At 45.6% G+C, this 72,089-nt stretch overlaps 3 protein-coding genes across 3 annotated transcripts; 1 reads left to right on the top strand and 2 right to left on the bottom strand.

Annotated features, from left to right (window-relative positions):
* Positions 1–16,559: 16,559 nt before the first annotated feature.
* LOC146526742 (uncharacterized) lies at positions 16,560–27,901 on the bottom strand. Its single transcript, XM_085206117.1, has 6 exons — positions 27,822–27,901; positions 27,132–27,304; positions 22,895–23,279; positions 22,381–22,539; positions 21,296–21,870; positions 16,560–20,881 (listed from the first exon to the last, which is right to left on the bottom strand). The coding sequence occupies exons 1-6, from the start codon at positions 27,899–27,901 to the stop codon at positions 16,560–16,562; spliced, it is 5,694 nt and encodes a 1,897-aa protein (XP_085062243.1).
* A 15,589-nt stretch (positions 27,902–43,490) lies between these two features.
* On the bottom strand, positions 43,491–45,647 carry LOC146526743 (uncharacterized). The gene has a single exon (XM_085206118.1). It carries the CDS (start codon positions 45,645–45,647, stop codon positions 43,491–43,493), a length of 2,157 nt encoding a protein of 718 aa, XP_085062244.1.
* Positions 45,648–55,656: 10,009 nt separating this feature from the next.
* LOC146526744 (uncharacterized) lies at positions 55,657–56,460 on the top strand. Its single transcript, XM_085206119.1, has one exon. The coding sequence runs from the start codon at positions 55,657–55,659 to the stop codon at positions 56,458–56,460; it is 804 nt and encodes a 267-aa protein (XP_085062245.1).
* Positions 56,461–72,089: the final 15,629 nt, after the last annotated feature.

The raw sequence follows: 72,089 nt of genomic DNA on the forward strand, positions 1-72,089 counted from the left end.
GATTCTTATAATTGTTTAAATGATTCTGTAGACTGTGTGTGTTATCTTCTATGTCGTCAAGTTTTATGTATTGTAAGAATGTATGATGATGTGTCGCTATTTTCATCGGTCCAAGTTTGTAGGAAAGTATTCCAGGTCCATCATCAAGACTCTCGAATTTAATGTCCTGAAGATGCACCAGGGGTAGCATCGCGAACACGAGGATCCTGTAACAAATTCGCTGCTTTAGAGATTCGCTTTAGTCGCGATTTTGCTATAGGGCCACGTTTCTTTTTAGTGTAAATATGTATGGGTAAATCGACAAGGACAGTGTCTTGTGTATATCTAGGGGCTGTTTTTTGTCTTTCAGCTAATGGATTCTTTACAAAGATCTGTTGATCGGGTGCATATTCTATCTCAGGTTCGCGTGTATTATTTCTATTTTGGTATATAGGTATACTTAGTGGAAATATGCGTGGTGCGAATGTGTGGTCAGTAGCGTTAGGTCTAGCGGTTACGGTTTTGTTAAATTTTGAAACCTCGTAACGGCTGTGCATGTACATAGTATTAAGTTCTTCATGTACATATTCCAGAGCTTTTTCTATAGTTGGTGGTCGCATACAACGAATGCGGGATCCTAATGGTTCTTTAAGACCACGAACATAGGCCTGCATTGTTACTTTTTTATATAAATCGCGCTTTGCTTCGATAGTGGTGGATAGTGTTTCATGTAGTGTAACATAGGTCATTAACATGCTAAACAAATTTTGACAATGGTCATAAAATTCTTGAGGGCTTCTATTACCCTGTGTGGCTAAGGAGAGATCATTATATAGGGCGGTCTCATCCCTTTGGTCGGAAAAGTTATTAATTAAAAGTGTTTTAATACCTAGCCAACTATCGGGTATTCCGTTTGAATTAATTTTGCTTGCTGCTGTGCCCGTTATCTTGTTTAAAATTCCATTTAACAAACATACGTTAGAAAATTCACTACCAGGTAATTCACTTAGATATTGGATCGCTAAATGGTCACAAATTTGAATAAATCGAGTTAAAATATTTGGGTTCCCGTCGAACTCCGGGACAAGGCGGAGGGCCTTAAATATGGTGTCCGGATCGTGAGACATGTTAACTAAATTAATTAAATTAGAATAACTACAATCTAAATTTAAATTTTTTATTTCTTGCGAATTAATATTTCTTAATCTATCTATACCTAACCGACGGGCCTGCCTAGATGGAGGCTCTCGGGTCCTAGATGTGTTAGGATGGAAAATTTTGGTAACTTATGAATAGGAAGGAGCAACACGAGAACAATTCTTATGTACTCACATAAATTGCATTATCTGGTCTCTTCTCAGTTGAATCGAAGGCTGGATTCTACTCCCGGCTGCCACAGGTCCGTTGATTCTGGATTCTCGAACGGTGCTCGATAGCCACCCGGGCGGCACGCGACGCGATGATAATTATCGAGTAATTAATTTAAACCGATCGCGAACCGGCCCGCGAAAATCCTACCGACGGCGCCAATTACGTTTGCGGCAGTCGAGGGATTGAAAAAAAACCGAATAATTATTAATTATTTATTAATTATATATTAATACAATTATCTTAAAACTAGCGACTGCTTTAATCGAAGTGAGAATAAAGAGTGTTTTTAACTTCTAATAAGATATTATAATTACGAGAATTAAAACACAGGTGCATTGGACAATTCGAAGAAATCGCTGGGTGGTCGCCTGAGATCAGGCGAGTACTTTGGTACGTCAGCATATTCGTAGGGTTAGGGTTCCGTAACTAAGAAGTAAATAAATGAATAAGTTATATATGATAAATAACATAATAACAATATGTGTGATAATGTAGCTTAAATATGTAAACTAAACATATTATCAATACAGCAATATTATTTCCACATAATATGACATTAAAAGTTAATTAATAATTAATTAATATAATATATGTTTACTGTCAACTGTCACTTGGCACTTATTGTCAAATATGAATGTTTAGTTTACTTCTTAAAGACAAATAAAGGTTTTTTCGATACCCCTCGTTATACCTTAATTAGGGACTTCGCTGACGTTTGTTTTGGCTGACACACGTGTTAGTGAGAGTATCTTGTTTTAGTATTCTATTTTAAAGTGAAAAAAGTTGCAAGTTGTTAAAAGATATCTATAGAAAAGGTGTTTGGTTGTAGTGAGTGTTTGTGTTGTTTTGTATTTAGATTAGTCGTAGTATAAGGTAGGTTAGTTTATGTAAATTTAATATGGATCCTGATCGCCCACCTGATCCCCCCGATCCGGGCGGTGATATACAGGCAGCTTCCAGAAAAAGTTCTTCCTTCCACCCATGGTAGTGACCACTTCCCTATTTTACTTTCTTTGTATAATAGACTTCCTTCTGCTCCCATTCCTAATACTCCACCTAAATATAATCTTAAAAAAGCTAACTGGATTGAGTATGCTAACTCTGTGGATTGCATGCTTGACAATCTTCCTGAGTCTGGTAATTCTGAGAATATCATTCTTTGCTATGATCGGTTTGTCTCTGCCATTTTATCTGCAGCTGACTCTCATATCCCTAAAAAACACTCCATTCAGAATTGGATGCATTTCAATCCCTGGTGGGATCAGGAATGCTCTGATTCTGTCAATCGGCGAATATCTGCCGAGGAGTCATACACAGCCTGTATGACTATGGAGAATTACACTGAGTATACACGCAATGACGCGAAGTTTCGAAGAATGGTTGGGAAAAAGAAAAAACTTGGATGGGTTAATTTTTGTGAATCCCTTGATCCACGTTCCCCTCCTTCCCTTGTATGGACAAATGTTAAGAGATTTCGCCGTTCTCTTAACAATGCTCCTAGTCTTAATTCCAACAATCCCTCTTTATGGCTTAATAATTTTGCAAACAAACTGGCACCTCCTTTTGTTCCATCCCATGATTTATTTATATCCCCTCTGATTGAAACTTTGGACGACATGGATGCTTGTTTTTCATTCGAAGAACTCAATAACGTCTTAACGGATTTAAGAGACACTAGCCCAGGCGAGGATTGTGTCTCTTACTCTTTTATTGCTAGACTAAATGAGAAGTCTAAGCTACATTTTTTAAATTTGATTAACAACATCTTTCAATCAGGTATCATTCCCGAATCCTGGAAATCCCAAATTGTTATTCCCATCCTAAAACCTGGAAAATGTCCCTCTGACCCTAATTCATACAGACCCATTGCCCTAGCATCTGCTTTATCAAAAATTATGGAACGGCTTTTAAAAAGTCGTTTGGAGTGGACAGTGGAAAGCAGAAATATCTTAGCACCCTCTCAATTTGGCTTCAGAAAGGGGTTAAGTACTACAGATAGTCTCAGTGTTTTTACTACAGACATTCGACGAGCATATGCCAAAGGAGAGTATTTGGTTGGTGTTTTTCTAGATGTTGCGTCTGCATATGACAATGTTCTTCTTCCGGTACTCAGGCAAAAATTGCATCAGCTGAGTATTCCGCCGAGGATGACTCATTTCATATGTAATCTGCTGACTGGTAGATCAATATCTGTAAAGCATCCACTTCTTACTATACCTCCCAGACTTGTCTGGCAAGGTTTGCCTCAAGGTTCAGCTCTCAGTCCTCTGCTGTATAATGTATACACTCATGACCTTGAATTGTCTGTCAATAGTTTTTGTAACATTCTTCAGAATGCTGATGACATCGTCCTTTACTACAGCTCAAAATCTGTGGAGGATATAACTTATCGTTTAAATACTGCTTTGCACTATCTAAACCAGTGGCTCTCCAATCATGGCTTGGCACTATCAGTAGCAAAGTGCCGGGCGGTAGTGTTTACCAAAAAGAGAGTAACTCCTGATTTCCAAATAGTTTGCGGTAATAGTACTATTCAATTAGCAGAAAATGTTAAATTCTTAGGCATGGTTCTTGATAAAAGACTGAACGGAATTGCCCATGCTGAACATATCAGTAAAAAATGTGAAAGCGGCATCAATGCTTTGAGAGCGGTGTCTGGTGTGTGGTGGGGTGCACACCCATATACTCTTAAACTACTGTACAATGCCATAATCCGTAAACGATGCCAAGCGCGAGGAGCGCCGGCTGAGGGCGGAGGAGGAAGTTGCTTAAATCTCCGCGGCGATACAAACTAGAGCAAGTTCTAGGCTCTCGGATGTGCCCCTGGAACTTTGCGGTGAGGAGCACATGGTCTCCGACTTGCGTAGCCAAGTATCTGATAGCTTGGCTATAATCAATAGAGTCGCCTGCAAGTCGGGGAATCTGAAGGCCACATTTACTAGGGCCCTTAAAGACGCTGCCGGAGTTATCTCTTCTGCCGTTAATACTCTGACAAAGAGGACGGCATCAGAGGAAGTGGATATCCTCAAGGCAACAAACTCGCGACTGCAGTCGGAGTTGGTGGAGTTGCGGAAGGAGTTTGCCCTTTTGAGAGCGGAGTTGGAGCGGTCTAGAGCATCGGACTTGCGACCCACTCCCACGGAGTCTATTGCTGTGGAGGACATAGTGGGCACTATGGTCTCCACCAGGCTGGAAGCCTTTAAAGATCGGCTACCACCGGAGAGAAATCTGCGACCTCCGCTAGCGGCGGACAAGCGCAAGGTGGATAGCCCAAAGCAGGCGCAAGTGGACCCTGTCGCATCCACTTTGATGGCGCCGGCTAATCCGGCACCAAAGGAGCAAAGGTCTAAAAAGGCCAAGAAGAAGAAAGGCCCGGTGAAGACCGCATCTACTGAGCCTCGACGCCTCTGCCACCCGCTCCGGCTGATATGTCTGAGGGCTGGACTGTAGTAGCCCGGAAGGGGGCCAAGAAGAGAAAGCCAGCTCCTAAGCCGAAAGCGCAAAAGGCTAAAGCGCAAAAGGAGCCAAAGTTGCGTCGTCCTAGATCGCAAGTTGTGACGATTAAGTTGCAGCCAGCCGTCGCCGACAAGATGTCGTATAGCGATGTCCTTACCCAGGTCAAGGAAAGTATAAAGTTGGAAGACCTGGGTATAGAGGACCTGAGATTCCGTGTTGCGTCTACTGGCGCTAGAATGCTAGAGTTGCCTGGCGCCAACACTGCTGAGAAGGCGGATGCGCTAGCTGAGAAGTTGCGTGGGGTTCTCAGCCCCGAAGAGGTCCAGGTGTCGAGGCCAGTGAAATGTGCGGAATTGAGGGTGTTTGGCCTCGATGACTCCGCCACTGCTGAGGACATGACGGCGGCAATAAGCCGAGTTTCCGGCTGTGCTGCGGGTAATATAAAAGTCGGAGAGATCCGACAGGACCGGGCCGGTCTAGGAACAGTATGGGTCCGATGTCCTGTCGGCGCAGCGCAGAAGATTAGCGGGGCGAGACTACTTGTTGGCTTCGTCTCTGCTGGAGTGAGGCTGTTGATGCCCCGTGCGCAACGTTGTTTCCGTTGCCACGAAGTGGGCCACATGGCTGCGAAGTGCAGTAGCCAGGTGGACCGCAGCAAACAGTGTTTCCAGTGTGGCCAGACCGGGCATCAGCAGAGATCGTGTTCGGCAGAGCCTCATTGTCCGGTGTGTGAGGCGGCGCAAAGGCCCGCTAATCACATGTTGGGGAATGCTGCCTGTGGAAAGGCTAGCACCAATAACGGTGGAAAGCGCAGACGAGTGCCGGCAACATCGGCCAGGTCTAATATCCCAGCTGGGCCTGAGGAGGTGCAACACATGGAAGACCAATAATGGCTCTCCGCGTGTTGCATGCGAACATTAACCACTGTGCTAGGGCCCAGGACTTATTGGTCCAAAGCCTGGCGCAGTGGTCTATCCAGGTGGCGGTTGTTTCGGAGCCCTACAGCGTTCCCGACAGAGACAACTGGGTAGCCGACAACACCGGGGTGGTGACTATTATCACCCAGGTCGCCGCGGGCTCCCCGCCTTTCTCACGTGTAGAGAGAGGTGTGGGATGCGTCGCCGCACTTGTCGGCAACCTAGTTGTCGTAGGGGTCTACTTTTCCCCCAATCGAACTCTCGCGGAGTTTGAAGAGTTCCTTATACGATTGGGGGAAATGGTAGAGCGATTTCGTCCGGCGGAGATGTTGGTGGCCGGCGATCTCAACGCGAAGTCCAGCGTGTGGGGCTTCGCAACGACGGATGTGCGTGGTGTGACGCTGTCGGAGTGGGTTGTTGCCACCGGTTTGTCTGTGCTCAACCGAGCGACCAAGAACACGTGTGTGCGAAGGCTGGGCGGATCCGTCGTGGACGTTTCGGTCGCGAGCCCGGCCCTAGCATGTCGTGTTCGGGGCTGGCGAGTGCTGGATGATGTGGAGACTCTCTCGGATCACCTCTACATCTTGTACGAGATCTCCATACATCCTGCGGTGCCACCAGCCCCCAGTCCAAACTCGCGAGAGTACGGACCGCGGTGGCAACAGGGTCGTCTCGACAGGGAGTTGTTGGAGGAGGCCGCGATAGTGAAATCCTGGCGGCCCCAGAGCTTGGCGTCTGCAGAAGACGCCGCATCCTGGGCGCAGGGGGCGCTGACGCGTATCTGTGACGCGTCAATGCCCCGTTCCGGGCGCCGCCCTCAACGGCGGCAAGTGTACTGGTGGTCGTGGGAGATCGCGCAACTGCGTAACACCTGCGTTGCGGCGAGACGCCAGTACAGCCACTATCGCAGACGGGTACAGAAGGTGCAGGAGGAGGAAGACCGACTGTACCGCGTCTATGTCGAGGCGAGAACGCAGCTGCAGGAGGAGATCGGTCGTGTGAAAGGCGAGTCGCACGACCGGTTGATCGCGGGGATAGACTTAGACCCGTACGGCACACCTTACCGAATGGTGCTCGGTAGGTTACGGGCTTGGGCACCACCACTGACGCAGACACTCCAACCGGACGTACTCCGAGGGGTTCTGTCGTCGCTATTCCCGCAGCGGGCCAGTTTTGCACCACCCAGTATGGCCCGCCCTGCAGCGCGTGAGGAGGAAGAGGAGGACGACGAGGACAGCGTCACACCACCGGTGGAGGAGGAGGAGCTCGAAGAAGCTGTACGCCGATCTCGGCTCAAGAGCACCGCCCCGGGCTTGGATGGCATTCCCGGCCGGGCGCTAACTCTGGCCCTCAACACCTTAGGGCCCAGAGTGCGAGGACTATTCACTGCCTGTCTGGCTCAAGCCATAAATCCACAGCGGTGGAAGACAGGCAGGTTAGTCCTCATCAAGAAGGAGGGTCGCCCGGCGGATTCAGCCTCCGCCTACAGGCCCATCGTGCTCTTGAGCGAGATCGCCAAGCTCCTTGAGCGTGTTGTAGCCAGGAGGCTACAACACCATTTGGAGGGGACAGGTCCGGAACTCTCGGACCACCAGTATGGCGGCACCCTGAGGGGGATAAAGGTCCTCTGTTACGCCGATGACACGCTGGTCTTGGCGCAGCAGAGGACATATCGGGAGGCGGCGGTCCTCGCGACGGCTGGAGTGGCGGAGGTCGTCGGCCGCATAAAGCGGCTGGGTTTGGAGGTCTCCCTCAACAAGTCCGAGGCAATCTACTTCCATGCTCCTCGAAAGGGCCCACCGGCAGATGCCCACATCGTCGTCGGTGGCGTCAAGATTGACGTCGCCCGGAGCATGAAGTACCTCGGACTTGTTCTGGATGGTCGGTGGAGTTTTCGGGGCCACTTTACATCCTTGGCCCCGAAACTATTGAAGACAGCGGCGGCACTGGCGCGCCTTCTGCCCAATGTTGGTGGGCCGAGCGCCTCTAGCCGTCGGCTGTACACCGGAGTGGTCCGATCGATGGCGCTCTACGGTGCTCCCGTATGGGCGGACGCCCTGGACCGGCACAACATCACCCTGCTGCGACGTGCGCAGAGGGTGATGGCCATCCGGGCGATACGGGGGTACCGGACCATCTCCGGTGAGGTGGCGTGCGTGCTGGCTGGAGTCATGCCGTGGGATCTGGATGCTCTGTCTCTGGCGTCAGTCTATTGCCGGCGTCGGGGCCTAGTGTCCGGGGAACCGGCACGCCAGGCACGCACGGAGGAGGAGCGGGAAACCGCGGTTGAGTTGTGGGAATCCCGGCTGGCGACACCATCTGCCAGCCGGTTGACGATCGAGGCGGTTCGTCCAGTATTCCGCCAGTGGTTAGCGCGGCGTCACGGCGTCCTAACCTTCCGCACCACACAGGTGCTCACGGGGCATGGCTGCTTCGGGGGTTACCTGTGTCGGATCGCTGGGAGGGAGCCCGACGCTCGCTGCCACCACTGCGACGACTGCCTCGACGAGACGGCCCAGCACACGTTGGAGGTGTGCTCAGCCTTTTTTTTTTTTTTTTTTTTTTAACGTGAGGAAATCCTTTTACGGATACCGGCCCGAGTGGGGACTCGAGCGGGTTATGTGGGACTGACCGTGAGCACCTGTGTCGTGCGGAAGGTTAGGACGCCGTGACGCCGCGCTAACCACTGGCGGAACACTGGACGAACAGCCTCGATCTTCCTCAGGCCGGCAGATGGATTTGCCAGCCGAGTTTCCCACATTTCAACCGCGGCTACCCGCGCCTCCTCAGTGCGCGCTTGGCTTGCCGGTTCCCCGGACGCTAGGCCTCGACGCCGGCAATAGACCGACGCCAGAGAAAGAGCATCCAGGTCCCACGGTATGACTCCAGCCAGCACGCACGCCACTTCACCGGAGATGGTCCGGTACCCCCGTATCGCCCGGATGGCCATCACCCTCTGCGCACGTCGCAGCAGAGTGATGTTGTGCCGGTCGGATCGGACCACTCCGGTGTACAGCCGACGGCTAGAGGCGCTCGGCCCATCCACATTGGGCAAAAGGCGCGCCAGTGCCGCCGCTGTCTTCAACAGTTTCGGGGCCAAAGATGTAAAGCGGCCCCGAAAACTCCACCGACCATCCAGAACAAGTCCGAGGTACTTCATGCTCCGGGCAACGTCAATTTTGACGCCACCGACGACGATGTGGGCATCTGCCGGTGGGCCCTTTCGAGGAGCATGGAAGTAGATTGCCTCGAACTTGTTGAGGGAGACTTCCAAGCCCAGCCGCTTTATGCGGCCGACTACCTCCGCAACTCCAGCAGTCGCGAGGACTGCCGCCTCTCGATAGGTCCACTGCTGCGCCAAGACCAGCGTGTCATCGGCGTAACAGAGGACCTTTATCCCCCTCAGGGTGCCGCCCCGCAGCACCCAGTCGTATCCGATGTTCCAGAGGATCGGACCCAGCACCGATCCTTGTGGAGCACCGGCCGACACAACGAACTCCTTCCAACCTCCTCCAGGAGCTGGAAAGGTCACAGACCTACCGGACAGGTAAGCCCCGATGACGCGGCGCAGGTATGGAGGCACACGATAGTATAACAGTGCCTCCTTTATGCAGGGCCATGGCAGGGAGTTGAAGGCGTTGGCGATGTCTAAAGACACCGCCAAGACTCCATTGCCTCGGGCCACCGCATCCTGCGCATAGGACTTTACCTCCAGTATGGCATCCACCGTCGATCGCCCCCTACGGAAGCCATACTGGTGGTCCGAGAGGTCCGGACCTGTCCCCTCCAAATGGTGTTGTAGCCTCCTGGCTACAACACGCTCAAGGAGCTTGGCGATCTCGCTCAAGAGCACGATGGGCCTGTAGGCGGAGGCTGAATCCGCCGGGCGACCCTCCTTCTTGATGAGGACTAACCTGCCTGTCTTCCACCGCTGTGGATTTATGGCTTGAGCCAGACAGGCAGTGAATAGTCCTCGCACTCTGGGCCCTAAGGTGTTGAGGGCCAGAGTTAGCGCCCGGCCGGGAATGCCATCCAAGCCCGGGGCGGTGCTCTTGAGCCGAGATCGGCGTACAGCTTCTTCGAGCTCCTCCTCCTCCACCGGTGGTGTGACGCTGTCCTCGTCGTCCTCCTCTTCCTCCTCACGCGCTGCAGGGCGGGCCATACTGGGTGGTGCAAAACTGGCCCGCTGCGGGAATAGCGACGACAGAACCCCTCGGAGTACGTCCGGTTGGAGTGTCTGCGTCAGTGGTGGTGCCCAAGCCCGTAACCTACCGAGCACCATTCGGTAAGGTGTGCCGTACGGGTCTAAGTCTATCCCCGCGATCAACCGGTCGTGCGACTCGCCTTTCACACGACCGATCTCCTCCTGCAGCTGCGTTCTCGCCTCGACATAGACGCGGTACAGTCGGTCTTCCTCCTCCTGCACCTTCTGTACCCGTCTGCGATAGTGGCTGTACTGGCGTCTCGCCGCAACGCAGGTGTTACGCAGTTGCGCGATCTCCCACGACCACCAGTACACTTGCCGCCGTTGAGGGCGGCGCCCGGAACGGGGCATTGACGCGTCACAGATACGCGTCAGCGCCCCCTGCGCCCAGGATGCGGCGTCTTCTGCAGACGCCAAGCTCTGGGGCCGCCAGGATTTCACTATCGCGGCCTCCTCCAACAACTCCCTGTCGAGACGACCCTGTTGCCACCGCGGTCCGTACTCTCGCGAGTTTGGACTGGGGGCTGGTGGCACCGCAGGATGTATGGAGATCTCGTACAAGATGTAGAGGTGATCCGAGAGAGTCTCCACATCATCCAGCACTCGCCAGCCCCGAACACGACATGCTAGGGCCGGGCTCGCGACCGAAACGTCCACGACGGATCCGCCCAGCCTTCGCACACACGTGTTCTTGGTCGCTCGGTTGAGCACAGACAAACCGGTGGCAACAACCCACTCCGACAGCGTCACACCACGCACATCCGTCGTTGCGAAGCCCCACACGCTGGACTTCGCGTTGAGATCGCCGGCCACCAACATCTCCGCCGGACGAAATCGCTCTACCATTTCCCCCAATCGTATAAGGAACTCTTCAAACTCCGCGAGAGTTCGATTGGGGGAAAAGTAGACCCCTACGACAACTAGGTTGCCGACAAGTGCGGCGACGCATCCCACACCTCTCTCTACACGTGAGAAAGGCGGGGAGCCCGCGGCGACCTGGGTGATAATAGTCACCACCCCGGTGTTGTCGGCTACCCAGTTGTCTCTGTCGGGAACGCTGTAGGGCTCCGAAACAACCGCCACCTGGATAGACCACTGCGCCAGGCTTTGGACCAATAAGTCCTGGGCCCTAGCACAGTGGTTAATGTTCGCATGCAACACGCGGAGAGCCATTATTGGTCTTCCATGTGTTGCACCTCCTCAGGCCCAGCTGGGATATTAGACCTGGCCGATGTTGCCGGCACTCGTCTGCGCTTTCCACCGTTATTGGTGCTAGCCTTTCCACAGGCAGCATTCCCCAACATGTGATTAGCGGGCCTTTGCGCCGCCTCACACACCGGACAATGAGGCTCTGCCGAACACGATCTCTGCTGATGCCCGGTCTGGCCACACTGGAAACACTGTTTGCTGCGGTCCACCTGGCTACTGCACTTCGCAGCCATGTGGCCCACTTCGTGGCAACGGAAACAACGTTGCGCACGGGGCATCAACAGCCTCACTCCAGCAGAGACGAAGCCAACAAGTAGTCTCGCCCCGCTAATCTTCTGCGCTGCGCCGACAGGACATCGGACCCATACTGTTCCTAGACCGGCCCGGTCCTGTCGGATCTCTCCGACTTTTATATTACCCGCAGCACAGCCGGAAACTCGGCTTATTGCCGCCGTCATGTCCTCAGCAGTGGCGGAGTCATCGAGGCCAAACACCCTCAATTCCGCACATTTCACTGGCCTCGACACCTGGACCTCTTCGGGGCTGAGAACCCCACGCAACTTCTCAGCTAGCGCATCCGCCTTCTCAGCAGTGTTGGCGCCAGGCAACTCTAGCATTCTAGCGCCAGTAGACGCAACACGGAATCTCAGGTCCTCTATACCCAGGTCTTCCAACTTTATACTTTCCTTGACCCGGGTAAGGACATCGCTATACGACATCTTGTCGGCGACGGCTGGCTGCAACTTAATCGTCACAACTTGCGATCTAGGACGACGCAACTTTGGCTCCTTTTGCGCTTTAGCCTTTTGCGCTTTCGGCTTAGGAGCTGGCTTTCTCTTCTTGGCCCCCTTCCGGGCTACTACAGTCCAGCCCTCAGACATATCAGCCGGAGCGGGTGGCAGAGGCGTCGAGGCTCAGTAGATGCGGTCTTCACCGGGCCTTTCTTCTTCTTGGCCTTTTTAGACCTTTGCTCCTTTGGTGCCGGATTAGCCGGCGCCATCAAAGTGGATGCGACAGGGTCCACTTGCGCCTGCTTTGGGCTATCCACCTTGCGCTTGTCCGCCGCTAGCGGAGGTCGCAGATTTCTCTCCGGTGGTAGCCGATCTTTAAAGGCTTCCAGCCTGGTGGAGACCATAGTGCCCACTATGTCCTCCACAGCAATAGACTCCGTGGGAGTGGGTCGCAAGTCCGATGCTCTAGACCGCTCCAACTCCGCTCTCAAAAGGGCAAACTCCTTCCGCAACTCCACCAACTCCGACTGCAGTCGCGAGTTTGTTGCCTTGAGGATATCCACTTCCTCTGATGCCGTCCTCTTTGTCAGAGTATTAACGGCAGAAGAGATAACTCCGGCAGCGTCTTTAAGGGCCCTAGTAAATGTGGCCTTCAGATTCCCCGACTTGCAGGCGACTCTATTGATTATAGCCAAGCTATCAGATACTTGGCTACGCAAGTCGGAGACCATGTGCTCCTCACCGCAAAGTTCCAGGGGCACATCCGAGAGCCTAGAACTTGCTCTAGTTTGTATCGCCGCGGAGATTTCAGCAACTTCCTCCTCCGCCCTCAGCCGGCGCTCCTCGCGCTTGGCATCGTTTAGCACCTTCTTTCCAGCAGCTAGCCCTATATTCTCATCAGGAATATTTGGTACGACCACGACTCCCTCTGGCCGAAGCAACCTTCGCTTTCGGCTTGTCTCTGTCTCCCCATCCGCATCCGAGGATTCAGAGTTACTCTTCCTGTGATGGCGCCTCTTTCTGTCCTTTCGGAACTGCGCTTTAGCCCCCTCGATAGCATTGGAGCTGTTCGACCCAACAGACATCACGCTATCGGCGTCTGACTCGGAAGCCGCCCAGAAACGGCCTCGCGACGAAAGTGACGACCTGGACCTACCTCTTATAATAGAGGCAACCTCCTCATGGTCCAGACGCTCTAACACGACTCGCGCATCCTTCAACCCCCCTCCTATTGGCACAAGTGCCGGACTTTTGCCCCTTTCGAGCAAAGTACTCCCTACGCCTTTCTCGGGCACAACTACTACTCCGCCCATCTCGGGCAACAACAGATCACCGCCCTCCTCGGGCCTCCCTACGTCATCATTTTGGGTTTTTAAGTTAACATTTTCCATTTTGTTCCCACGAGTGTGGGGGAAAAACGGTCCATCCGAGCAGTGCCCCCTGTACTCGGATAAGCCTATTACGCCAGGGTGTCGGCCGGTACCCTGGCGGGACCAGCAGTAGCAACTGATCTCCCCATCAGCCATGAACCCCTCGTGCTGCTACGCCGCTTGGGTTGGGGTAATTTTTTATAGAGGTTTTCTTCCTCGCAGCCCGGCCGGTAAAGGCAAGGCCCTCAGTTCCATTCCTGATTACGAGACATGACCGCAACCAAGAGTGGAGTTCCGATATTTTCGGCGCTGGCACATCACTGCACCTGCGTGGCGGTAGGGTGAGTACACACCACGCACGCCCTCCGGTTCCTCACACTGTGACCTCTGCATGACAGAGGACACGCGAAGAACCACGCCGGATTATTAGCCAGCGAGCAATCATTACCCAAGGACGAATCCTGTAGGCACCAATTACTCGCCGCCCAGGGTGCACCGGTCCGCAACACTGTTCGTCCCCCCCGAACGACAAGCATTCGAGAAAGGGCCAACAGCGGGTGAACACACGAGGAGGTCATCCGACCAAGCACCCCAACCTAACCTAACATTTTTTTTTTTTAACATGAGGAAATCCTTTTACGGATACCGGCCCGAGTGGGGACTCGAGCGGGTTATGTGGGACTCATGGACCGGCTGAAGGCCAATCCCAATACCCACTAAATCCTCACGGTGCTCCTCCTCGACCGCCACTGACCGCGAGACGCGGGGACTAGAATCGTCCACGAAACGCGGCGGCGGGAGCCTGCTAGGCACGTCGCGGAGTCAAGGGTGTGTGGGCACCCTCGACGGCCTGCTCGGAGTAGCGCGCGGGAGCAACCTCTTTCCCCTCCCTCTTTCAGTTTTTCCCGCTCGGATTCAGTTGAAACTGGTGTCGATCGTTCGGGCTCCGAGGGGCCTTCAAGGTGGTATACAACCCGCGGGAATGCGCGGGAAGGTGCCGGCGGTAAGTGACGACAGAGTTAGTGTTATGCATTGGAAGCGTGGCCGACGGACATCGACTCACTTTGTGTTTGGCAGTCGGCCGGTGCAGACGACACTGAAACTGTCCCGCGTTCCGTGTTGTGTATCTACCTACTGGGATAGCGGTAGCTGCTTTCTTGTGTATTGATTACGGTGTTGTAATTAATTCGTAATATCACAAATTGTGTTTACTCATGCCAACATTATCTACTAAAGCACACAGTAGACCGGGCACTCAAAACTATGTGCGAGGGAAATCCACCCAACTCCGACATCAGAAGTGCGATCGGTGTTGGCACAGAGAACAATGGAGATAACCACTGGCGTGCTATGTTCGAAGCCCTGTATACACCGAGGCTAATTCAGGGAGGTATATGTGGTTACCCACTTATGATCCTGACAAAGAAGACACGGACGCGAGATCGTGGTGCGCAACGGCTGACTTGTGCTTTTGACAAACTCCCCGAGAGGCAGTCAACTCGAGCTTGCTGTAAGGCACTGGAAGGCACTGGAAGGTGAAGCATCTTTGTGGCTGTCTCAAACAGCGTACGAGAGTATGACATGCTACCCTCACAAATCACTGGACATTGTGATGTGGGCAAAGAAGAGGTTGCTGTGGCTACTGTACTCTCTCACATCACATCAGTCTGACCCGCGGCTTTAACGTATAGCGTTTACAACACTGAAGTGTTTGAGCGGTGGAAAAATGGCTGGCCATAAGTGAGCGGAATGCAGAAGCAAGCCTATCGATGCGACGGTACGAACACCTGTATCTTCAACGTTGAGTCAAGCGGTGCAGCAGCCGGCAGCGAGGCCTTTAGTGTGCTTCAAGTGTGGCAAACCGGGTCATATCGCCATCTGGTGTACGAGCGAAGGCGGCGGGCCAAGCGATGGCAGCAGGGACGGCGCAGCGCGTGATGAACGGTGAGTGGATGGAGCGGCGTGTGGACGTATGCAGTGTCCAATTTCCAAAGGGTAGGGTACAAGACAAAAGGTGAACTGTTTTGTTTTGTTTACGATTCTGGTGCTAAATTCTCGTTAGTTGAAAGTTTTTCTGTTACATTTAGTGGTCGACGGTTTAGTAATGTTGTTACTATTTATTTATTTATTTTATTTATTTATTTATTTATTTATACGGATCTCCAACTGTCGTACATATTGGTTTACATTACATACATTCTTAGGATATACTAATACTATTATGTACAACTGATTATAGGAGAACACATCATTCATCAATAATAACAATGATTAATTTACACTATAGAAAAAAATAATAATAATTATATAACAAAAATATAAGATTACTTAATATTACATAATAGTTAAAATCATTCACAATTAGTTCTATAAATTAACTTTATTGAGTATATGGTTGCATTTTCTTAAGAAAACTGAGAGCCCGTCACAACCAATGTCTAACGTGACATCTTCTTTCAAGTACTCATTAAATGAACGAGAGATGCGATTAATGGGACTATTTTGTCCAAGGTTCGTTCTAGTTCTTTCCGTCTTGAAAAACAGACATGGGTTGCGAGGGGCTCTCTGAGGTATCTTAATATTAAATCTACTCAACAGTTCACTATCATCGATCTTTCCTTTGAATAAATTATGTAGAAACTTCATGTCTACGAGATCTCTACGGTTTGAAAGCAATTGCAATTTAAAGCTGCCAATTATGTCTTCATATCGTTCACTATGACTTAGAGTCTTAAACCTATAAACTAAATATTTAATAAATCTTTTTTGAACGCTTTCGAGCCTATCAGAATACTTCCTGTAAGCAGGAGACCACACCTGGCAGCAGTATTCAAGCTTACTACGAATTAAACTATTGTAAAGGCGTAGAATTGTTGCTGGATTTTTAAAATCCCTTGATTGCCTAAAAATGAAGCCGAGTAACTTGAGGGAAGCTTTCACAATAGTGTTAACGTGCTCTTCAAATCTCAATTTACTATCAAATATTACGCCAAGGTCCCTAACAGAGTCTGTTACATTAAGATTTTTACCTGATATATGGTAGTAACTCATTAGATAGGCCCAGATAAGTAAAAAGCGGACTGTATTTTATATAGGTATATTTCTGGTTAGGTTTCAAATAAATAAAAATAAAAGCGTGCGATCGCGTTGTAATCTTGTGATGCTGTCAAAGTAGTAATGGCGCGCTCGCAGTGGTCGAGCCGCGCCGCCCGCTCCCCTCGCCGCGTTGTAGCCGTGTGTATCGTGTTAACGATGTGTGCGTTAACATATTCCCAGGCCACCATGGAAAGGCCAGCACAGCTGATAGAAGAATGCGTCGTGTTCAGTCCGATGGTCTATCTTGTAGTGGGCATATCTTATGAAAAGCCCTTCTGATCGTCCCGGTCATTGTCTTGATATCCGCTACTCGAGTCTCTCCGTCAGCTCCCGGATGCAGCTTGATTATACGTCCCAGCGGCCATTGTGCCACCGGCAGCGCCTCGTCCTTTACGATGACCAGCGAGCCTTCTCTGAGCGCGCCGTGTGAACGATGCCAGCGCGTCCTTTGGTGTAACTGGGAAATATATTCCTTATTAAAGCGTCTCCAAAAATGCTGGCGCAGAAGTTCGACCCGCTGATGCCGCGGCAGCCGTGCCGGGTCGCAGTCGGACATCCGTGGATGAGGTAGCACAGTTAGAGTACGACCAATTAAAAAGTGGAAAGGAGTGAGGGCTGAGAGATCAGATGGATCGGATGAAAGAGGCGTGAGAGGCCTCGAATTGAGAATGCCTTCTATTTGGACTAGTAATGTGTACATTTCCTCATATGTGAGGTGTGCCATCCCTAGTACTCTTTTGAGATGATGCTTTACTGATTTAACAGTGCTCTCCCATAGACCCCCAAAGTGGGGTGTATATGGGGGAATGAAATGGAAGTTCACACCTTGTTCTGCAGCACAACTGTAAATTGACTCACTGTGATTTTTGAGAAAGTTGGTGATCACACGAGCAGCACCCACCAGATTTTTCCCATTATCTGAGTAAATGTTATTAGGTTTACCTCTGCGAGAAATGAACCTGTTAATTGCTGCTATGTAAGACTCTGTCGTCAGATCTGTAACCAACTCCAAGTGCACCGCTTTGACTACAAAACAGACGAAAACACAAATGTAAGATTTGATAAGCACACTTCCACGCCCCTTACGGTTGTTGATCATAATTGGCCCAGCGTAGTCAACACCTACGTCACTAAATATAAAGTTTGCGTGCAGTCTCTGTTCAGGTAACTGTCCCATGATAGGTGTTACAGTTTTTCCTTTAAACCTTTTACATGTTACACATGATTGTGTAGTTTTTCTAGCCAGGTTGCGACCAGAAATTGGCCAGAAAACTTGACGTATGTGTGACAACAACAGTTGTGGGCCAGCGTGTAAAAGTGTGATGTGATAGGTTGCGAATATGATTTTAGTAATGTGATGAGCTGGGTGTAGAAGGATAGGGAATTTTCGATCGTAATTGTATGGCGATTGTGCTAACCTTCCGCCCACACGAATGAGTTGATTATCTCCTATGAAAGGATTAAGTGAATTTAATTTATGTGTTGCAGATAACTGTTTGTTATGTAATAATAGTTGATATTCCTCAGAAAAGAAATCTAATTGTACTATCTTTGCTAACTGATACCTAGCTATATTAAGTTCACTAGTTGATAAGGGCATGACGTCACCTATTTGACACACCTGTTGATGTTTATTTGTACTGCAATTATTGTTGTATGATTGTTTTTTATGTTTGCAATGATGTATGAATCGAAGTATGTAAGCTACGATGCGTGTAAGTTTGTTGAAATTTGAGTATTTGTTAACAAATGAATTACTGTTAAGTACATCTATGTGCGTGAGATGTGTTTGCGACCGGACTTCTGGAAGGTCAGATACGCTGAGATGCCCTGGTTGTTCAGGCCAGCTGTGATTATCATCATTCCTTAAAAAGTCAGGTCCTGAAAACCATAAAGGTGTGTGAAGTAATTGTTGTGCATTGGTACACTTTGTGATGATGTCTGCTGGATTTTGTTTGGTTGGTACATAGTACCATGACTGTGGATCAGTATGTTTGAGTATGTCTGTGACTTTGTGTTTGACGAATGTTTGTAGTTTGTGTGTAGGTGAATTTATCCAGGATAAAACAATTATCGAATCACTCCAATAATAACACTTACACTTGTTTATATTGCGTAGTGAGTTTAAAACTTTAATACTTAAATGAACACCGGTGAACGCGGCACATAATTCAAGTCGCGGTATGGTAAGTGCTTTTAAAGGAGCCACCCGTCCCTTGGCTATTAACAATTGAACACTGATATTGCCGTCTGATGTGTAGGTACGTATGTATACGCACGCACCATACGCCTGTTGCGACGCGTCGCAAAAAATGTGGAGTTCAATGTTATCGCGCGACGAGTCACGGAATGCACGCCGAGGAATAGTTAATTGATTTATAAAAGATAACGATTCTACGAACTTCGCCCATTGTTGTTGTATTGAAACCGGTATTTCACCGTCCCAACTGATGTTATTTATCCACATCTGTTGCATTAGTAATTTAGCCTCGAGTATGCAAGGGCTAATGAGACCTAGTGGGTCGAAAATATGACCTATAGTGGATAAAATTGTGCGTTTTGTGATTTGCTTATGTGATGCAAATTCTGAATGTACTGTGTATGAAATTGTATCGCTGTGAATGTTCCATAAAATGCCTAATGTTTTTGATGGGTCGTTAGAACTAAGATTAACTGTTGTGTTGTCTGAATCATTAAAACCTAGTTTTTCAAGAACGGGCGGACAGTTAGACAGCCATTTTCTAAGTGGAAATTGATATTTCTTTAATTCGGAAAAAACTCCATTAGCAATTTCTAATAGTACCGGCTCGTCATCTGTCCCCGTCAAGAGGTCATCACAATAAAAATCATGCAAGATGATCTCGGAGACCAGTTTGTGATCATAATTGTCTGAATGATTTTGTGTGTTTTGACAATTTAGGCCTATTTGTTTGATGCAGCGTGTTGCTAGGTACGGCGCCGATGCCGTGCCATATGTGACAGTGTTGAGCGTGTATGTCTGCAGGGGTTCCGTTGGATTGTATCGCCATACGATTTGTTGTAAGGGCCGCTGATGTTCCACCACTGATATTTGGCGAAACATTTTTTCTATATCAGCTGATATTATATACCTATGTTGACGAAAGCGTATGAGTATAGAAATAAGATCGTCTTGGACAACAGGTCCTACAAACTGAATGTCGTTGAGCGATAGCTTTGTGGATGTTTTTGCGGAACCATCGAACACTGATCTGAATTTTGTTGTGGTGCTTGACTCACGTATAATACCATGATGTGGTAGGTAGTACACAGGTGAGCGCTGTATGTTTGTGTTGGTGCTGTCTGCACCTGATTGTATGATTGATTTATTATGTTCTGAATGAATGAATTTATTTTTCTGTGAATGTTTGTTTAAAGTCATGTGACCTAGTTGTATGTACTCTGTTATGAATTTTGAGTACTGTTGTTTATGTGTAGAATCTGAATTCATACGGTTTTCTACGGAATAAAACCGTTTTTTGGCTTGATAGTATGAATCACCCAAGCATTCAGGTGATTTTTTGAATGGAATAGTGACAACAAATCTGCCATCACTTTGTCTTGTGGTTGTTTGACTAAAAATGATTTCGCAAGCATCTGAATCGCAGGGTTCGTTGATTTGAGAATTAGATAAGCTATCTAACTCCCAAAAGCGGGATAACTGATCTGAATTGTCGTTATTAAAAAAACAACTGTTTGTGTGTTTGTTGTTGTTTGTTGTTGACCCTGAAACTAACCAGCCTAATTCAGTTTCGTGTAGTGTAGGCTGTTGTTTACCTAAATGAATCTGACCCCTACCAATTATTTGCCAGAATATGTCGGCGCCTAGCAATAAGTCAATTGGGGCGGGTTCATAAAACTGAGGGTCGGCTAGTTTTATATGCTTAGGTACATTTAAACCTTGTGGATCGATGCGCATGTGAGGTAATGAATGTGCTATTGTATCAAGTACCAAACATGACAAATTGGCTGTGAAAGAACTATTATATGATTTTATTATAACATTTGTGCGATGAAAAATTTTTGTATGTTGTTGATTTATGCCTGAGACTGTACCGCGAATGGGTTCGAAAGTGAGATTGAGCTTTGTACCCAGATTATTTGTGATGTAACAGGAGGTACTTCCACTGTCCAGCAATGCTCTCGCCAAGTGTGGTTTTCCATCACTGGCGATGACTTGTACTACGGCGGTGGAAAGTAAAACTGAGGTGTGTTGTGAATTACTGTTACTAGCGAGTGTAGTGTGCGCAGTGTCCTTGGATGGTTCCTTATGTATGTGTAGCATAGTGTTATGTTTCTGTTGACAGTATTTACATGCTCCGCCACGACAAGATTTTGTTTCGTGACCGTTATGCAAGCAGTTCGCACAGAAGTTGGAAAACTTGGACACCTTTTCTATCCTCTTTTCCACTGTCATTTGTTTAAATTGTGGACAAGCGTATAGATAATGGTGACCTTTACACAAGGGACAAGGAATGCGAGAATGTTTATTATCTTTATTGTCTGATTTGGATGATTGCGGTTTTAAATCTAATTTATGTATGTTTTTAGCGTCTTCAATATTTTGTAAAAGAAGGGAATGATCACTAATACATGTTGTTAAATCTTGAAATATAGGCTTATCCCTTGTAATTTTTTTAATTGTTTCATTCCAATATCTGATTGTTGCGATGTCTAATTTGGAGGTAATAAGATAAATTAACATTGTATCTACTGTGGGTTCGCCTAAATTATTAAGTGCTCTGAGGTTTTTGTTTACTGTGTCTAGTAATTGTCTGAGTGATGTTGCAGATTCCTTTTCAATGTTTTTTATGGTGAATATTGCGTGAAGGTGATTGTGTATTAGTTGAGAAGTGTTGTTGTACCTATCTGTGATAAGTTCCCATGCTACCCGGTAATTGTCTGATGACATTTCTAATGATTTAATAACTTCTGAAGCCTCACCTTGCAGAGATGCACGCAAATAGTGAAACTTTTGAATATTATCTATTGATTTGTTTTTGTGTATGAGTGATTCAAAGGTATCTCTGTACTCGAGCCAATTTTGATATTCCCCTGAGAAGTGTGGAAGGTCAATGGTGGGTAATTTAATAAATGCTTTAGTTGCTGATTCACTTGCAGTTGGAGTTTGTACTACAGACCCGTTGACGCAAGCAGTTTCATTGTCTCGTAGCAGCTGGATACCGAGCGCAAGTTGATAGTGGTATTCCATTTCAAATTGCTCCCGTTCCTTCAGCTGTTCATCTGAAACCCCAATAATGTCGTCGATGAGTGCTTGGTTTTTATCAAATTCAATTGCAAGGGACTTGTAGGACTCTAATCTATTATTTAATTGTATAATATCTAAATCAGACAACGGTTTATTGTATTTTAATAAAGATTCAATATAATTTTTGAAAATTGTGACCTTTCCTTTATGACTAGATCTCCTTTTTTTGTATGTATTGAGTTGAGAAGAATCATAATCATCGAACTTGTTAGATGTTTGGGCTGAGTTAGAATCAGTCATGATTGAAATTCTATGAAAATTATGTAATTAGATAAGTAGGTAATTGAACGATACTTAAATTGGATAGCAAATGTGGCAGGCACAGTGTGATGATCACGCAACTTTACCAAATTACCCTCGGTGTGAGGCTAACTCGATGCGCTGAGAACAGGGCGATGTAAGCTGTAAGTATGTAAGCAATGTATGTAAGCTGTCGTAAGCAAGCTGTTTAGCATAGAAATTTTTTTTTTTTTGGAAAGCAATAAAGTAATGAAAAGAAATGATTGGTGATAAGAAAGAATTAAATTTCGAAAAGATCGGCAAGAAAATTATAAAAGTAAAATGTAGGTAGGTTATAATTGGAAAAAAAAATCTGATGCAATAGTTAGTTACGTATAAATTATTGCTTATTTTTTATTGTAATGGACGGTATAATGCTTGAAAGGGAATGGATGGCTATTAAGCAAGTTCACTAAATGTTTGATAATGAGTATGATGACACTGAATGTGCACTTTAATAGAATGAATTGGTCGAACTCACGTAACTGTTGCTACCAAACCCTTTTTTTCGTCCTCAGCGATTGATGTGGCCAACGCTTGTGTGGCGGCGGCATCCAGATGCTCGTAGGCTGCGTTCGCTGTTGCGATGTCCGCTGTATGACCTTCAGCTGAATTCCGGACGCGCTGTGTGGTGGCGTGGCTTACGATCACGACGTTATTTTAATTACTATAACCTATTAGACGGACGCGAAGGACCATAGATAGGCCCAGATAAGTAAAAAGCGGACTGTATTTTATATAGGTATATTTCTGGTTAGGTTTCAAATAAATAAAAATAAAAGCGTGCGATCGCGTTGTAATCTTGTGATGCTGTCAAAGTAGTAATGGCGCGCTCGCAGTGGTCGAGCCGCGCCGCCCGCTCCCCTCGCCGCGTTGTAGCCGTGTGTATCGTGTTAACGATGTGTGCGTTAACACTCATAATAGGTCTTTTCTTCCTCGAAAATCTTATGAAGCTACATTTACTTGGGTTGAGGACCATTCGATTTAAATCACACCATTTTACGAGTCTATCAAGATTGCCTTGTAAGGCCACCACGTCAGATTCTTGTGTTATAATTTTGGCAATTTTTAAGTCATCAGCAAACAAATAAAACTGACAATTTTCGAATATGTCTGCTATATCATTAATGAATAGCACAAAGAATAGAGGCCCCAAATTAGAGCCTTGCGGAACCCCAGAAGTAGCACTAAAAGACTCAGAGCTCTCACCATGTATCACTACTCTGCTATTACGATTAGAGAGGTAAGATTTGCACCAATCAAGAAGGATACCAGATATACCAAAGCTTAATAATTTTCTAACTAGAATACCATGGTCTACCTTATCAAATGCCTTAGAGAAGTCCGTGTAAATTACGTCTACTTGTAGGTTTTTATCAACTGAATCGATAAGATATGAGACGTAATTAAGCAAATTAGAATTAGTAGATTTCTTAGGTATAAAGCCATATTGACGTGGATGCAGTAAGTTTTTAACATGATGAAATATGAAGGGGTGAACGATTGATTCAAAAACCTTTGACATAGTTGAGAGTATAGATATTGGTCTGTAGTTAGATATAAGTTCCTTTTTTCCATCTTTAAAAATCGGCACTATTCTTGCTTCCTTCCATATATCTGGAAACCGTCCCTGCACAAGTGAAGCATTATAAATTAAATGCAATGGAAATGATATTAAGTCAACGCAATTAAATAGAAATAAAGGGGGTATATTGTCAGGTCCAGAACTCTGTTTTAAATCAAGTCTTTTTATTTTATTTATTATGGTTTCCTGGGATATGTAAATATTAGGCACTTCAGATAACTGCTGATGTGAATCAAGATTATCACCACATATGTCAACTATAGGATTAAAAACACAGGAAAAGTGCTCAGAAAATAGATTACAAGATTCTCTCAGGTCATTCGAATGCTTATTACCCAAATACATAGATGATGGGTACCTAGAGGAGTTTCGACGTTTATTAGAAATGTGAGTCCAAAAATATTTAGAATCAGTACCAATTTGATTTTCCAGAGTATGAATATATTTGTCATAACACGTTGTTATCAGTATTTCACAGTTATCTCGGAGATATTGAAATTCGATTAGGTCTAGGGGATTATTATAAATCTTGTATCTAGTATGAAACTTATTTTTTTGCTTCAATAAATATATAAGATAGGAGTTAAACCAAACTGGATGATAATTGTTGTGCTTATTACTCTTAGGTACATAAAGATGTATTATTTCATAAAGAATATGATAGAAATCTGCTAATCATGTCGTTCACATTATCATATTTTAGGAGTTCACCTTCCCACGAAATCTCGCTCAGGGCTTTAGTTATTTTATTATAATCACCCTTAAAATAGTTATTTTTTTGTATTTTTACATGAGGCGAATAGTGGGCAGGGGAAATTGAGATTAACATTTCTAATGGTGGATGGTGAGGGTCAACATTTCGTATAGGATTAGTGCATTTTTTAATACTTACTATTTCAGAGTTACAAACCACTAAGTCTAGAATTTTATCATTATTATTTTTGACATAATTGAATTGCTTAAAATTATATAATTCCATAAAGTCTGACAGTAAACTATGAATAGAACTGTTGCTGTTAATTAAGGGCAGGAGATATGAGCTGGGGCTATGAAGTTCCCAAACAACATTTGACATATTAAAATCACCTGCTATAAGTGTGTATTTAGTGATACACTCATCCATCACTCGATTTGTGCTCTCAATAAATTTCCCTAACAAGTTAAGATTAAGAGGCGGTGGTAGGTAAACCGCACAGATTTTGATAAAACCATGTTCTTTCTCACTAGATATTTTTATTTTTACCCAAAGATCTTCGCATTCTGAGTTGCAGTTGAATACTCTAGATGAAGTATAGTTATTTGAAACGGCCTCGTTATTTGAAACGGAACTCGTGTTTGACTAATACTATGACCGGTATTAGTCAAACACGAGTATACAGTACCGAACAAATTCTGTGTTTTGTAGTATTAACGATTGCCCTCTTAGGATATTATTGTCGCGAGATTTTAAATCAGTGTATTGTAGTGTATTGTAGTGTGCAGTTGTATAGTGTAGTGTATTGTACAGTAAACATAACTAACTGACATTTTGTTTGACGGGAATCTTTATGTAAATTCAGTGAATAACGATAGTGTGAGTGAGTTGACTTTGACTGATATCTCAGCTGATATTACTGGTAGTGACCGGTGGTAGTGACCGGGTTGGTTCGAATCGCACAGTACAGCGGCGTCCATATAGGATGTCGCCGGACGAACGTAGCGTTATACGCAACAGAGTAAAGGAAGGTTTACACGTGAATATCATTAGGTCGAGCTGTCCTCCTTTTGAAAGTCCGGCTTTATTAGTAAAGAAGTATGACGGTTCAGACCGTATCTGTATTGACTATAGTGAGCTTAACAATAATACCAACCCTGACAGTTATCCGCTTCCATTAATTACTGATCAAACTTCACGTTTTCAGGGTGCTAATTATTTTTTGAAACTCTATAGCGCAAGCGGTTTTCATTTGATCACAGTAAACGAAAATTCTGTAGACAGTACTGCTTTCATAACAGCTGAAGGGCAGTTTGAATTCTTGACTGTGCCTTTTGGTCTGAAGAATTCAATTTCGATTTTTCAGAAGACAATTGTGATCGTGTTGGGTGATTTGGTTCGTGATTGCGTGGTGGTGTATTTTGAGGACATTTTGACATTGACATTGTCTCAACCGATTTAGCGGTCCAGTATGGGAGGACTTAATGCAGTGTTGGAAGCTGTGACAAGGGCTGGTTTCTCTTTGAACCTAGTGAAGTGTTCCTTTTGAAGTGGAGGCTAGTCAGGTCTCTATCGCCTCCAGAGACTGTGATTAAGTAGTAGCAGTTCGTCGGATTAGCTTCCTATTTCCGTCAGTTTTGAATCTGTTGTTCGTCTCGAGGCTGAGGGGACTATTGAACAGCATTTTGACTTTTGCTGGTTTCCGGTCATGGTGTGCTGGAGGATTTGTGGATGTCTGCGTTACTTGTAGGGTCGCGAAATCTCACTCAGGAAGAGTTCAAACTGGCCTGCATCAAATCCCTAAGGTAATGATGCCGTAAAATACGGTTCGTGTAGACGTGGCGAATAGGCTCAGCGGTGAAACGATAAGGAGTACATTTTCATTCTGACAGACGCGTTCGCGAAGTGTGTTCTTTTGTTTCGTGCGGCAGGCATTGACTCTTGGAGTGTTCACGAGGTGACTTGTGGCTTTGTTTGGGGCTCCAACTCGCATCATAGCTGACCAGGGAAGATTGTTTTACTGGTGGTAGGTTTCACTAGTAGACTTAGGTTGGCATCTTACGGCGGCGGGCTTACCCAGTGCTAACAGGCAGGTAAAGCGCGTCAGAAGTGTGTTAAAGTCCATGTCGACAACGTTTGAGACTAGCGGTGGTAATAAGTTGTGGCAAGAATCTGTAGGAGGGTACAACTCGAGATAAATTGTACGATGAACCGGTAGATTTTAATTCATAAAATAACGATACCGTTATCATTGATGTGTATCGGTGGTGTGTATCATTGATGTGTCATTGATGTGTATCATTGATTTGTCGTTAATGTGTGTCAATGGTGTGTATCTGTGGTGTGTATCTTTGATGTGTATCATTGGTATGTATCATTGATTTATATCATTTATGTGTAGTAGTGAGGTATAGACTGTCGTTGACATTGACGAAATTCGTTAAGTAGCATCAGACATTATTACGAAGTGTGCGGAATATGGTAGGTCCCGTTTTGATATGACAAAAACGAAAGTAAGTAAGTTTTCTGTTGGCGTATTGTTAATATTGTAAAGTTAATAAGTGTAAAAATTCGATTCAAAATTTAAAGGTTCATTTAAGGTTGTCAGTTTTGGTTCTGTAAATTGTAAACGTCTTGTAACGTACAAATTTGCTCACGATAGGTTGAGGAAAATGCCAGCAAGTCATGTACCCGACGAAATCAATGTGTAATTTATGATGTTGTTGATGATATGATGGTGTTCAAGCTTAAGTAGTTGAAGAGACTCGAGTAAATGGTTCTATCGGCCGTAATGTGTTCGACCGTACCAGTAGTTATTTCGTAGTCGTAGCCCGGTAGAAATCGGTATCTCTTGGGGCAACTCAAGTAGTCCGTGGGTGCGCGGTGTGCGTTTAACTCTGGCGGAGGTCGTGGTCTGTAGAGACCGTAGCGTGTTGTCGCAGGTGTGACATACACGGGCTATCCACGCGGTGGATATGCGTATTGAGAGGTTTTCGACCGTACTGAGGTCGTGGTCTGCAGAGACCGTAGCGTGTTGTCGCAGAGGTGACGTACACGGGCGATCCACTCGATTGATATGCGTATTGAGATGTGAGAGAGCAATTTGATTGCTGTTCGGCTGGAGAGCTGTGGCGTTAGAGGTCTTTACTCGGAGGTTTCTGTTAATTTGGTTGTAACTTGTTGCTGAAGTAAAGTGAAGTAAAGTAAAGTAAAGTGAAGTTTTGGTTATGATGTCGATGGTACATGGCTGTGGTATTTGTGTGTAGTGGTTAGTTACAATTATGATCCAGATTGGTGTCAAATTGTAGTGTCCAGTTGATCTGGTGTCGAGTTGATCTGGTGTCGAGTTGATCTGGTGTCGAGTTGATCTGGTGTCGAGTTGATCTGGTGTCGAGTTGATCTAGTGTCGAGGGTCAAGTTGTTCAGGTATAAGGTTCAGGTATAAGGTTCAGGTATACAGTTCAGGTACACAGTTCAGGTATACAGTTCAGGTATAAGGTTCTGGTATACAATTACTAGTGTAATTACTAGTGTACGTCTATTACAATTCTAGTGTACGGTTCTGGAAGTTGGTTGGTAAGGTTCTGATGTAGGTTGGCCGAGCGGTACGAGGTACTGTTGTAGCTTTTTCTTCTAGGCTAACCAACACACGAGGACGTGTGCTAGCAGGATGGCCGTGTCGGAATTTGTAGTATTGATGTGGTTCCGGAACGCCAGCGCCATCTATTGGCGCTCGACAGAGTTAGTGTTATGCATTGGTATGGAAGGGGCGAGTCGAAGCGTGGCCGACGGACATCGACTCACTTTGTGTTTGGCAGTCGGCCGGTGCAGACGACACAGAAACTGTCCCGCGTTCCGTGTTGTGTATCTACCTACTGGGATAGCGGTAGCTGCTTTCTTGTGTATTGATTACGGTGTTGTAATTAATTCGTAATATCACAAATTGTGTTTACTCATGCCAACATTATCTACTAAAGCACACAGTAGACCGGGCACTCAAAACTATGTGCGAGGGAAATCCACCCAACTCCGACGTATATATATATATAATAATAAATTTAATTAATGTATATATATATTAATATTAATTATTAAATTTTTAATATTTTTCTTTCTCCTATTTTTATAATATTCATATTAAAAATTAAAATATATAATAAACGATTAATAATTATTTAAAAAATTATATTATAAATATAATATTAATTAAATAATAATTAATTAATTTAAAAAAAAAATAATAATAATACTTTATTGCATTGAAAAAATATATATATATATAAAATTTACACAGAAAAAAAAAATAGAAAAGAAAAGAAAACGAAGGATACATAGGTACTTAAATTAACATGTGCAATGGCGGCCTTATCACTGCAAGTGATCTCTTACAGGCAACCATTAAAAGTGCAGGACTTATGCAAGAAATTATCGTAAGGCGCAAAAAGTATTACTTAACAAATAAAAAAAAGCTAAAATAAGCTTTTGGGCTCATACCCCAAATATAAAGGAAATCCCTTTTTTTTAAAAATAAAGTGCCTGATAAAAGGATTATTCTGATAGGATAAATAATGTAATTTTTTACCTTTATTATATTTTATAGAATTAAACTATATCTAATAATTTCAAAAATTATTGTGCATTTTACACTAAAATATATTTTTTTTATAATGAATTTAAATTCATCTTTAGAATATTTTATTCTTATTTTTTATTTTATTAATTAATAATTCCAATAAAATATTTTTCTTATTTATTTTATTCTTCAGAACTATAATTTCTATTTCATCAAATTCATGATTAGGATGCTGAATTGGCTTAGAAATTAATTTACTTAGATTTATCCCCTTAATCTCTTCCCCCAATAATCTATTAAATTCAGAAGCTTCCTTAAAATATTTTTTAACTCAATCTATTGCATCAATTATTTTTTTATTTTCTATCCTATTGAATTTATTTCTTATAAAAATATTTATTAATGATTTATTATCAATTATTATAAATTCTGCAATATTAATAAAAATAAGTTCTGTTCCTTTTCATTTTTGATTTCCTAATATTATAGAAGGATTATCATGATTTAATAGATTTATTTTAATAACATGACAAAAAAATTCACCAATAATTTTATTATCTTATAATATAAATTTTATTTTTTTAATTTTTGAATTAAGGATTAGACGGAGAAGAGGACAAGGGATGAGGAAGAGAGGTAAATTTCAGGAAACTATTGAGCAAGTAGGGTAGGGGCCTGCCCGGAGGAATGAGGTCCGCTAAATCAGATAGCTTGGACCATAGAGGGTGGGATGACAGCTGTAACATTTTACCAACAAACCGATCAGACAGGAATTGGCGACGGATAGGATAAGGAGGATCAACACACTCAACCTGCAGTGCGTTGGTGGGAGAAGACTTCATTGCACCTATAATAATTCGTAGGCATTTGTATTGGATCCTATTGAGTTTTTCAGTAGCAACTTTGTTAAAGGGGTCTAAAACAAATAATCCGTAGTCAATGTGACTACGGATAATGGCATTGTACAGTAGTTTGAGAGTATAAGGGTGTGCACGCCACCACACACCAGACACAGCTCTTAAAGCGTTGATGCCGTTTTCACATTTTTTACTGACATGTTCAGCATGGGCAATTCCGTTCAGTCTTTTATCGAGAATCATGCCTAAGAATTTAACATTTTCTGCTAATTGGATAGTATTATCCCAATACCCACTAAAACCTCACGGTGCTCCTCCTCGACCACCACTGGCCGCGAGACACGGGGACGTGAGTCTTCCGCGAAACGCGGCGGCGGGAGCCTGCAAGGCACGTCGCGGAGTCAAGGGTGTGTGGGCACCCTCGACGGCCTGCTCGGAGTAGCGCGCGGGAGCAACCTGTGCGTGCCTACTCGGGCCAGGTTGGTAGGCGGTCAGCTTCCCCAAGCTGACCGCCCTCTAGCACATTAGGGCGGAAGGCGGCGATCGTGTGCCACCCTCCGGCGACCCGGTCTCTTACGGCGGATGGCGACTTCGGCAAAAGCCTCCCTCGCCCGTTCCGCCGACTCCTTCTCGAGCACCACTGCCTCGCAGAAGGATGAGACCGCATCCCACGACGTCTCGCTGCCGGCCATAGCCTTGACCACGGCCGGCAGGGAAAGGTCGTCCCCTATGACGTCGCGCAAAGCGCGACGTTGAGACGCCCAGGCTGAGCACACCTCCAACGTGTGCTGGGCCGTCTCATCGAGGCAGTCGTCGCAGTGGTGGCAGCGAGCGTCGGGCTCCCTCCCGGCGATCCGACACAAGTAACCCCCGAAGCAGCCATGCCCCGTGAGCACCTGTGTCATGCGGAAGGTTAGGACGCCGTGACGCCGCGCTAACCACTGGCGGAACACTGGACGAACAGCCTCGATCGTCCTCAGGCCGGCAGTTGGTGTTGCCAGCCGAGTTTCCCACAACTCCATTGCGGCTACCCGCACCTCCTCAGTGCGTGCCTGGCTTGCCGGTTCTCCGGACACTAGGCCTATTATTTCTTCATTTGGTTCATATATTTCATTATTTTCCATAATTTTAATTATTATTATTATTTGAGAATCAATAATTAATCAACGAATAATCCTATTTTCATTAAATATACCATCCTCTATTGAATGATATCAAAATTTACCTCCTTCTGAACATTCTTATAATGAACTTCCTATTTTAAGAAATTTCTAATATGGCAGATTATATGTAATGGATTTAAACCCCATTTATAAAGGAATATCCTTTTTTTAGAAATGGCAACCTGATCTAATTTAAATTACCAAAATAGAGCTTCTCCATTAATAGAACAAATTATTTTTTTTCATGACCATACATTAATTATTTTAATTATAATTACAATTTTAGTAGCATATTTAATAATAAATTTATTTTTCAATAATTATATTAATCGATTTTTATTAGAGGGTCAAATAATTGAATTAATTTGAACTATTTTACCAGCTATTACTTTAATTTTTATTGCACTTCCATCATTACGATTGTTATATATTTTTAACCGACTTCTGTAAGAAAAGGAGGTTATCAATTCGACTGTATTTTTTATTTTTTTATTTTTTTTTTTTATTTTTTTTTTATGTTTGTTACCTCATAACTTTTGACTGGGTGAACCGATTTTGATATTTTTTTTTTATTTGAAAGGTGAAGCTTCCCGAATGGTCCCATTTTTTTTTGGTCCATGTCTGACAATGGTATCCATGAGAAAATCACATAAGTCTTAAATTTGCATTAGGTATGTGCGCGACAAATAGACGCATAACTTAATGTCGCGCAAACTGATTTTGATGATTCTTATTTTATTTGAAAGGATACACTTCAAGGATAATTTGGTGAAAGTTTAGCTAGATTCCGATTATGGAATCCGGTGAAATTTGAGAAAGTTTGTTTTTTTTGGTAAAAAATTGATTATACTGTAATAGTTACAAGCAAAAACTTTTTAACTCGATGTCAGAAGTGAGATTCCTGATCGTTACATTTCTTTTCAATCAACCTCAAAAAAGAGAATGTTCTCATTTTCAACCAACTTCAAAAAAGGGAGATTCCCAATTCGCCCGAATACTTTTTATGTATGTTCTTGTCAATATACCAAAATGTTACTTTGCGCAAAAATAAACCCTAATTAAATGAAGTTTTGGGAAGGTGCCGGCGGTAAGTGGCGAAAACCGATTTTTTCCAACCCGCAGGAATGTGCGGGAAGGTGCGGGCGGTAAGTGGCGAAAACCGATTTTTTCAGTTTTCCCCGCTCGGATTCAGTTGAAACTGGTGTCGATCGTTCGGCCTCCGAGGGGCTTTCAAGGTGGTATAAAACCCGCGGGAATGCGCGGGAAGGTGCGGGCGGTAAGTGGCGAAAACCGATTTTTTCAGTTTTCCCCGCTCGGATTCAGTTGAAACTGGTGTCGATCGTTCGGGCTCCGAGGGGCCTTCAAGGTGGTATACAACCCGCGGGAATGCGCGGGAAGGTGCGGGCGGTAAGTGGCGAAAACCGATTTTTTCACTTTTCCCCGCTCGGATTCAGTTGAAACTGGTGTCGATCGTTTGGGCTCCGAGGGGCCTTCAAGGTGGTATACAACCCGCGGGAATGCGCGGGAAGGTGCGGGCGGTAAGTGGCGAAAACCGATTTTTTCAGTTTTCCCCGCTCGGATTCAGTTGAAACTGGTGTCGATGGCGGTAAGTGGCGAAAACCGATTTTTTCAGTTTTCCCCGCTCGGATTCAGTTGAAACTGGTGTCGATCGTTCGGGCTCCGAGGGGCCTTCAAGGTGGTATACAACCCGCGGGAATGCGCGGGAAGGTGCCGGCGGTTAGTGGCGAAAACCGATTTTTTCAGTTTTCCCCGCTCGGATTCAGTTGAAACTGGTGTCGATCGTTCGGGCTCCGAGGGGCCTTCAAGGTGGTATACAACCCGCGGGAATGCGCGGGAAGGTGCGGGCGGTAAGTGGCGAAAACCGATTTTTTCAGTTTTCCCCGCTCGGATTCAGTTGAAACTGGTGTCGATCATTCGGGCTTCGAGGGGCCTTCAAGGTGGTATACAACCCGCGAGAATGCGCGGGAAGAAGCGGGTGGTAAGTGGCGAAAACCGATTTTTTCAGTTTTCCCCGCTCGGATTCAGTTGAAACTGGTGTCGATGGCGGTAAGTGGCGAAAACCGATTTTTTCAGTTTTCCCCGCTCGGATTCAGTTGAAACTGGTGTCGATCGTTCGGGCTCCGAGGGGCCTTCAAGGTGGTATACAACCCGCGGGAATGCGCGGGAAGGTGCGGGCGGTAAGTGGCGAAAACCGATTTTTTCAGTTTTCCCCGCTCGGATTCAGTTGAAACTTGTGTCGATCGTTCGTGCTCCGAGGGGCTTTCAAGGTGGTATAAAACCCGCAGGAATGCGCGGGAAGGTGCCGGCGGTAAGTGGCGAAAACCGATTTTTTCAGTTTTCCCCGCTCGGATTCAGTTGAAACTGGTGTCGATCGTTCGGGCTCCGAGGGGCCTTCAAGGTGGTATACAACCCGCGGGAATGCGCGGGAAGGTGCGGGCGGTAAGTGGCGTAAACCGATTTTTTCAGTTTGCCCCGCTCGGATTCAGTTGAAACTGGTGTCGATCGTTCGGGCTCCAAGGGGCCTTCAAGGTGGTATACAACCTGCGGGAATGCGCGGGAATGTGCGGGCGGTAAGTGGCGAAAACCGATTTTTTCAGTTTTCCCCGCTCGGATTCAGTTGAAACTGGTGTCGATGGCGGTAAGTGGCGAAAACCGATTTTTTCAGTTTTCCACGCTCGGATTCAGTTGAAACTGGTGTCGATCGTTCGGGCTCCGAGGGGCCTTCAAGGTGGTATACAACCCGCGGGAATGCGCGGGAAGGTGCGGGCGGTAAGTGGCGAAAACCGATTTTTTCAGTTTTCTTCGCTCGGATTCAGTTGAAACTGGTGTCGATCGTTGGATCGTTGGTGTCGCTGCGGAGGGGTCAGTTGGTGATGGCCAGAACGTAGGAGTGTGGAAGGAGCCGAGAGTGGTTCTGACCAGATTGGACGTTGATGACGGAATGTCGACTGTCGGTAGTGTCAGGTCGAGACGAGGGTCCGGATCATCATATGGACGGTTGTGGGGAGCGTTGGAGTCAAAGGACTCAGATACTGAAAGTTTTGTGTCGATGGTGTCGGAGAAGTCAAGTACACGGGCACAATACCTGAAGGACAGGCGGAAGAGTCCTCGGAAGCCGATCGATCAGTCGGGGTCTTCTGGTGAAGGAGAGCCAGATAGACCGGCGCCAAAAGTGGTTGCCATGAGGAGACGGAAAGGTCTCGGTGAGGCAGAAAGGAAGGAGTTGCCGCTGAGGTCAGAACAGGAGGTGTCTGACAGCGCTGCGGCCGTACTGGCCAGGGCTAGCTCCAGGCTCTCGGACATGTCTCTACCATCCGAGAAAGAGCAGGACGAAGCCATACTTGCGTCTGACCTACAAAATCAGGTGGTGGACAGCCTAGCGGTGATAAGGAAGGTTGCCAGCAGATCGGGCAACCTTAAAGGAACTTTCACCAAGGCCTTTTGACGGATACCGGCCCGAGTGGGGACTCGAGCGGGTTATGTGGGACTCGTGGACCGGCTGAAGGCCAATCCCAATACCCACTAAAACCTCACGATGCTCCTCCTCGACCACCACTGGCCGCGAGACGCGGGGACTATAATCGTCCACGAAACGCGGCGGCGGGAGCCTGCTAGGCACGTCGCGGAGTCAAGGGTGTGTGGGCACCCTCGACGGCCTGCTCGGAGTAGCGCGCGGGAGCAACCTGCGCGCGCCTACTCGGGCCAGGTTGGTAGGCGGCCAGCTTCCCCAAGCTGACCGCCCTCTGGCACATTAGGGCCGAAGGCGGCGATCGTGTGCCGCCCTCCGGCGACCCGGTCTCTTACGGCGGATGGCGACTTCGGCAAAAGCCTCCCTCGTCCGTTCCGCCGACTCCTTCTCGAGCACCACTGCCTCGCAGAAGGATGAGACCGCATCCCACGACGTCTCGCTGCCGGCCATAGCCTTGACCACGGCCGGCAGGGAAAGGTCGTCCCCTATGACGTCGCGCAAAGCGCGACGTTGAGACGCCCAGGCTGAGCACACCTGGGGTGCTTGGTCGGATAACCTCCTCGTGTGTTCGCTCGCTGTTGGCCCTTTCTCGAATGCTTGTCATTCGGGGGGGACGAACAGTGTTGCGGGCCGGTGCACCCTGGGCGGCTAGTAATTGGTGCCCACAGGATTCGTCCTTGGGTAATGATTGCTAGTTGGCTAATAATCCGACGTGGTTCTCCGCGTGTCCTCTGTCATGCAGAGGACACAGTGTGAGGAACCGGAGGGCGCGCGTGGTGTGTACTCACCCTACCGCCACGCAGGTGCAGTGATGTGCCTGCGCCGAATATATCGGAACTCCACTCTTGGTTGCGGTCATGTCTCGTAACCAGGAGTGGAACCGAGGGCCTTGCCTTTACCGGCCGGGCTGTGAGGAAGAAAACCTCTATAAAAAATTACCCCAACCCAAGCGGCGAAGCAGCGCGAGGGGTTCATGGCTGATGGGGAGATCAGTCGCTACTGCTGGTCCCGCCAGGGTACCGGCCGACACCCTGGCGTAATAGGCTTATCCGAGTACAGGGGGCACTGCTCGGATGGACCGTTTTTCCCCCATACTCGTGGGATCAATATGGAAGATTCAAAAAAATAAAAACCAAATTGAGGATGTGGTGGGGCCCGAGGAGGGCGGTGAGGTGACGTGGCCCGAGATGGGCGGAGCTGAAGGAGTCGTGCCTGCTATAGGCGAGAGGAGGGCTGCTGTGCCCACAAGTGAGGCAGGGAGTATGAAAGACTCGAAAGTTGTCTTGAAACGACTGGACCTGGCGGAAATCGCCTCTATCATCAGTGGAAGGTCCAGGTCGAACTCAACATCCTCACGTGGCCGTTTCTGGGCGGCCACTGAGTCGGAGGCGGACAGTTGTGTATCTATAGAGCCACAAACTGAGGAGATGCGGAGAGACCGCAAATATCGGAAGAGGCCAAGGAGCAAGAAGACCCGCTCCGGCTCTTCGGAAAGTGGAGAGGAAAGAGAGAAGCCGAAGGCCAAGTTATCCACGGCTAGGCGAAAGGAGCTTCGTCTCCAATCGGAGGAAGAGGTCGTAGGGATGGCGGAGTCGGTGCAGTCTAGGGCAAGCTCCAGGCTCTCAGATTTGCCCGACTTTGCGGGACCTAGGGTGGATGGCCCTTTGGTGCATGATCTGCAGCACCAGGTCTCTGACAGCATTGCCATAATTAATAAAGTCGCCAGCAGATCCTGCAACCTTAAGGGCACCTTTACAAAAGCCCTTAAGGAGGCCGCCGGCGCAATTAACACGGCCGTGGGGATGTTGGCTAGCAGGACAGCTAACGAGGAGGTGACGCAGTTACGGGCAGCAAACATCCGACTGACCCAAGAACTGTCTGAGCTGCGCAAGGAGATGTCCTTAATGCGAGCTGAACTGGAGCGCTCTAGGACCCAGCGACAGGGCCCCGAGGAGAAGAAGAAGGAGGACGACGTGGCGCGTACAGTAATGGTGCAGGTGGGCACATTGCTTAATACGCGGCTGGCGGCGCTGGAGGACAGGCTCCTACCGGCAAAGCCAGTTCGTCCTCCTTTAGCGGCGGACAAAAGGCGTCAGGCGGCCGTCTCAGCGGTAGCCGCAGAGCCTACTGTGGCGACCCTAGTAGCGCCTGCCAACCCTGGCCCGAAGCAGAAGCAGGGCCCTAAGAAAGGGAAAGGCAAACAGACAGGAAGAAAAGCCCTACAAGCCGCACCGGTAGAGCCTCGTCCGCTGCCTTCCGCTCCTGCAGACCTGAACGAAGGTTGGAGTACGGTGGTGCGTAAAGGGAAGAAGAAGGCGACAGCAGCGAAACAGACAACGCAGAAGGCAACGTCGAAGTCGGCTGCTAAGCCCAAGTTGCGCCCTCCGCGATCCGCGGCGGTGACGCTAACTCTGCAGCCGGCTGCCGCCAGTAAAGAGTTGACGTACAAAGACGTCCTGTCGCAAGTTAAGCAGGCGATAAAGTTGGAAGACCTGGGCATTTCTGACTTGCGTCTCAGAGTCGCCTCTACTGGTGCCAGGGTTCTGGAGCTACCTGGCGCCAATAGTAGCGAAAAGGCGGATGCCCTGGCTCAGCGGCTGCGCAGGGTGCTGGACTCCAGCGAGGTGTTGGTCGCAAGACCAGTGAAGTGCGCAGAGTTGCGGGTCAGTGGCCTGGATGACTCTGCCACTTCGGAGGAGGTGGTGCAGGCCATAAGCCGAGTTGGCGGCTGTGATGCTGGTCTGGTCAAAGTAGGAGAGATCCGACAGGACCAAAATGGCCTAGGCACAGCTTGGGTTCGTTGCCCTGTTATGGCAGCGAAGAAGGTCAGCGGGTCGAGGCTCCTAGTGGGCTTCGTTTCGGCGCGTGTGCAACTGCTGCAACAGCGAGCCCTGCGCTGCTATCGCTGCCACGAGATTGGTCACGTGGCGGCGAAGTGCAGCAGTGCACATGATAGGAGCCAGCAGTGTTTCAGGTGCGGACAAGCTGGGCACAAACAAAATCAGTGCTCGGCGGCACCTCACTGCCCGGTTTGCGTGGCGGCAGAACAGCCCGCAGACCATACAGTGGGAAGCGCCATATGTGGAAAAGCCAGCTCCTCGAGGAAGACGAGGAGTGGCAGGAAGGGAGGAAATGGGCCACCAGCGGGCAAGCCAGACGCCCCAATTGGGCGAGAGGAGGCGCAGCACATGGAAGACCAATAATGGCTCTCCGTGTGCTGCAGGCGAATATAAACCACTGTGCCAGGGCCCAGGACTTATTGGTCCAAAGCCTGGCGCAGTGGTCTATCCAGGTGGCGGTTGTTTCGGAGCCCTACAGCGTTCCCGACAGAGACAACTGGGTAGCCGACAACTCCGGGGTGGTGACTATTATCACCCAGGTCGCGGCGGGCTCTCCGCCCTTCTCACGAGTAGAGAGGGGTGCGGGATGCGTCGCTGCACTTGTCGGCGACCTAGTTGTCGTAGGGGTCTACTTTTCCCCCAATCGAACTCTTGCGGAGTTTGAAGAGTTCCTTATACGATTGGGGGAAATGGTAGAGCGATTTCGTCCGGCGGAAGTGTTGGTGGCCGGCGATCTCAACGCGAAGTCCAGCGTGTGGGGCTCCGCAACGACGGATGTGCGTGGTGTGACGCTGTCGGAGTGGGTTGTTGCCACCGGTTTGTCTGTGCTCAACCGAGCGACCAAGAACACGTGTGTGCGAAGGCTGGGCGGATCCGTCGTGGACGTTTCGGTCGCGAGCCCGGCCCTAGCATGTCGTGTTCGGGGCTGGCGAGTGCTGGATGATGTGGAGACTCTCTCGGATCACCTCTACATCTTGTACGAGATCTCCATACATCCTGCGGTGCCATCAGCCCCCAGTCCAAACTCGCGAGAGTACGGACCGCGGTGGCAACTGGGTCGCCTCGACAGGGAGTTGTTGGAGGAGGCCGCGATAGTGGAATCCTGGCTGCCACAGAGCTTGGCGTCTGCAGAAGACGCCGCATCCTGGGCGCAGGGGGCGCTGACGCGTATCTGTGACGCGTCAATGCCCCGTTCCGGGCGCCGCCCTCAACGGCGGCAAGTGTACTGGTGGTCGTGGGAGATCGCGCAACTGCGTAACACCTGCGTTGCGGCGAGACGCCAGTACAGCCACTATCGCAGACGGGTACAGAAGGTGCAGGAGGAGGAAGACCGACTGTACCGCGTCTATGTCGAGGCGAGAACGCAGCTGCAGGAGGAGATCGGTCGTGTGAAAGGCGAGTCGCACGACCGGTTGATCGCGGGGATAGACCAAGACCCGTACGGCACACCTTACCGAATGGTGCTCGGTAGGTTACGGGCTTGGGCACCACCACTGACGCAGACACTCCGACCGGACATTCTCCGAGGGGTTCTGTCGTCGCTATTCCCGCAGCGGGCCAGTTTTGCACCACCCAGTATGGCCCGCCCTGCAGCGCGTGAGGAGGTAGAGGAAGACGACGAGGACAGCGTCACACCACCGGTGGAGGAGGAGGAGCTCGAAGAAGCTGTACGCCGATCTCGGCTCAAGAGCACCGCCCCGGGTTTGGATGGCATTCCCGGCCGGGCGCTAACTCTGGCCCTCAACACCTTAGGGCCCAGAGTGCGAGGACTATTCACTGCCTGTCTGGCTCAAGCCATAATTCCACAGCGGTGGAAGACAGGCAGGCTAGTCCTCATCAAGAAGGAGGGTCGCCCGGCGGATTCAGCCTCCGCCTACAGGCCCATCGTGCTCTTGAGCGAGATCGCCAAGCTCCTTGAGCGTGTTGTAGCCAGGAGGCTACAACACCATTTGGAGGGGACAGGTCCGGACCTCTCGGACCACCAGTATGGCGGCACCCTGAGGGGGATAAAGGTCCTCTGTTACGCCGATGACACGCTGGTCTTGGCGCAGCAGAGGACATATCGGGAGGCGGCGGTCCTCGCGACGGCTGGAGTGGCGGAGGTCGTCGGCCGCATAAAGCGGCTGGGTTTGGAGGTCTCCCTCAACAAGTCCGAGGCAATCTACTTCCATGCTCCTCGAAAGGGCCCACCGGCAGATGCCCACATCGTCGTCGGTGGCGTCAAGATTGACGTCGCCCGGAGCATGAAGTACCTCGGACTTGTTCTGGATGGTCGGTGGAGTTTTCGGGGCCACTTTAAATCCTTGGCCCCGAAACTATTGAAGACAGCGGCGGCACTGGCGCGCCTTCTGCCCAATGTTGGTGGGCCGAGCGCCTCTAGCCGTCGGCTGTACACCGGAGTGGTCCGATCGATGGCGCTCTACGGTGCTCCCGTATGGGCGGACGCCCTGGACCGGCACAACATCACCCTGCTGCGACGTGCGCAGAGGGTGATGGCCATCCGGGCGATACGGGGGTACCGGACCATCTCCGGTGAGGTGGCGTGCGTGCTGGCTGGAGTCATGCCGTGGGATCTGGATGCTCTGCCTCTGGCGTCGGTCTATTGCCGGCGTCGGGGCCTAGTGTCCGGGGAACCGGCACGCCAGGCACGCACGGAGGAGGAGCGGGAAACCGCGGTTGAGTTGTGGGAATCCCGGCTGGCGACACCATCTGCCAGCCGGTTGACGATCGAGGCGGTTCGTCCAGTATTCCGCCAGTGGTTAGCGCGGCGTCACGGCGTCCTAACCTTCCGCACCACACAGGTGCTCACGGGGCATGGCTGCTTCGGGGGTTACCTGTGTCGGATCGCTGGGAGGGAGCCCGACGCTCGCTGCCACCACTGCGACGACTGCCTCGATGAGACGGCCCAGCACACGTTGGAGGTGTGCTCAGCCTGGGCGTCTCAACATCGCGCTTTGCGCGACGTCATAGGGGACGACCTTTCCCTGCCGGCCGAGGTCAAGGCCATGGCCGGTAGCGAGACGTCGTGGGACGCGGTCTCATCCTTCTGCGAGGCAGTGGTGCTCGAGAAGGAGTCGGCGGAACGGGCGAGGGAGGCTATTGCCGAAGTCGCCATCCGCCGTAAGAGACCGGGTCGCCGGAGGGCGGCATACGATCGCCGCCTTCCGCCCTAATGTGCCAGAGGGCGGTCAGCTTGGGGAAGCTGGCTGCCTACCAACCTGGCCCGAGTAGGCGCGCGCAGGTCGCTCCCGCGCGCTACTCCGAGCAGGCCGTCGAGGGTGCCCACACACCCTTGACTCCGCGACGTGCCTTGCAGGCTCCCGCCGCCGCGATTCGTGGACGATTCTAGTCCCCGCGTCTCGCGGCCAGTGGCGGTCGAGGAGGAGCACCGTGAGGTTTTAGTGGGTATGCGGACGGCCTACATCTGCCAAGTCCGCGAGTCCCACATAACCCGCTCGAGTCCCCACTCGGGCCGGTATCCGTAAAAGGATTTCCTCACGTTAAAAAAAAAAAAAAAAAAAAGGCTGAGCACACCTCCAACGTGTGCTGGGCCGTCTCGTCGAGGCAGTCGTCGCAGTGGTGGCAGCGAGCGTCGGGCTCCCTCCCGGCGATCCGACACAGGTAACCCCCGAAGCAGCCATGCCCCGTGAGCACCTGTGTCGTGCGGAAGGTTAGGACGCCGTGACGCCGCGCTAACCACTGGCGGAACACTGGACGAACAGCCTCGATCTTCCTCAGGCCGGCAGATGGATTTGCCAGCCGAGTTTCCCACATTTCAACCGCGGCTACCCGCGCCTCCTCAGTGCGCGCTTGGCTTGCCGGTTCCCCGGACGCTAGGCCTCGACGCCGGCAATAGACCGACGCCAGAGAAAGAGCATCCAGGTCCCACGGTATGACTCCAGCCAGCACGCACGCCACTTCACTGGAGATGGTCCGGTACCCCCGTATCGCCCGGATGGCCATCACCCTCTGCGCACGTCGCAGCAGAGTGATGTTGTGCCGGTCGGATCGGACCACTCCGGTGTACAGCCGACGGCTAGAGGCGCTCGGCCTATCCACATTGGGCAAAAGGCGCGCCAGTGCCGCCGCTGTCTTCAACAGTTTCGGGGCCAAAGATGTAAAGCGGCCCCGAAAACTCCACCGACCATCCAGAACAAGTCCGAGGTACTTCATGCTCCGGGCAACGTCAATTTTGACGCCACCGACGACGATGTGGGCATCTGCCGGTGGGCCCTTTCGAGGAGCATGGAAGTAGATTGCCTCGGACTTGTTGAGGGAGACTTCCAAGCCCAGCCGCTTTATGCGGCCGACTACCTCCGCAACTCCAGCAGTCGCGAGGACTGCCGCCTCTCGATAGGTCCACTGCTGCGCCAAGACCAGCGTGTCATCGGCGTAACAGAGGACCTTTATCCCCCTCAGGGTGCCGCCCCGCAGCACCCAGTCGTATCCGATGTTCCAGAGGATCGGACCCAGCACCGATCCTTGTGGAGCACCGGCCGACACAACGAACTCCTTCCAACCTCCTCCAGGAGCTGGAAAGGTCACAGACCTACCGGACAGGTAAGCCCCGATGACGCGGCGCAGGTATGGAGGCACACGATAGTATAACAGTGCCTCCTTTATGCAGGGCCATGGCAGGGAGTTGAAGGCGTTGGCGATGTCTAAAGACACCGCCAAGACTCCATTGCCTCGGGCCACCGCATCCTGCGCATAGGACTTTACCTCCAGTATGGCATCCACCGTCGATCGCCCCCTACGGAAGCCATACTGGTGGTCCGAGAGGTCCGGACCTGTCCCCTCCAAATGGTGTTGTAGCCTCCTGGCTACAACACGCTCAAGGAGCTTGGCGATCTCGCTCAAGAGCACGATGGGCCTGTAGGCGGAGGCTGAATCCGCCGGGCGACCCTCCTTCTTGATGAGGACTAACCTGCCTGTCTTCCACCGCTGTGGATTTATGGCTTGAGCCAGACAGGCAGTGAATAGTCCTCGCACTCTGGGCCCTAAGGTGTTGAGGGCCAGAGTTAGCGCCCGGCCGGGAATGCCATCCAAGCCCGGGGCGGTGCTCTTGAGCCGAGATCGGCGTACAGCTTCTTCGAGCTCCTCCTCCTCCACCGGTGGTGTGACGCTGTCCTCGTCGTCCTCCTCTTCCTCCTCACGCGCTGCAGGGCGGGCCATACTGGGTGGTGCAAAACTGGCCCGCTGCGGGAATAGCGACGACAGAACCCCTCGGAGTACGTCCGGTTGGAGTGTCTGCGTCAGTGGTGGTGCCCAAGCCCGTAACCTACCGAGCACCATTCGGTAAGGTGTGCCGTACGGGTCTAAGTCTATCCCCGCGATCAACCGGTCGTGCGACTCGCCTTTCACACGACCGATCTCCTCCTGCAGCTGCGTTCTCGCCTCGACATAGACGCGGTACAGTTGGTCTTCCTCCTCCTGCACCTTCTGTACCCGTCTGCGATAGTGGCTGTACTGGCGTCTCGCCGCAACGCAGGTGTTACGCAGTTGCGCGATCTCCCACGACCACCAGTACACTTGCCGCCGTTGAGGGCGGCGCCCGGAACGGGGCATTGACGCGTCACAGATACGCGTCAGCGCCCCCTGCGCCCAGGATGCGGCGTCTTCTGCAGACGCCAAGCTCTGGGGCCGCCAGGATTTCACTATCGCGGCCTCCTCCAACAACTCCCTGTCGAGACGACCCTGTTGCCACCGCGGTCCGTACTCTCGCGAGTTTGGACTGGGGGCTGGTGGCACCGCAGGATGTATGGAGATCTCGTACAAGATGTAGAGGTGATCCGAGAGAGTCTCCACATCATCCAGCACTCGCCAGCCCCGAACACGACATGCTAGGGCCGGGCTCGCGACCGAAACGTCCACGACGGATCCGCCCAGCCTTCGCACACACGTGTTCTTGGTCGCTCGGTTGAGCACAGACAAACCGGTGGCAACAACCCACTCCGACAGCGTCACACCACGCACATCCGTCGTTGCGAAGCCCCACACGCTGGACTTCGCGTTGAGATCGCCGGCCACCAACATCTCCGCCGGACGAAATCGCTCTACCATTTCCCCCAATCGTATAAGGAACTCTTCAAACTCCGCGAGAGTTCGATTGGGGGAAAAGTAGACCCCTACGACAACTAGGTTGCCGACAAGTGCGGCGACGCATCCCACACCTCTCTCTACACGTGAGAAAGGCGGGGAGCCCGCGGCGACCTGGGTGATAATAGTCACCACCCCGGTGTTGTCGGCTACCCAGTTGTCTCTGTCGGGAACGCTGTAGGGCTCCGAAACAACCGCCACCTGGATAGACCACTGCGCCAGGCTTTGGACCAATAAGTCCTGGGCCCTAGCACAGTGGTTAATGTTCGCATGCAACACGCGGAGAGCCATTATTGGTCTTCCATGTGTTGCACCTCCTCAGGCCCAGCTGGGATATTAGACCTGGCCGATGTTGCCGGCACTCGTCTGCGCTTTCCACCGTTATTGGTGCTAGCCTTTCCACAGGCAGCATTCCCCAACATGTGATTAGCGGGCCTTTGCGCCGCCTCACACACCGGACAATGAGGCTCTGCCGAACACGATCTCTGCTGATGCCCGGTCTGGCCACACTGGAAACACTGTTTGCTGCGGTCCACCTGGCTACTGCACTTCGCAGCCATGTGGCCCACTTCGTGGCAACGGAAACAACGTTGCGCACGGGGCATCAACAGCCTCACTCCAGCAGAGACGAAGCCAACAAGTAGTCTCGCCCCGCTAATCTTCTGCGCTGCGCCGACAGGACATCGGACCCATACTGTTCCTAGACCGGCCCGGTCCTGTCGGATCTCTCCGACTTTTATATTACCCGCAGCACAGCCGGAAACTCGGCTTATTGCCGCCGTCATGTCCTCAGCAGTGGCGGAGTCATCGAGGCCAAACACCCTCAATTCCGCACATTTCACTGGCCTCGACACCTGGACCTCTTCGGGGCTGAGAACCCCACGCAACTTCTCAGCTAGCGCATCCGCCTTCTCAGCAGTGTTGGCGCCAGGCAACTCTAGCATTCTAGCGCCAGTAGACGCAACACGGAATCTCAGGTCCTCTATACCCAGGTCTTCCAACTTTATACTTTCCTTGACCCGGGTAAGGACATCGCTATACGACATCTTGTCGGCGACGGCTGGCTGCAACTTAATCGTCACAACTTGCGATCTAGGACGACGCAACTTTGGCTCCTTTTGCGCTTTAGCCTTTTGCGCTTTCGGCTTAGGAGCTGGCTTTCTCTTCTTGGCCCCCTTCCGGGCTACTACAGTCCAGCCCTCAGAAATATCAGCCGGAGCGGGTAGCAGAGGTCGAGGCTCAGTAGATGCGGTCTTCACCGGGCCTTTCTTCTTCTTGGCCTTTTTAGACCTTTGCTCCTTTGGTGCCGGATTAGCCGGCGCCATCAAAGTGGATGCGACAGGGTCCACTTGCGCCTGCTTTGGGCTATCCACCTTGCGCTTGTCCGCCGCTAGCGGAGGTCGCAGATTTCTCTCCGGTGGTAGCCGATCTTTAAAGGCTTCCAGCCTGGTGGAGACCATAGTGCCCACTATGTCCTCCACAGCAATAGACTCCGTGGGAGTGGGTCGCAAGTCCGATGCTCTAGACCGCTCCAACTCCGCTCTCAAAAGGGCAAACTCCTTCCGCAACTCCACCAACTCCGACTGCAGTCGCGAGTTTGTTGCCTTGAGGATATCCACTTCCTCTGATGCCGTCCTCTTTGCCAGAGTATTAACGGCAGAAGAGATAACTCCGGCAGCGTCTTTAAGGGCCCTAGTAAATGTGCCCTTCAGATTCCCCGACTTGCAGGCGACTCTATTGATTATAGCCAAGCTATCAGATACTTGGCTACGCAAGTCGGAGACCATGTGCTCCTCACCGCAAAGTTCCAGGGGCACATCCGAGAGCCTAGAACTTGCTCTAGTTTGTATCGCCGCGGAGATTTCAGCAACTTCCTCCTCCGCCCTCAGCCGGCGCTCCTCGCGCTTGGCATCGTTTAGCGCCTTCTTTCCAGCAGCTAGCCCTATATTCTCATCAGGAATATTTGGTACGACCACGACTCCCTCTGGCCGAAGCAACCTTCGCTTTCGGCTTGTCTCTGTCTCCCCATCCGCATCCGAGGATTCAGAGTTACTCTTCCTGTGATGGCGCCTCTTTCTGTCCTTTCGGAACTGCGCTTTAGCCCCCTCGATAGCATTGGAGCTGTTCGACCCAACAGACATCACGCCATCGGCGTCTGACTCGGAAGCCGCCCAGAAACGGCCTCGCGACGAAAGTGACGACCTGGACCTATCTCTTATAATAGAGGCAACCTCCTCATGGTCCAGACGCTCTAACACGACTCGCGCATCCTTCAACCCCCCTCCTATTGGCACAAGTGCCGGACTTTTGCCCCTTTCGAGCAAAGTACTCCCTACGCCTTTCTCGGGCACAACTACTACTCCGCCCATCTCGGGCAACAACAGATCACCGCCCTCCTCGGGCCTCCCTACGTCATCATTTCGGGTTTTTAAGTTAACATTTTCCATTTTGTTCCCACGAGTGTGGGGGAAAAACGGTCCATCCGAGCAGTGCCCCCTGTACTCGGATAAGCCTATTACGCCAGGGTGTCGGCCGGTACCCTGGCGGGACCAGCAGTAGCGACTGATCTCCCCATCAGCCATGAACCCCTCGCGCTGCTTCGCCGCTTGGGTTGGGGTAATTTTTTATAGAGGTTTTCTTCCTCGCAGCCCGGCCGGTAAAGGCAAGGCCCTCAGTTCCATTCCTGATTACGAGACATGACCGCAACCAAGAGTGGAGTTCCGATATTTTCGGCGCTGGCACATCACTGCACCTGCGTGGCGGTAGGGTGAGTACACACCACGCACGCCCTCCGGTTCCTCACACTGTGACCTCTGCATGACAGAGGACACGCGAAGAACCACGCCGGATTATTAGCCAGCGAGCAATCATTACCCAAGGACGAATCCTGTAGGCACCAATTACTCGCCGCCCAGGGTGCACCGGTCCGCAACACTGTTCGTCCCCCCCCGAACGACAAGCATTCGAGAAAGGGCCAACAGCGGGTGAACACACGAGGAGGTCATCCGACCAAGCACCCCAACCTAACCTGACTTTTTTTTTTTTTTTTTTTTAACGTGAGGAAATCCTTTTACGGATACCGGCCCGAGTGGGGACTCGAGCGGGTTATGTGGGACTCATGGACCGGCTGAAGGCCAATCCCAATACCCACTAAAACCTCACGGTGCTCCTCCTCGACCGCCACTGACCGCGAGACGCGGGGACTAGAATCGTCCACGAAACGCGGCGGCGGGAGCCTGCTAGGCACGTCGCGGAGTCAAGGGTGTGTGGGCACCCTCGACGGCCTGCTCGGAGTAGCGCGCGGGAGCAACCTCTTTCCCCTCCCTCTTTCAGTTTTTCCCGCTCGGATTCAGTTGAAACTGGTGTCGATCGTTCGGGCTCCGAGGGACCTTCAAGGTGGTATACAACCCGCGGGAATGCGCGGGAAGGTGCGGCGGTAAGTGACGACAGAGTTAGTGTTATGCATTGGAAGCGTGGCCGACGGACATCGACTCACTTTGTGTTTGGCAGTCGGCCGGTGCAGACGACACTGAAACTGTCCCGCGTTCCGTGTTGTGTATCTACCTACTGGGATAGCGGTAGCTGCTTTCTTGTGTATTGATTACGGTGTTGTAATTAATTCGTAATATCACAAATTGTGTTTACTCATGCCAACATTATCTACTAAAGCACACAGTAGACCGGGCACTCAAAACTATGTGCGAGGGAAATCCACCCAACTCCGACATCAGAAGTGCGATCGGTGTTGGCACAGAGAACAATGGAGATAACCACTGGCGTGCTATGTTCGAAGCCCTGTATACACCGAGGCTAATTCAGGGAGGTATATGTGGTTACCCACTTATGATCCTGACAAAGAAGACACGGACGCGAGATCGTGGTGCGCAACGGCTGACTTGTGCTTTTGACAAACTCCCCGAGAGGCAGTCAACTCGAGCTTGCTGTAAGTAAGGCACTGGAAGGTGAAGCATCTTTGTGGCTGTCTCAAACAGCGTACGAGAGTATGACATGCTACCCTCACAAATCACTGGACATTGTGATGTGGGCAAAGAAGAGGTTGCTGTGGCTACTGTACTCTCTCACATCACATCAGTCTGACCCGCGGCTTTAACGTATAGCGTTTACAACACTGAAGTGTTTGAGCGGTGGAAAAATGGCTGGCCATAAGTGAGCGGAATGCAGAAGCAAGCCTATCGATGCGACGGTACGAACACCTGTATCTTCAACGTTGAGTCAAGCGGTGCAGCAGCCGGCAGCGAGGCCTTTAGTGTGCTTCAAGTGTGGCAAACCGGGTCATATCGCCATCTGGTGTACGAGCGAAGGCGGCGGGCCAAGCGATGGCAGCAGGGACGGCGCAGCGCGTGATGAACGGTGAGTGGATGGAGCGGCGTGTGGACGTATGCAGTGTCCAATTTCCAAAGGGTAGGGTACAAGACAAAAGGTGAACTGTTTTGTTTTGTTTACGATTCTGGTGCTAAATTCTCGTTAGTTGAAAGTTTTTCTGTTACATTTAGTGGTCGACGGTTTAGTAATGTTGTTACTATGACCGGTATTAGTCAAACACGAGTATACAGTACCGAACAAATTCTGTGTTTTGTAGTATTAACGATTGCCCTCTTAGGATATTATTGTCGCGAGATTTTAAATCAGGGTTGTACAGTAAACATAACTGACTGACATTTTGTTTGACGGGAATCTTTATGTAAATTCAGTGAATAACGATAGTGTGAGTGAGTTGACTTTGACTGATATCTCAGCTGATATTACTGGTAGTGACCGGTGGTAGTGACCGGGTTGGTTCGAATCGCACAGTACAGCGGCGTCCATATAGGATGTCGCCGGACGAACGTAGCGTTATACGCAACAGAGTAAAGGAAGGTTTACACGTGAATATCATTAGGTCGAGCTGTCCTCCTTTTGAAAGTCCGGCTTTATTAGTAAAGAAGTATGACGGTTCAGACCGTATCTGTATTGACTATAGTGAGCTTAACAATAATACCAACCCTGACAGTTATCCGCTTCCATTAATTACTGATCAAACTTCACGTTTTCAGGGTGCTAATTATTTTTTGAAACTCTATAGCGCAAGCGGTTTTCATTTGATCACAGTAAACGAAAATTCTGTAGACAGTACTGCTTTCATAACAGCTGAAGGGCAGTTTGAATTCTTGACTGTGCCTTTTGGTCTGAAGAATTCAATTTCGATTTTTCAGAAGACAATTGTGATCGTGTTGGGTGATTTGGTTCGTGATTGCGTGGTGGTGTATTTTGAGGACATTTTGACATTGACATTGTCTCAACCGATTTAGCGGTCCAGTATGGGAGGACTTAATGCAGTGTTGGAAGCTGTGACAAGGGCTGGTTTCTCTTTGAACCTAGTGAAGTGTTCCTTTTGAAGTGGAGGCTAGTCAGGTCTCTATCGCCTCCAGAGACTGTGATTAAGTAGTAGCAGTTCGTCGGATTAGCTTCCTATTTCCGTCAGTTTTGAATCTGTTGTTCGTCTCGAGGCTGAGGGGACTATTGAACAGCATTTTGACTTTTGCTGGTTTCCGGTCATGGTGTGCTGGAGGATTTGTGGATGTCTGCGTTACTTGTAGGGTCGCGAAATCTCACTCAGGAAGAGTTCAAACTGGCCTGCATCAAATCCCTAAGGTAATGATGCCGTAAAATACGGTTCGTGTAGACGTGGCGAATAGGCTCAGCGGTGAAACGATAAGGAGTACATTTTCATTCTGACAGACGCGTTCGCGAAGTGTGTTCTTTTGTTTCGTGCGGCAGGCATTGACTCTTGGAGTGTTCACGAGGTGACTTGTGGCTTTGTTTGGGGCTCCAACTCGCATCATAGCTGACCAGGGAAGATTGTTTTACTGGTGGTAGGTTTCACTAGTAGACTTAGGTTGGCATCTTACGGCGGCGGGCTTACCCAGTGCTAACAGGCAGGTAAAGCGCGTCAGAAGTGTGTTAAAGTCCATGTCGACAACGTTTGAGACTAGCGGTGGTAATAAGTTGTGGCAAGAATCTGTAGGAGGGTACAACTCGAGATAAATTGTACGATGAACCGGTAGATTTTAATTCATAAAATAACGATACCGTTATCATTGATGTGTATCGGTGGTGTGTATCATTGATGTGTCATTGATGTGTATCATTGGTGTGTGTCATTGATTTGTCGTTAATGTGTGTCAATGGTGTGTATCTGTGGTGTGTATCTTTGATGTGTATCATTGGTATGTATCATTGATTTATATCATTTATGTGTAGTAGTGAGGTATAGACTGTCGTTGACATTGACGAAATTCGTTAAGTAGCATCAGACATTATTACGAAGTGTGCGGAATATGGTAGGTCCCGTTTTGATATGACAAAAACGAAAGTAAGTAAGTTTTCTGTTGGCGTATTGTTAATATTGTAAAGTTAATAAGTGTAAAAATTCGATTCAAAATTTAAAGGTTCATTTAAGGTTGTCAGTTTTGGTTCTGTAAATTGTAAACGTCTTGTAACGTACAAATTTGCTCACGATAGGTTGAGGAAAATGCCAGCAAGTCATGTACCCGACGAAATCAATGTGTAATTTATGATGTTGTTGATGATATGATGGTGTTCAAGCTTAAGTAGTTGAAGAGACTCGAGTAAATGGTTCTATCGGCCGTAATGTGTTCGACCGTACCAGTAGTTATTTCGTAGTCGTAGCCCGGTAGAAATCGGTATCTCTTGGGGCAACTCAAGTAGTCCGTGGGTGCGCGGTGTGCGTTTAACTCTGGCGGAGGTCGTGGTCTGTAGAGACCGTAGCGTGTTGTCGCAGGTGTGACATACACGGGCTATCCACGCGGTGGATATGCGTATTGAGAGGTTTTCGACCGTACTGAGGTCGTGGTCTGCAGAGACCGTAGCGTGTTGTCGCAGAGGTGACGTACACGGGCGATCCACTCGATTGATATGCGTATTGAGATGTGAGAGAGCAATTTGATTGCTGTTCGGCTGGAGAGCTGTGGCGTTAGAGGTCTTTACTCGGAGGTTTCTGTTAATTTGGTTGTAACTTGTTGCTGAAGTAAAGTGAAGTAAAGTAAAGTAAAGTGAAGTTTTGGTTATGATGTCGATGGTACATGGCTGTGGTATTTGTGTGTAGTGGTTAGTTACAATTATGATCCAGATTGGTGTCAAATTGTAGTGTCCAGTTGATCTGGTGTCGAGTTGATCTGGTGTCGAGTTGATCTGGTGTCGAGTTGATCTGGTGTCGAGTTGATCTGGTGTCGAGTTGATCTGGTGTCGAGTTGATCTAGTGTCGAGGGTCAAGTTGTTCAGGTATAAGGTTCAGGTATAAGGTTCAGGTATACAGTTCAGGTACACAGTTCAGGTATACAGTTCAGGTATAAGGTTCTGGTATACAATTACTAGTGTAATTACTAGTGTACGTCTATTACAATTCTAGTGTACGGTTCTGGAAGTTGGTTGGTAAGGTTCTGATGTAGGTTGGCCGAGCGGTACGAGGTACTGTTGTAGCTTTTTCTTCTAGGCTAACCAACACACGAGGACGTGTGCTAGCAGGATGGCCGTGTCGGAATTTGTAGTATTGATGTGGTTCCGGAACGCCAGCGCCATCTATTGGCGCTCGACAGAGTTAGTGTTATGCATTGGTATGGAAGGGGCGAGTCGAAGCGTGGCCGACGGACATCGACTCACTTTGTGTTTGGCAGTCGGCCGGTGCAGACGACACTGAAACTGTCCCGCGTTCCGTGTTGTGTATCTACCTACTGGGATAGCGGTAGCTGCTTTCTTGTGTATTGATTACGGTGTTGTAATTAATTCGTAATATCACAAATTGTGTTTACTCATGCCAACATTATCCACTAAAGCACACAGTAGACCGGGCACTCAAAACTATGTGCGAGGGAAATCCACCCAACTCCGACGTATATATATATATAATAATAAATTTAATTAATGTATATATATATTAATATTAATTATTAAATTTTTAATATTTTTCTTTCTCCTATTTTTATAATATTCATATTAAAAATTAAAATATATAATAAACGATTAATAATTATTTAAAAAATTATATTATAAATATAATATTAATTAAATAATAATTAATTAATTTAAAAAAAAAAAAAAATAATAATACTTTATTGCATTGAAAAAAAATATATATACATAAAATTTACACAAAAAAAAAAATAAAAAAGAAAAGAAAACGAAGGATACATAGGTACTTAAATTAACATGTGCAATGGCGGCCTTATCACTGCAAGTGATCTCTTACAGGCAACCATTAAAAGTGCAGGACTTATGCAAGAAATTATCGTAAGGCGCAAAAAGTATTACTTAACAAATAAAAAAAAGCTAAAATAAGCTTTTGGGCTCATACCCCAAATATAAAGGAAATCCCTTTTTTTTAAAAATAAAGTGCCTGATAAAAGGATTATTCTGATAGGATAAATAATGTAATTTTTTAATAATTTCAAAAATTATTGTGCATTTTACACTAAAATATATTTTTTTTATAATGAATTTAAATTCATCTTTAGAATATTTTATTCTTATTTTTTATTTTATTAATTAATAATTCCAATAAAATATTTTTCTTATTTATTTTATTCTTCAGAACTATAATTTCTATTTCATCAAATTCATGATTAGGATGCTGAATTGGCTTAGAAATTAATTTACTTAGATTTATCCCCTTAATCTCTTCCCCCAATAATCTATTAAATTCAGAAGCTTCCTTAAAATATTTTTTAACTCAATCTATTGCATCAATTAATTTTTTATTTTCTATCCTATTGAATTTATTTCTTATAAAAATATTTATTAATGATTTATTATCAATTATTATAAATTCTGCAATATTAATAAAAATAGGTTCTGTTCCTTTTCATTTTTGATTTCCTAATATTATAGAAGGATTATCATGATTTAATAGATTTATTTTAATAACATGACAAAAAATTTCACCAATAATTTTATTATCTTATAATATAAATTTTATTTTTTTAATTTTTGAATTAAGGATTAGACGGAGAAGAGGACAAGGGATGAGGAAGAGAGGTAAATTTCAGGAAACTATTGAGCAAGTAGGGTAGGGGCCTGCCCGGAGGAATGAGGTCCGCTAAATCAGATAGCTTGGACCATAGAGGGTGGGATGACAGCTGTAACATTTTACCAACAAACCGATCAGACAGCAATTGGCGACGGATAGGATAAGGAGGATCAACACACTCAACCTGCAGTGCGTTGGTGGGAGAAGACTTCATTGCACCTATAATAATTCGTAGGCATTTGTATTGGATCCTATTGAGTTTTTCAGTAGCAACTTTGTTAAAGGGGTCTAAAACAAATAATCCGTAGTCAATGTGACTACGGATAATGGCATTGTACAGTAGTTTGAGAGTATAAGGGTGTGCACGCCACCACACACCAGACACAGCTCTTAAAGCGTTGATGCCGTTTTCACATTTTTTACTGACATGTTCAGCATGGGCAATTCCGTTCAGTCTTTTATCGAGAATCATGCCTAAGAATTTAACATTTTCTGCTAATTGGATAGTATTATCCCAATACCCACTAAAACCTCACGGTGCTCCTCCTCGACCGCCACTGGCCGCGAGACACGGGGACGTGAGTCTTCCGCGAAACGCGGCGGCGGGAGCCTGCAAGGCACGTCGCGGAGTCAAGGGTGTGTGGGCACCCTCGACGGCCTGCTCGGAGTAGCGCGCGGGAGCAACCTGTGCGTGCCTACTCGGGCCAGGTTGGTAGGCGGTCAGCTTCCCCAAGCTGACCGCCCTCTGGCACATTAGGGCGGAAGGCGGCGATCGTGTGCCGCCCTCCGGCGACCCGGTCTCTTACGGCGGATGGCGACTTCGGCAAAAGCCTCCCTCGCCCGTTCCGCCGACTCCTTCTCGAGCACCACTGCCTCGCAGAAGGATGAGACCGCATCCCACGACGTCTCGCTGCCGGCCATAGCCTTGACCACGGCCGGCAGGGAAAGGTCGTCCCCTATGACGTCGCGCAAAGCGCGACGTTGAGACGCCCAGGCTGAGCACACCTCCAACGTGTGCTGGGCCGTCTCATCGAGGCAGTCGTCGCAGTGGTGGCAGCGAGCGTCGGGCTCCCTCCCGGCGATCCGACACAAGTAACCCCCGAAGCAGCCATGCCCCGTGAGCACCTGTGTCATGCGGAAGGTTAGGACGCCGTGACGCCGCGCTAACCACTGGCGGAACACTGGACGAACAGCCTCGATCGTCCTCAGGCCGGCAGTTGGTGTTGCCAGCCGAGTTTCCCACAACTCCATTGCGGCTACCCGCACCTCCTCAGTGCGTGCCTGGCTTGCCGGTTCCCCGGACACTAGGCCTATTATTTCTTCATTTGGTTCATATATTTCATTATTTTCCATAATTTTCATTATTATTATTATTTGAGAATCAATAATTAATCAACGAATAATCCTATTTTCATTAAATATACCATCCTCTATTGAATGATATCAAAATTTACCTCCTTCTGAACATTCTTATAATGAACTTCCTATTTTAAGAAATTTCTAATATGGCAGATTATATGTAATGGATTTAAACCCCATTTATAAAGGAATATCCTTTTTTTAGAAATGGCAACCTGATCTAATTTAAATTACCAAAATAGAGCTTCTCCATTAATAGAACAAATTATTTTTTTTCATGACCATACATTAATTATTTTAATTATAATTACAATTTTAGTAGCATATTTAATAATAAATTTATTTTTCAATAATTATATTAATCGATTTTTATTAGAGGGTCAAATAATTGAATTAATTTGAACTATTTTACCAGCTATTACTTTAATTTTTATTGCACTTCCATCATTACGATTGTTATATATTTTTAACCGACTTCTGTAAGAAAAGGAGGTTATCAATTCGACTGTATTTTTTTTTTATTATTTTTTTTTATGTTTGTTACCTCATAACTTTTGACTGGGTGAACCGATTTTGATATTTTTTTTTTATTTGAAAGGTGAAGCTTCCCGAATGGTCCCATTTTTTTTTGGTTCATGTCTGACAATGGTATCCATGAGAAAATCACATAAGTCTTAAATTTGCATTAGGTATGTGCGCGACAAATAGACGCATAACTTAATGTCGCGCAAACTGATTTTGATAATTCTTATTTTATTTGAAAGGATACACTTCAAGGATAATTTGGTGAAAGTTTGGCTAGATTCCGATTATGGAATCCGGTGAAATTTGAGAAAGTTTGTTTTTTTTGGTAAAAAATTGATTATACTGTAATAGTTAAAAGCAAAAACTTTTTAACTCGATGTCAGAAGTGAGATTCCTGATCGTTACATTTCTTTTCAATCAACCTCAAAAAAGAGAATGTTCTCATTTTCAACCAACTTCAAAAATTCTTGTCAATATACCAAAATGTTACTTTGCGCAAAAATAAACCCTAATTAAATGAAGTTTTACATGGGACATTCACAACCACTCGTTGACAACCACTACCACCACCATCACCACTCGTTCAAGAAGCATCATTTTAAGATCTACCCATCACTTAAAATCGTAAAATAAATTATTTTTTAACAAAAACAAAAACCGACTTCTAACAACGAACTAAAAAGTGAAAAATAATTTTACAAAGATTTTATTATTTTGAAGTCGGTGCTCAGTAGAACAAACAGGCTTAGTAATTAGATATTGTAGTAAAGGTGTTGTATTAGCATTAGCTTGACACCGACTTCAAAATAATAAAATCTTTGTAAAATTATTTTTCACTTTTTAGTTCGTTGTTAGAAGTCGGTTTTTGTTTTTGTTATAAATTAATTTATAGATGAACTTAATAATCCTTTAATTACATTAAAATCAATTGGACATCAATGATATTGAAGATATGAATATTCTGATTTTAATAACATTGAATTTGTAGGGAACATTACTTATTCAAAATTAATACTATTACATTTACTAGAATCATCCGCACGCAGCGCATTGGAACAATTCAAACCTGTTCCGAGTTTTTTTGCTATGCCTGTCGTAGGCTGCTAGCCAGCATCGTTTAAAGAGTCGGCTAGAATCGCTTGCGACATTCACTTGTGTATCCATTGCTCTCTTAGCTTGCATTCAATTCTCAACCTTAACTTCTTGCTATTACGTGCTAGTTTAGCTTGTATTTTCTATTGGTATTTATTTAAATTTCTTTATTTCCTTCTGTGATTATTTTCTCTTCACGTATCTGTGAGTTAAATAAATTTGGACAATTTCTCCACAAAATTTGGATTTTTAATTTTACTCATTTAGTGTAAAATAAATAAGATCATATTAAATAGTGGTATCACATCTCAACCGCTATATTGGTGACCCCTAAATTGGTGAGCACTACAATAAATACCTACGCTTACTGCTGGCAAGAAGATTTAAAACGGCAGGAGGCCATTTTAACGACCTTGGCAAGTGACCTCTGATACAAGATGGAGGACGCGACTACATCCAACGTGTGCAGAATTGGCGTGCGTATTCCACCATTCTGGCCGGAAGAACCAGCCCTTTGGTTTTCACAAATTGAAGGTCAGTTTGCTTTATCTAATATAACAAGTGATACTACAAAATTTTATTACGTTGCCGCTCAGTTAGATAATCAATTTGCTGTCGAGGTGAAGGATATTATCATTTCTCCTCCCGAGACGGATAAATACATCACTCTTAAAACGCAACTGATTAAAAGATTGTCTGCGTCTCAAGAAAAGAAAGTGATGCAGTTGCTGAGGCACGAGCAGCTAGGTGATCGCAAGCCATCACAGTTTCTGCGATACATGCAAGATCTTGCGGGTTCATCTGTCCCCAAGGATTTTTTAAAAACATTATGGTCGAGTAGGTTACCACAAAACATTCAAACGGTTATAGCTTCACAGCCTGATCTGCCTATCGAAAAATTAGCTGACCTGGCAGACAAAGTGCATGAGATAGCACCCTCATCACCACAGGTCGCAAGCACATCTGCGATGGCCACACCCCCTGCATCCTCCATGTTGGAAGAAATGGCCAAGCAGATCCAACTCCTGACCAAGCAGGTATCGGAACTCTCGACCCACGTACGTCACAACTCGGTCTCATCAAAATTTAAAGAGCGTTCCCGGAGCCATTCCAGACATCGCAGGAAGTCGACTACCCAGCAAAAATGTTGGTACCATTTTAAATTTGGTTCAAATGCTAAAAAATGTGTGCAGCCATGTAGTTACGGAGAGTCGGAAAACTCTCTGGGCAGCCGGAAGTAGCGGCCAACGTCTGCCCTTTACCTACAGGCCGTCTTTTCATTACCGACCGTATTTCAAAAATGCTTTTCCTCATTGATACTGGCTCGGATCTCTGCGTTTTTCCACGGTTGGCTACCAAGGCGCCCTGTACCAAGACAAAGTATGAACTTATGGCGGCGAACGGTACAGTCATTCATACTTACGGTCCTACATTATTGCACTTAGACCTAGGACTGAAACGTACTTTCACCTGGAAATTTACCATCGCTGATGTTTCAAAGCCCATTATCGGCGTAGATTTTTTGATATTTTACAATCTTCTTGTAGATTGCAGATGTCAGCGACTCGTCGATGGAAATACCACTCTGTCAGTGCAAGCAATAAAAGAAAATATCTCCGATGACCTTGCGTCAGTCAAAGCCATTTCGGGAGAATCAAAATACCATCAGCTGCTTCATGAGTTTCCAGAGGTAACGAGACCATCAGGTACGTCTTCCTTACCTAAGCATAATACCGTGCATTACATCAAAACCATTCCCGGACCACCGGTTACCAGTAGACCTCGTCGTTTAGACCCAGTTAGACTGAAAGCAGCCAAAAAAGAATTTGACGATATGCTGTCACAGGGAACTGCCCGCTCCTCTAACAGTTCGTGGTCGTCCGCTCTGCACTTAGTTAAGAAGAAGGACGACGGATGGAGACCATGTGGTGATTATAGGGCACTCAATGCTCGCACAGTACCTGACAGGTATCCGATACGCCATATCCAGGATTTTTCCTACCAACTCTCTGGTTGTACAGTATTTTCAACTATCGATCTAGTCAAGGCGTACAATCAAATACCAGTACACGTCAATGATATCCACAAAACAGCCATTATAACTCCTTTTGGACTTTTCGAGTTCCCGTACATGACCTACGGACTGCGCAATGCAGCACAAACCTTTCAGAGGTTCATGGACGAAGTGCTACGTGATTTTGATGACTTTTGTTTTGGTTACTTAGACGACATTTTGGTATTTTCCAGTTCTGAAGAACAACATCAGCGCCACATCAGACTACTCTTCACCAGGCTCAAAGAGTATGGTGTTTTGATAAACACATCCAAGTGGGTCTTCGGGCAGCGACAGGTAAAATTTCTTGGTTACCTAGTGTCAGGTTCTGGGACTCAACCTTTAGAGACGAACGTAAAGAGCATAGAGGAGTGCAGTGTGCCGAAAACTGCTAAGGAATTACGACGTTTCCTCGGTATGTTCAATTTTTATCGGCGTTTTATTCCCGATGCCGCAAATATCCAAGCACCATTAGATGCTGCGCTTCTAGGACCTAAGATGAAAGGAGCTAAGCCGATCACTATGACGCCGGAGATGATGGAAGCCTTTCAAAAATGTAAGACTTGTTTATCTCAAGCCACATTACTGGCTCACCCAGATCCTTCTGCAGAGGTAGCTATTGCCACTGATGCTTCTGATGTCGGAATTGGAGCAGTTCTTCAACAACGTGTTAATAACGTATGGCAACCTCTTGGTTTCTTTTCTAAAAAATTAACATCTGCGCAGAAGAAGTATAGTCCTTACGACAGAGAACTGTTAGCCATTTATGAAGCCATTAAATATTTTCGACACATGGTTGAGGCTCGAAACTTCGTGATTCACACGGATCATAAACCTCTCACATATGCATTCAACATTAACAGGGAGAAATGCTCACCGCGCCAATATCGGTACTTTGATTATATTTCTCAGTTCACAACTATTATTCAATACTTACCAGGACGTTTGAACGTAGTGGCTGATACTCTGTCACGACTGGAAGAGGTGAGTCGATCTATCGATTACCAGGCTCTAGCACTTGCTCAAGATACTGATCCTGAACTGCTAGGTCTGCTTCAAAAAGGCTCATCGTTAAAACTGGTTAAGGTAGATTTGCCACACTGTAACCAGAAGTTATACTGTGACGTATCAATGTCTTCTCCGCGCCCGTTCATTACTGAGAAGTTTCGCCGACAAGTTTTTGAAACTTCACACAGCTTGAGCCATCCTGGTAGGACAGCTACAGTGCGGCTGGTTACACAGAGATTCGTATGGCCAGGGATTCGCAAAGACTGTAGAGAGTGGACACGAGAGTGTGTACTTTGTCAAAAGAGCAAAGTTCACCGTCATACCCTTGCTCCCTTATCCTCAATTCCAACTCCTACATCGAGGTTTGCACACATCCACCTCGACATCGTCGGACCTTTAACTATTTCGTCTGATTTCAGATATTGCCTTACTGTCATCGACCGTTTCACACGATGGCCTGAGGCATTCCCACTTAAGGACATCACAGCTGATTCCTGTGCTGCCGCTCTTCTCTCTGGTTGGATAGCAAGATTTGGTTGCCCTCTTCGAATTACAACCGATAGGGGTCGGCAATTCGAGTCGCATCTCTTCAAGGCACTATCAGCCATGGTTGGTGCACATCACTTTACGACTACTTCGTATCATCCAGCTTCCAACGGCTTGATCGAGAGACTCCATCGTCAGCTGAAGGCAGCTATCATGTGCCATCCCTCTTCGACCTGGACGGAAGCACTTCCCTTAGTGCTGCTGGGCATCCGTAGCGCTTGGAAGGATGATATTCAGGCTTCAGCGGCTGAGCTGGTCTACGGGGAGCCCCTTCGACTTCCAGGGCAATTTCTTGCACCCTCGGAGGATTACAGGACAGCAGATATCACAAATCTGGTCACTCGTCTTCGTGCTGGTATGGCACGACTCTCACCGAAGCCCACGTCATGGCATAGGACAGGTCCTTTTTATATGCCAGCTGACCTTGCAGAGACAACACATGTTTTTTTACGGCAGGACCACGTCCGCAAACCACTGGAACCACCTTATGCAGGCCCATACAAGGTTCTCAAGAGGACTCCTAAATATTTCAAAATAGACATATGTGGTAAGCCTAATAACGTTAGTGTGGACAGGATCAAGCCCGCATATGTTACGAGAGAGGCCGTTCCTGCATCAAAGAGAATAATAACAGCACCAAAGGCTATCTCTCAATCTGACGTGGAGCAGACACTTGAGAAGCGGACAAGAAGCGGAAGAAGAGTCAAGTTTCCAGACTACTATCGCCCTTAACCAGGTCTCTGGGGGGGAGTACTGTAGGGAACATTACTTATTCAAAATTAATATTAATATATTTACTAGAATCATCCGGACGCAGCGCATTGGAACAATTCAAACCTGTTCCGAGTTTTTTTGCTATGCGTGTCGTAGGCTGCTAGCCAGCATCGCCACGTTTAAAGAGTCGGCTAGAATCGCTTGCGACATTCACTTGTGTATCCATTGCTCTCTTAGCTTGCATTCAATTCTCAACCTTAACTTCTTGCTATTACGTGCTAGTTTAGCTTGTATTTTCTATTGGTATTTATTTAAATTTCTTTATTTCCTTCTGTGATTATTTTCTCTTCACGTATCTGTGAGTTAAATAAATTTGGACAATTTCTCCACAAAATTTGGATTTTTAATTTTACTCATTTAGTGTAAAATAAATAAGATCATATTAAATAGTGGTATCACATCTCAACCGCTATAAATTTGATTCATATATTTTTCATTCAATCTAATGAAAATTTAAATAATTTTCGACTTTTAGATGTTGATAATCGAATTATTTTACCTATAAATAATCAAATTCGTATTTTAGTTACAGCTACAGATGTAATTCACTCTTGAACAATTCCATCATTAGGAGTAAAAATTGACGCTAATCCAGGACGATTAAATCAAACTAGATTTTTTATTAATCGTCCTGGAATTTATTATGGTCAATGTTCTGAAATTTGTGGGGCAAATCATAGTTTTGTACCTATTGTTATTGAAAGAATCCCTATAAAAAACTTTATTAATTGAATTAATAATTATTCATTAGATGACTGAAAGCAAGTACTGGTCTCTTAAACCATTTTATAGTGAATTAGCATTTACTTCTAATGATAAAGAATTAGTTAATAAATAACATAAATATGTCAAATTTAAATTATTACTTTTTGTAATATTCTTTTATTCCTCAAATAATACCTATCAATTGAATAATTTCATTATTATTTTTTATTTCTATTTTTATTAGTTTTATAATTATAAATTATTTTATTTTTAATTATAAAAATAATTTTAATTTTAAAAAAATTAATAAAAATAATTTCAAAAAAAATTGTTGAAAATGATAAATAATCTTTTTTCAATTTTTGATCCTTCAACAAATTTATTTAATTTCCCATTTAATTGAATTAGAACATTTATTGGATTATTATTTATTCCTTTATATTTCTGATTTTTTCCTAATCGTCATTATTTATTATGAAATTTTATTTCTAATAAACTTCATAATGAATTTAAAACTTTATTAGGACCAAATAGAATTAATGGATCAACTTTTATTTTTATTTCATTATTCTTTTTTATTTTATTTAATATTTTTTTAGGTTTATTCCCATATATTTTTACTAGAACAAGTCATCTTAATATATCCCTTTCATTATCTTTAACATTATGATTAAGATTTATAATTTATGGATGATTAAATAATACACAACATATATTTATTCATATAATTCCTCAGGGAACACCAACTATTTTAATACCTTTTATAGTACTAATTGAAACTATTAGTAATATTATTCGACCTGGAACTTTAGCAGTTCGATTAACAGCTAATATAATTGCAGGTCATTTACTTTTAACTTTATTAAGTAATACAGGTATTAATATACTTAATTATTTATTAATTATTTTAATTATTGTTCAAATTTTATTATTAATTCTTGAATTGCCGTAGCAATTATTCAATCTTATGTAATTTCTATTTTAAGAACTCTTTATTCTAGAGAAGTAAATTAATGTCTAATCATAATCATCCCTATCACTTAGTTGACTATAGACCTTGACCCTTAACAGGAGCTATTGGAGTAATAACCTTAGTAACTGGTTTAGTAAAATGATTTCATAATTTTAATATAAACTTATTATTTATTGGATATATTATCGTATTATTAACTATATTTCAATGATGACGAGATATTTGTCGAGAAAGAACATTCCAAGGAAAACATACTATTATAGTATCAAAAGGTTTACGGTGAGGAATAATTTTATTTATTATTTCTGAAATTTTTTTCTTCATTTCTTTTTTCTGAGCATTTTTACGCATTTCAGCGGTGAGGAATCATTTTAGAATAGAATAGAATAGAATATACTTTATTGCACACATAAAAGAAATATATAGAAAGAACAACACAAATAAAATTTAAAGAAAAACACGTATGCAAAGGCGGTCTTATTGCTTTAAGCAATCTCCACCAGACAACCTTTGAAACATTACGGATAAAATGTAATGAGGAGAAAGGGGATAACGTCTCAGTGCAAATTTTATGAAATATAATTAAATATTATATATAATGTGAATGTTATTTTATAGTAGTAATTAAAACACACTGAGTTTCTCGTTAAAGAAACGACATTTAATGTCTATTACTTCTAACAAATTTTTATGTTACACGTGTTCAGCAAAATTAATTAAAAAGATCTATGTTGACAGTTTTGTATAGCTTAACTATTTGTACAGATTATCTTTTTCAAACCATAGACGTAGTTACGTCTATGGCCAGGAATTAAAAATTAAAGAGAATTACATGTAATTGTCTTTACATCTCCCTCCCAAAGTAGGTTCCTCAAGCAGAGGCATTGGAGTAATTTTTGAAATGTGGAAAAAATTTGATTCAGATTTTTTATGACCAGTATTTATCTTGAAAATTGAGTTTGATATTTTTTCCATGATTTGATAGGGACCGCTTCGCAATTCATCAAGTTTCCTTCTATTTAATTTATTTCCATTGTCCACAAAAACAATGTCACCAACTTTTAAATCTATATGTTTTCTATTTTTATCATAAATCACTTTGTTATAATTATGAGACTTGATTGTATTTTCCAGAGCTTTTTCTCTATCTTTAGTAAGATCATATTCTGTCTTTTTTAGTTTAAGTTCATTTGGCAAAATAGTGACATCTGTGCCATTTAACAAATATTTTGGAGGAAATCCTGTGACAGAGTGTATAGTTTCATTATAGTTTCTAACACAATGATGTGCTATAGTTGTCCATGCTATTTTTGTATTATTTTCGTTAATCTTGCATCTGATTCTATTAACTAACGTTTGATTCAGTCTTTCATTTAAGCCATTTGAGAAGGGCGAGTTCACAGCTGTAAAAATTATGGGAATATTTTTGTCATCTAAAAATTTTTTAAATTCTTTTGAATTGATTCCGGGGTATTGATCTGAAAGAATTACGCCAATGTGGTCAGGTTCTGCACAGCTTTTTACTAGTCTAATGAAATCATTTGCATTTTGAGTACTTGATGTTAAAATATATGCATATCTTGTAAAATGATCTGATAGTAGATGTAAGTATTTCTTTGTGGACCTAGAACCCCCAAAGCCACCAATAGTATCAATAGAACATATCTCAAAGGGTTATGTGGCAGGACCTAAGTGAGACATCAAACCATATTTATTTAGTCCTCTTGATTTGTTCTTTATACACATTATACAAGTTTCACATATCCTTTTTATGTTTTTGGTCATGTTTTTTGATGTATATAGTGAACTGATCATTTTGTGCATTTGATTGATTCCTATATGACCTAGGTTTGTATGTACATTTTTCATCAATTGTATACTAAATTTCTCTGATATAATAATTTTTTCCTTTTTTTTTACTTTTTTATAATAAACATTGTTTTTAGTAATTAACTTATTTTTCCTACACTGTATTTCTTTATTATTTACCTGATCATTTAAGATATCTTCTATTTTTATTATGTTGACTATTTTTAATTGTTCATCCTTATTTTCATTTGGTTCCAGGACTGGGTTCCTGCTTAAGCAATCAGCTTCGAGGTTGTATTTTCCTGGAGCATATTTAACCTGAAAATCATATTGGGATAGATAAAATGTCAGATCCCCTAATTCTTCGTCCGTTCTCGACTTAATATTCATATTTTCTAATGGTTTATGGTCTGAGAATACAATAAATTTCCTACCTATCAAAAGATGCTGCCAATATTTTACGCATTCTTTAATTGCTAGACATTCCAGATATATAGCTTTCTTTCTTTTTTGAACATCACTCAATTCTTTCGAGAAATATGCCACTGGTTTCACAAGATTGTCTTCTTGAGGCTGCTTTAGAACTGCACCCACTCCTAGTATACTGGCATCAGTGTATATGTAAATAGGTAAATTTGGATTAAAAATAGTTAATATAGGTTGAGAGCACAATATTTGTTTCATTTCATTAAATGCTTCTTCACAGTTTTTTGTCCAATTAAAGGATTGCCCTTTTCTTAACAAGTTATGTAATGGTTCCAGTTTAACCGCTATATTAGGGACATACTTATGATAAAAGTTTATTTTCCCCAAAAACTGTCTAACGTTTTTTGGGGTTTTTGGAGTAGGGAAGTTTTTTATTGATATTAAGTTGTCTTTCAAAGGCCTTACTGAATTGTTCTGTATAATGTGGCCCAGATATTTAACTGAATCAGCTGCAAATGTACACTTGGAAAATTTTAATCTTAACCCTTCAATTTTTATTGCTTCAAATAACTGTTTTAAGTGTCTAATATGATCTGAAAAGGATTTTGAATGCTTCTTCACAGTTTTTTGTCCAATTAAAGGATTGCCCTTTTCTTAACAAGTTATGTAATGGTTCCAGTTTAACCGCTATATTAGGGACATACTTATGATAAAAGTTTATTTTCCCCAAAAACTGTCTAACGTTTTTTGGGGTTTTTGGAGTAGGGAAGTTTTTTATTGATATTAAATTGTCTTTCAAAGGCCTTACTGAATTGTTCTGTATAATGTGGCCCAGATATTTAACTGAATCAGCTGCAAATGTACACTTGGAAAATTTTAATCTTAACCCTTCAATTTTTATTGCTTCAAATAACTGTTTTAAGTGTCTAATATGATCTGAAAAGGATTTTGAAAACAGTAAAATATCATTAATATAGCATACTGTGAACTCACCAAGCTTATGTTTCCGGATTATGTTACACATTATTCTCTGGAATATTGCCGGAGATGTTTTTAGACCAAATGGCAAACAAGTCCATTGGTAATGACCTTCTTGTGTGACGAATGCTGTTTTATGCCTATCTGAAACACGAAGAGGAATTGACCAAAATGCAGAGTTTAGATCCAGTGTAGAAAAAAAAATACAATCTCTTGTTTTAACTAATAGGTCCTCAATAAGTGGGAATGGCTGTGATTGTGGAACTACAATTTTATTTAAATCTCGAAAATCTATGCATAACCTTGATTTTTTATTTTCCTCTTTCTTATAAGCCAGTGTAACTGGGGCAGCAAACGGACTATATGATTCTTCTATCATATTTTTTTCCAATAACTTTGTAATCTGATTTTCTATCTCTTTCTTATCTTCAATTGTACAACGATATGGCCTTCTACTGCAATATTTGTCTATTAATAGATCAATATGTGCTTCATACTCCGTTACTTTTCCAATGTCATACTTATCCTTTGCAAACACAGATTTATGGTTCAATATTAAATCATTTATCATTGCCTGTTTTTGGAAATCGAGATGGTTAATAAAAATTTTGAAGTTCTCTTCACAGCAATTTTCATTGAAATTTATTGAATTATCCAATTTAATTTCATTTGGAATTGTAGTATATGATTCCTTAGAATCTACTTCTCTTCCCTGTAAAGGGATTTTCTGATAAACTTCCAAGTTCGGAACAAGCTCCGGTCCCAATCACCTTAGTCTCCGACATCAGAAGTGGGATGAACCTCACTCTCACGTGAAGTAAGTAATGTTTCGACACTTTCAATAGTCTACCGTTCTGTGAGTGTGTAAATACGTAGTTACGTCGCGTGAGTGTAGTAAATAATTTCGTTAGTCTGTTCGTTTCGTTAGTTACGTTAATTTCTTTAGTTTGAGATTCTTAAAGTATCGACGCCCCGTCTAATACGCACCGTATTAAATGAAAAATGTAAAAAATTATTTCAAATTTTAAAAAATTATGTCGGTAGGTCACTAATTTTATAGAAGGTTTACAATGAAATCATTATGAACGTAATTCATTTTAAAAAAGGTGAAATACAGTTGTTTCCATAATTATGGCGCAGCATATAACAGTGTAAATTAAAGAAACGGAAGTTATTTGGTAATTTAATTTTAAAAAAGTGACATATTTGAAAGTGACATATTAGGTAAAGATTGTTTAAAGAAAGTAAAGAGGTTAGTTAATTCTTTTAAAGTGATTATAAAGTTAGATGTAATTGTTAAGAGAAATAAAATAGTTAGTGAACGTACCGTATATTTCAAATTGTATTAAAAGAAAAGTAATGGCTCCGAATATTGTAAAGGTTAGTGTCGCTTAATATTTAAGTTCAACTAGGGTTTTGGTCGCCAGTAACCAGTTAATTATTTTAAGTAAATGGTGTTAATCCAATTAGTGACAATTTTAATTAAATTGTAGTAGATACATTAAAATTCTTTAAAGGCAAGTTAGTTAAAAGAAATTTAAAAGTAATGGTTTAAAAATTAGAGACGCGTTTATGCTTAATTGTTGCCAATTTCATAGTGAAACATCAATGAAGTGTGTGTAATTTACATACCTAGTTAGATTTTGTTACTTAGTTACATCTCAACGTTATAAGTGTTAAAATAAAACTTTTTGGTTAAAGTTTTACTTCAGGATTGTTTCTGAAATTTAGTAATACTCTGTAGGAGTAATACATAGTGCAGATAATATGTTGCCTAGTTCTAAAAAAAGTTTCAATGATGAAAGGAAATTAATTGTAGGAATCTATTTCAACAAAATTATATAGTGTAGAAAAATGGTTAGCTCTAGTAACAATATCTAGTGTAATTTAATGTCTGATTCCATAGGAATATCGGCTATAGATATCTTGTTGTAGCGATATCGATGTGATCTTGGAAAGGGTTGCTTATACGAGTCATACTCGGTATAGTTTGGTTCAGTAGTGTAAGCTATAGGGATAAGATTTTTAGGGTAACGATAATGTGCAGTGTAGTAGTACCTCTATCGACTAAACAGGTAGTGTGTGTCGGGTTCATGTAACAGTTGGTGTGATCGTGACGAGAGTGGATAACGGTTGACGAACGTAGATACTGTAGGGTCGCTGGCACAGTGTACGGGCCATAGGAGGTGGTAAGTGGTTGCAGGGCAAGGCCGTCCGGTCCATGTCGTCATACGAGATGGCGAATGGTCGAAGGGACACTTTGGTTACGGTTTCATGGTAAGGCCGTCCGGTCCATGTCGTCATTTGAGATGGCGACTGGTCGAAGGGACACCTTAGCCATGGTTTATGTTCTTGAGGTCATATACGGTGGTCGAAAGGATAATGTCGTCCGGTCCATGCAGCTGATGGCTGATGGTCGAAGGGACACATTCATCCGGTCCATTCTTAGGTGTTCGTTGATCGAAGGGATAATGTCGTCCGGGCCATGCAGCTGATAGCGGCTGGTTGAAGGGACACATTCATCCGCTTCATTCTTTGGTTGTTCGATGGGTTAGTTGGTCGAAGGGATAGTGTTGTCCGGGCCATGCAGCTGATAGCGGCTGGTCGAAAGGACACATTCATCAACTTCATTTTTAGGTTGATCGAAGGGTTAGTTGGTCGTAGCGTCGTAGGGTCGAAAGTTTGAAGGGTCATGCACGTGTGGCTGGTCGAAGAGACACATTCATCCGGTTCATCCTTAGGTTGTGTCGAAGGTTTAGTTAGTCGAATTGGTCGAAAGGACTCGCCCGTCCTGTTCAATTTGATAGTGTTAGGTTAGATTAGGTCCAATTTGATAGTGTTAGGTTAATGTGTCAGGATTGGACGAGCGGAATAAAGTAGTAGTGATCTCAGTAGGAGTGGTATGGTTGGATTATTATTCTTAGGCAGGCTAAATCGAGCACTATTGAAGGCAAAAGCGCTCGAGGACGCGCGCATGTCAGGATTGGCCGTATCAGGGAAGCAGATTATTTAAGTTGCCAGTTGTCAAAACCAGATGGTGTTGCCTGTCACTCTGACGTCACACCGATCGATGACAATCACATAAAACCAACCGCACGGACGTACGCTCAGTCGAGGCTCTACCACGGCTCGGTGCACTACTCGTGCTCCACCGCTGGCCAACCTCGACTACTTCAATTACAAATGTGGTTAAGACCTATTTGCAATTATACTGGGCTGGAGCAGTGAAAGGCGAGTGTTAGTACTGTAAAGGGATCCCTTAAGCCTACAGTTGTGGTCACAAGTCCACGGCACTGCTCCAAGCTTCACGTCAAGAGTAAGATAACATTTCTTATAATTACCACGCCCGAATTAGAAGTACGATGTCGGTCATATCTGTCTACATCAGAAGTGGGATCGGAACAAGCTCCGGTCCCAATCACCTTAGTCTCCGACACATAATATTAAAAAAAATAAATAAATATAAACTATTATACTAAATTAAATAAGTACTCTTTCAGACGATTTTTAAAACTGTATAGACATTTGGAATGACGAACTTCTGTAGGAAGTTCATTCCAAAGAATTGCAGATTTCATAGTAAAAGACTTAGAATAAAATAGGGTATGGAAAGTTGGTAATTTAAGGAGATTATCACAACGGGATCTAAGGTGGAGGTGAAGAAGTGAATCGGCACCTAGGAAACAAAATCGATCTTTTAAGTAGGAGGGAGAAAGAGAGTTGTACAGGATAGAATAGAGGAGAGTCAGCATGCGGAAATTTCGGCGATGTCGGATAGGAAGCCATCCAAGCTGACGACGATGATCAGAAACATGATCAAATTTACGTAAACCGAAGATAAATCTAATACATAGATTTTGTAACCGCTCTAGTTTATTTAGTTGTTCCTCAGATAAGTCTGGGTAACACGAATCAGCATAGTCTAAAATCGGTAACAGTAGTGAATGAGCTAGAGCAGTTTTGGTCTTTATAGGTAGGAAATATTTCCATCGTTTGAGCGATCCGATAGTGGCAAATAATTTACGGGTAACCTCAGCTATCTGTACTGACCAAGATAGGGAATTGTCTATAATAATACCAAGGTTCTTAATAGATGGACTCAGGCTCAAATCGACGCCGCCAAACTGTATAGCAGGGAGGCTATTCTGGTCAAGTTTTTTTAGTTGCTTAGAGCCACCAATAATACTGACCTGTGACTTGGCAGGATTGACAGTTAAGCCAAAAGATTTGCTCCACCTACTAACATTCCGCAAATCTTCGTTAAGCTTATGAATAGCCTCACTAACATCATCAAACGGGGCGGCTAAGTAAATTTGAAGGTCGTCAGCATATAGATGAAAGGAAGAGCGAGAGATTTTGGGAAACTGAATTAATAAAAATGGAGAAAAGGAGAGGATACAGGACACCACCTTGGGGAACACCGGCAGAAAGAGAGCAAAGGGAAGATGACTTGTCATTGGCTTGAACGTACTGTTGCCGATCACATAAATAGCTTCTGAACCACTCAGTGGCTTCAGGAGAGATATTTATTGAACGCAGAACAGCAACCAAGAGATCAGTATCAACAGAATTAAAGGCGTTGCTAAAGTCCAGCAAAGCAATGACTGTAAGATTTTGTTTGTCCATGCTAAGTCTGATATCGTTTTCACAAACTTTAATCAAAGTAGTGACTGTGCTATGCCCGTTACGGAATCCAGACTGGAACTCGGATAATATATGGTTGTCAAATAGATATTGATTTAGTTGCTGAAAAACAATACGTTCCAAGACCTTTGACAAGAAAGGAAGGATGGAGATAGGACGGTAGTGAGAGAAGGATTTTGGATCTTTGGTTTTGGGTATGGGGATAACGCGGGCAATGCGCCACAAACTGGGAAAAGTGTTATGGGAAATAGAAAAATTTAAAATATGGGTAATGACTGGAACTAAGACTTCCAAGGGCAAATGCGGTTGATGCCATCATAACCAGAAGCATCAGATTTGATGGCTAGGATACTGTTTCTTACCTGGGATGAGGTTATAGAAGCAAGGTTAAAAGGAACGATTGTGGGAGACGGCAAGGAGTTGATATAATTCAATGTATTTGCTTTAATTGTGTTGTCCATAGATGTTATCGAGGCAAAGTGTTTATTCAAGGCATCAACGTCTAGATTGCAATTCAAATCCTTACGTTGCCGGCCAATGCCTAGCGATTCCAGAAATTTCCACAACTTACGTGGGCTTAAGTTTTTCATTCATTCATTTTATTTATTATTTCTGAAATCTTTTTCTTCATTTCTTTTTTCTGAGCATTTTTTCATAGTTTCATGATATAAAATTATCTGGGTAATCAGAATAACGACGGGGTATACCAGCTAATCCTAAAAAATGTTGAGGAAAAAATGTTAAATTAACACCAATAAATATGGAAATAAATTGAATTTTTAATAAATAAGGATTTAATAATAATCCAGTAAATAGAGAATATCAATGAACAAAACCCCCTAAAATAGCAAATACAGCTCCTATCACATCACTGCACCTGCGTGGCGGTAGGGTGAGTACACACCACGCCCTCCGGTTCCTCACACTGTGACCTCTGCATGACAGAGAACACACACGACAGTGAGACACACACGAGACAAAAATTATTGTGCATTTTACACTAAAATATAATTTTTTTATAATGAATTTAAATTCATCTTCAGAATATTTTATTCTTATTTTTTATTTTATTAATTAATAATTCCAATAAAATATTTTTCTTATTTATTTTATTTTTCAGAACTATAATTTCTATTTCATCAAATTCATGATTAGGATGCTGAATTGGCTTAGAAATTAATTTACTTAGATTTATCCCCTTAATCTCTTCCCCCAATAATCTATTAAATTCAGAAGCTTCCTTAAAATATTTTTTAACTCAATCTATTGCATCAATTAATTTTTTATTTTCTATCCTATTGAATTTATTTCTTATAAAAATATTTATTAATGATTTATTATCAATTATTATAAATTCTGCAATATTAATAAAAATAGGTTCTGTTCCTTTTCATTTTTGATTTCCTAATATTATAGAAGGATTATCATGATTTAATAGATTTATTTTAATAACATGACAAAAAATTTCACCAATAATTTTATTATCTTATAATATAAATTTTATTTTTTTAATTTTTATTATAATTTTTAATGTAATAATTGGAGCTGTAGGAAGATTTAATCAAACTTCTTTACGTAAATTAATAGCTTTTTCTTCAATTAATAACATTGGTTGATTAATTTCAGCTTTATTAATTAGAGAAAATTTATGATTAATATATTTTCTATTCAATTCAGTTAAATTCAGTTGAAACTGGTGTCGATCGTTCGGGCTTCGAGGGGCCTTCAAGGTGGTATACAACCCGCGGGAATGCGCGGGAAGGTGCCGGCGGTTAGTGGCGAAAACCGATTTTTTCAGTTTTCCCCGCTCGGATTCAGTTGAAACTGGTGTCGATCGTTCGGGCTCCGAGGGGCCTTCAAGGTGGTATACAACCCGCGGGAATGCGCGGGAAGGTGCGGGCGGTAAGTGGCGTAAACCGATTTTTTCAGTTTTCCCCGCTCGGATTCAGTTGAAACTGGTGTCGATCGTTCGGGCTCCAAGGGGCCTTCAAGGTGGTATACAACCCGCGGGAATGCGCGGGAAGTGGCGAAAACCGATTTTTTCAGTTTTCCCCGCTCGGATTCAGTTGAAACTGGTGTCGATCGTTCGGGCTCCGAGGGGCCTTCAAGGTGGTATACAACCCGAAGTTGGAAGGTGAAGGTGCGGGCGGTAAGTGGCGAAAACCGATTTTTTCACTTTTCCTCGCTCGGATTCAGTTGAAACTGGTGTCGATCGTTCGGGCTCCGAGGGGCCTTCAAGGTGGTATACAACCCGAAGTTGGGAGGTGAAGGTGCGGGCGGTAAGTGGCGAAAACCGATTTTTTCACTTTTCCCCGCTCGGATTCAGTTGAAACTGGTGTCGATCGTTCGGGCTCCGAGGGGCCTTCAAGGTGGTATACAACCCGCGGGAATGTGCGGGAAGGTGCCGGCGGTAAGTGACGAAAACCTATTTTTTCAGTTTTCCCCGCTCGGATTCAGTTGAAACTGGTGTCGATCGTTCGGGCTCCGAGGGGCCTTCAAGGTGGTATACAACCCGCGGGAATGCGCGGGAAGGTGCGGGCGGTAAGTGGCGAAAACCGATTTTTTCAGTTTTCCCCGCTCGGATTCAGTTGAAACTGGTGTCGATCGTTCGGGCTCCGAGGGGCCTTCAAGGTGGTATACAACCCGCGGGAATGCGCGGGAAGGTGCGAGCGGTAAGTGGCGAAAACAGATTTTTTCAGTTTTCCCCGCTCGGATTCAGTTGAAACTGGTGTCGATCGTTCGGGCTTCGAGGGGCCTTCAAGGTGGTATACAACCCGCGGGAATGCGCGGGAAGGTGCCGGCGGTAAGTGGCGAAAACCGATTTTTTCACTTTTCCCCGCTCGGATTCAGTTGAAACTGGTGTCGATCGTTCGGGCTCCGAGGGGCCTTCAAGGTGGTATACAACCCGAAGTTGGAAGGTGAAGGTGCGGGCGGTAAGTGGCGAAAACCGATTT

The sequence above is a fragment of the Heliconius melpomene genome, chromosome 21, assembly GCF_056956725.1.
Source record: "Heliconius melpomene rosina isolate 202511_hmr_F chromosome 21, ASM5695672v1, whole genome shotgun sequence".
Classification (NCBI taxonomy): Eukaryota; Metazoa; Arthropoda; class Insecta; order Lepidoptera; family Nymphalidae; genus Heliconius; species Heliconius melpomene.

Excerpts from the sequence above, each read along its gene's own strand:
- LOC146526742 (XM_085206117.1), bottom strand. The coding sequence starts at position 27,901 with ATGGCGCTGGCGTTCCGGAACCACATCAATACTACAAATTCCGACACG. Across the intron at positions 21,871-22,380 it reads GGTTTGGTAGCAACAGTTAC|AATTTCAATCATGACTGATT; the intron begins GTGAGTTCGACC and ends TAATTTTCATAG. Across the intron at positions 20,882-21,295 it reads TTTGCGTGCATCTCTGCAAG|ATTTAAAACCGCAATCATCC; the intron begins GTGAGGCTTCAG and ends TACATAAATTAG.
- LOC146526743 (XM_085206118.1), bottom strand. The coding sequence starts at position 45,647 with ATGGAAAATGTTAACTTAAAAACCCGAAATGATGACGTAGGGAGGCCC.
- LOC146526744 (XM_085206119.1), top strand. The coding sequence starts at position 55,657 with ATGGAGGACGCGACTACATCCAACGTGTGCAGAATTGGCGTGCGTATT.